A 72,089-nucleotide genomic window follows, 5' to 3' on the forward strand; every position below is an offset into this window, starting at 1 on the left:
AAAAAAACTTATTCAAATCATATTACTCCCCCTGAGTTGTATAAAACTTTGGTGTTAGGTTAAGGAAACAACCTTGAACTTGATCTTAAACTTTTCTATAATTCCTAATTCCTATTTTCTCCCCCTTTGGCATTATTAAAAAGAAAGGGAAAAGAATTTAGTAGAAAGGTATAATATGCATAGTAAACATGGCAAACGTTAGTTATAAAACGATAAGCATGATGGAACGATAAAATATGCATAATCAGTGAACAATTGTCTGAAAACATAAAAGTAAATGCGAATTGTTCAGGATAGAGAGTTGGCCATTAGCCAAAGCGTGTCAGCAGCTGATCGATTTTCTGGGCAAGAGTCATGAACTGCTGGTTGATGTGGTCACGGTGGTCTTCAAAGTCTTCTCTGGTGACAAATTGAGTCGCCAAGACTTGAGCACTTGAGCTTCCACCTTCAGTCTTGAAATCAGCTTGAAGTCCCTCAGATTCATCTTCTTCTTTTCCATCAGCAGAACTGTTCAGTTGTGACTTTGTATCATCTGTTTCTTCAAGCATCTTCTCCTTTCCTTTTTCAGTGTTGGCTTTCTCAGAATGAGAAACAACTTCAGGAATGTGAGTGGGTAGAAGTACAAACACCCAAGTTCCAAATTTCAGTGAGAGCGCGGAGGTCCGATTCATGAGAGAATATGGCAGAGTACCAACATATCCCTCAGAGACACTCAATTTCCAGAACTCTGGATCAGGAACTTTGCAGGCGTGAAGTTGGAACAAGTAGTTGTCACCCTCTTGTCGTTTCCATGTAGCGGTGAGCTGATTGCTTGAAGACTTGTCAATCTTTCTTGCCAGAAGGTTCAGGTAGCTTTTGAACGATCCCTTGGTAGTCCTCAAGGTGCGTCTGCGTTGGATAGCAGAGGACACTAGCGTCTGAAGGCGCCTCTTTCTTGCTTGAGAAAAATAGAGAACAGTACCGGATCTGCTTGCCTTCTTAGTGCTTGCTTTCGTGAACGGTTTGAGAGTAGAAGTCATATGCTCATCGGCAATCAATGACTTAGGCAAAGATTGAACAAGTTGGAATGCAGAGGCATTCTCTTGTGCAACGACAGTTTGGTCAGTGATGAAAGCAGTGTTCATGGTAGAGTTTGGTTGAGATGTGAGTGGTTCATTTGTTGTTTCAGTCAAGGGTTCATTGAGGTTTGTGTTTGGTGGGAGTTTTGGCAATGGTTCAGTGTGGTGTTGTGAATGTGTTGGAGAGGAGTGTGGTGTTTGAGTATTGTCAACAAACAGTGAATCCAGAAATTCTTTGTTGGACATTTCAGAAGGAATTTCTTGATAAGGTAAGAGAGCGTTTGCTAACCTTGTGTGAAGGACAATGTCCTCATCAAAGAAGGGCTCCTCAGGTTCAGCAGAGAGAATCTTCCTTTTCTGATATGCAGGTTGTGGTTCAACAGTAACTGGAGATTCTTCAAATTGCTTCCTCAATCTCTTTAGCTTTTTGGGTTCAGCATTCTTGACAGGCGGAGAACCTTTTCCTGATCTGGTTCTTGAAGCGATGGGGTTGGATTGAGACTGCAATGGTTCACCACTCTTCACAATCTTGATTCGAACAGACTGTTCTTCCTCGTCCTCAGGGAACGGTGCGATGCGGAGAGCTGCAGGAACAGTTCTCTTGGACGGTTCCTTCTTTGACACATCGGACAGTTCTGTCAGATTTTTCTTCCTTGTCTGGACAGTTTGTTCATCAGATACCTTTTCTTTTCCTCTGGTGTTTTTCCTTGTTCTGGGCAAGTATTCTTCAGGAACATCAGAGGCATCAAAGGGAATGTTCATTTTGCTCACATCTCCCAGTCTGATCGGTGAAGGAAAGATCACATCTTCATTCAAGCGATCCTCTGATTCCAGAAACTCTTTGATAACACCTTTCTTTTCGAAAATAACGGTCAGCAGCGAGCCAAAAGGAAGGTATCCTTGGCTTTTCTCCAGATAGTTGATCAAGTAGTTCCACATCAAGTGTACAGGGTTAATTTTCACTCTTTTCAAGATCTTGTACAATGCGTACCTTGCATGCGCATTTACATAATTTCTTGCTCCATCCTTTGGTAAGACAACCTTGCTAATCACAGCATTGTTGAACTTTACATCATCAATGAGATTTCCCACTTCCACAGTCAGTGGTTCCTCTTGGTTCTTCCAAATGCACTTCCAGTCATTAACTTTTGCAAACCAATTTGGGGAATATTTTTCACCATCTTCCAACTTCACATTCAGTGCTTCAGCCATGTCGTTGAGAGTCACTGAGATGATCTTGTCATTTACTTTGGACTTAATGACTTGTCTGTGATTTATCACAACGGCACAGTCATAAAATTCCTTTACCAAAGGCACATACACTTCGCGCTGAGCCATGGTGTACACCGTCTCCCAGTCCTGATGAAGTAAGTCTGCAAGCCCAGCCATCTTCATGAAGGCAAACACCTTCAGATCAAAGTACCTTGGGGACACAAGAGAGTTGTCACCCAGTTTCTCAGTTTTCACGGCTCCAACCTCCTTGAGTTGAACAGAGCGTTGGCGGTTGATCCTCTCTGATCTCCTCTGGATGATCTCCATTTCTTCAGCAGAGTAAGGTGTTTTACCACCTTTCTTGGATGGGGCCTTAGATTTGGAAGGGGCTTTGGAAGAGGTAGCAAGAACTCCGGCCATTTGGGAATGAGAGGAAGTTTCAGAGAAGGCTTAGGGTTTCTTTACTTGGAAGAGAGAGAGAGTAAGTGTCAAATGAAGTGAGGTGAAAGAGAGAGAAGGAAATCTTTTGGATATATTTGATTTGGAATAAGGAATGGCAGCTTTGGGTGGTGTGCAGATGGCGGTTTTCTTTTCATGAGAGAGAAACTATTAAACAATTGAGCAGTTGAGACCACGCGCGTTAAAAGTAAGAGAGATAACTGCTTCGCATTTAATGTGATGAGACCTTTCAAAGTTCACTGTTGTAGCACGTGCAAGAGTAATGATGCATTGAACTAAACAATGTCTTTGCCAGCTGTTAACCAAACGATATAGATTTCCTGAGAGCAACTTCATTGAACAGAGAGTTGTTGAACGATTTGATCTACTGGTTGAACAGTGAGGAGACAGAACAGTGCGGATGTTCTTCGAAGAACGAAACCTGCAAAATAGAAACCTTTGTTTCCATACCTTTTATTGAGCAGAGTGCATATTTATCCTTGTTCTTAGATCTGAGAATCTGCCTTCTAAAAGAGGTTTCGTGAGTATGTCAGCAAGTTGATCTTCTGTGTGTATATGAGATATATCAATGTTTCCCTTTGCCACAAGGTCTCTAATGAAATGATGTTTGATCTCAATGTGCTTTGTTCTTGAATGCTGAACTGGATTCTTGGCAATATTGATGGCACTTGTGTTATCACATAAAAGAGGTATCTTGTTTTCATGAATGTTGTAATCCTCAAGTTGATGCTTTATCCATAGGAGTTGTGTACAACAAGAACTTGCTGCCACATATTCATCTTCAGCAGTGGATAAGGAAATAGTGCTTTGACGTTTACTTGTCCAGGATACTAAACAGTTTCCCAGAAAGTGACATCCTCCACTAGTGCTTTTCCGTTCAACTCGATCACCAGCATAATCCGCATCACAAAATCCTTTTAACCTGAAATCTTCATCTTTCTCATATAATAGACCAAGATTAGCAGTACCAATTAAATATCTAAAGATTCGCTTAACAGCACTAAGATGAGATTGCTGTGGGTTTACCTGAAACCTTGCACATAGACACACACTAAACATTATGTCTGGTCTGCTGGACGTTAAATAAAGAAGTGAACCAATCATCCCTCTATACGATGTTGGGTCAACTTGTGAGCTTTCATCACTTTTGTCCAGAACAGTGTTGGGATACATAGGAGTACTCATCTCATTTGACTTGTGCATGTTGTATTTCTTGAGCATATCCTTTATGTACTTGGACTGATGTATGAAGATCTTGTCTTTCTCTTGCTTGATTTGAAGTCCCAGAAAGAATTTCAGTTCTCCCATCATACTCATTTCAAATTCACTTTGCATGAGAGTAGAAAATTCTTTACACAGTTTATCGCTAGTTGCACCGAAGATGATATCATCAACATACAATTGTACAAGGATGTAGTCGTCCTTCAATTGCTTCCTGAAGAGGGTGTTGTCAATCTTTCCTCTTGAAAAACCATTCATCATGAGAAAGTTGCTTAGACGATCATACCAAGCCCTTGGGGCTTGTTTTAAATCGTACAGAGCTTTCTTCAACCTGTACACGTAGTCTGGAGTGGATGGTTCTTCAAAGCCTGGAGGTTGCTTCACATAGACTTCCTCTTCAATTACTCCGTTCAGAAAGGCGCTTTTGACATCCATTTGATATAGCTTGATGGAATGTTGACATGTAAAAGCTAGGAGTATCCTTATTGCTTCAATTCTTGCAACTGGTGCGAACGTTTCAGTGTAGTCAATTCCTTCTTGTTGGTTGTAACCTTGTGCTACTAGTCTCGCTTTGTTTCTAGTGACTTTCCCATTTTCATCCATCTTGTTTCTGAAGACCCATTTAGTACCAATGATAGATTTTCCAGTTGGTCTTGGAACTAGGGTCCATACTTGACTTCTTTCAAATTGATTTAGTTCTTCTTGCATAGCCAGAATCCATCCTTCATCTTGTAGAGCCTCTTCAACGTTCTTTGGTTCAATCTCTGAGATGAATGCGCTGTTTGATTCTTCTCTGAATGCTGATCTGGTCTTTACTCTTTCTGATACACTTCCAATGATTTGCTCTGGTGGATGATCACTTTTGTACTTCCACTCCTTTGGAAGTGAGATTCCGCTTGAAGTCATGACTTGGTCAGACTGTTCAGGAATAGTACCAGGAGGTGACGGAGATTGATCTTCATGAACTGATTCGGATGGTTGAGCTCTTGTTGTGTCGTCATCTGCTTCATCATGATCTGATAGGTCTAGATTGAGAAAATCTCTTTCTAAACGATCAACGGCCTTGATTGAACTATCATCGAACTTGACATTGATAGATTCTTCAACAACTTTTGTTCTTGAGTTGTAAACTCTATAGGCTTTGGAGTGAGAAGAATATCCAAGGAGAATTCCTTGATCAGACTTATTGTCAAATTTTCCGATGTTGTCCTTGGTGTTGAGAATGTAACACTTGCATCCAAATGGATGAAAGTACGATACAGTTGGCTTTCTATCTTTCCATAGTTCATATGGAGTCTTTTTCAACATGGGTCGCATAGATATTCTATTCTGAATGTAGCATGCAGTTTCAATAGCTTCAGCCCAGAAATACTTTGGTAGGGAAGTTTCACTGAGCATTGTCCTTGCCATTTCTTGAAGTGATCTGTTCTTCCGTTCAGCTACACCGTTTTGCTGTGGTGTCCTTGGAGCTGAGAACTGGTGGCTGATACCTTCTTGTGCACAGAATTTTTCAAAATCTTCATTCACAAACTCTCCTCCTCTGTCACTGCGAATGGCTGTGATGCAGTAGCCCTTTTCATTTTGAACTCTTTTGCTGAAGATCTTGAATGCTTGGAATGTTTCATCCTTGCTTCTTAGGAAGTAGACCCAACAGAATCTTGTGTAGTCATCGATAATGACAAAACAAAATCTTTTTCCAGAAACACTAGCTACCCTAGTGGGACCAAACAAATCCATATGTAAGAGGTCCAGAGGTTTGCTAGTACTGACAAAGTTTTTAGCACGACAGGAGGTACGATGTTGTTTGCTTTGAGTACATGCAGAACATGTAGCATCAGATTTAATAGATAGTTTTGGCAAACCACGTACTAAGTCATTACTTATGATTTTAGTAATGGTCCTTAAGGATGCATGCCCTAGCTTCCTATGCCAAAGCCATGTATTATCCTCTGATGATACTAGACAAGTTACATTTTGATTTGCTAGGTTTTCCAAGTTCGTCTTATATAGATTCCCTTGTCTCTGAGCTTCAAAGATGATTTTGTCATCGGAATCAGTAACACTACACTTCACTTTATTAAAGGAAACAGTGAACCCACTATCACATAATTGACTTATGCTAAGTAGATTATGTTTTAACCCTTCAACTAATAAGACATTATTAATTACTGGAAGAGGTTCCTTACCAACAGTACCTTCTCCAACAATGAATCCTTTTTGATTTCCACCAAAGGTTACAAATCCACCATCAGATCTAACTTGAATCTTGGGGAACATAGACTTTTCTCCCGTCATATGACGCGAGCATCCACTGTCCAGGTACAATTGTTGGCGTTTCCTTCGTTCTGTTAAGTAAATCTGCAACAGGAATTATTGATTTCTTAGGTACCCAGATTTTCTTGGGTCCTATAGGGTTAGTTGCACGCTTGGGAGGAATCTTCTTCTCATAGAAGATTTTCTTTCCTTCCCTTTCTATTGAACAGTTCACAACAAATTTAGATTCACTATCAATAGAAGAAGTAAACGATATATCAGACATAGTTTCATTAGACGGTTCACTGCTGTCAAAACCCAGACCACTTTTATCATATAAGTCTCTACTGTTTCCACATAGTTTAACTAAGTTGTCATGCCCTATTGTGAAAGTAGATAAATCATCAATCAAAACTTTGATTCTTTTCTTTAAAGCAGATACTTCCATTGTGGAGTCTTGTTTCTTTAAAAACTCATTTTCATGAATAATGGAATCTTTTTCTTTTAAAACTTTCTCATGTTCTTTTTGCAACTTGGAAAACTGTTTCTTCAGGTTTTTGTATTTTTCAGATAAAGTGTAAGAATGTTCAAGCAGTTCATTAAACTCTTCTTCAAGGTTTTCAGATCTTACCTCATCATCTTCATCATCATCTGATCCATCTACTGAAGCCATGAGAGCGAATAGAGATTCTTCATCTTCTTCTTCCTCGTCATCTTCAGAGTTGTTTTCAGAATCATCCCAGCCAGTTACTAGAGCTTTCTTCTTCTTGTAGAATGGTTTCCTGACAGGCTTTTTAGCTAGTCTAGGACAGTCTGGTTTGATGTGACCTGGCTTTTTGCATTCGAAACATGTAATGTTGCTTTTGTCTGCAGTTGAGGTGCTTTCACCTTTGTGTGGAAAGGATTTCTTTTTCTGACTTGATTCTCTTTTGTTGTCCTTCTTCAGGCCTTCTCCTCTTTGTTGTTTGATCCACATCTTTTTGAACTTTCTGTTGAACAGTGCTTGCTCATCATCGGACAGTTCTTCTGAGGAATCTTCTTCATCAGACATTTCTTTCGTCTGACTGTTTTTGGAGATGTTAGCTTTGAAGGCGATGCTTTTCTGCTTCTTTAGGCTTTCATCTTGAGAAAGTTCAATCTCATGAACCTTCAGAGATCCCAGGAGATCTTCAAGTTTTAGTGTGCTAAGATCTCTTGCTTCTTGGATAGCAGTAACTTTGGGTCTCCATCTTTTAGGAAGGCACCTCAGTATTTTTGTGATTTGATCAATGTGTGCGTATGTGCGATCGAGATTTCGAAGACCATTGATAATGGTTTGAAATCTTGCGAACATTTCATCAATGGTTTCATTTTCCTTCATTTTGAAGGTTTCATATTCAGCCACTAGTAAACTTACTTTGGCTTGACGTACATTTGCTGTACCTTCATAGGCAAGCCCAAGAGCTTCCCATACTTCTTTGGCAGTTGCGAGTCCATCAACTTTGTCCAACTGAGCTTTGCTTAAGGCACATAAGAGAAATAGTTTTGCCTTTGAATTGAGTTGATAGTCTTTGCGTTGAGCTTCTGTCAGCTGATCTTTCTTGATGGGTTCACCAGCGTCATCTTTATAGACGATGTTGCCATTTTCAATGATATCCCACAACTTGTAGCTTGAGGATTCTATGAAAAGTTGCATGTGCGTCTTCCAGTAGGGATATTCGGTTCCATCAAAGAAAGGAGGCTTGTTGGTGGATGAGCCCGTAGCGATAGCTTGATCTTCTGCCATGGATCTTTACTCTACACCTGTTAAGATGTTAGTTCTAGAGCCTAAGCTCTGATGCCAATTGATATGTAAATAAGTAACACAAGAAAGGGGGGGTTTGAATTGTGTTCTTAAAAATTACTTGTTAAAACTTTAGTTTATGAAAAGAAGATAAGTTCTTAAGAGAATTGTTCTGGTGACTTTTCAAAAACTATTTAGTGCAGCGGAAGTAAGTAAATAGAGCAGAACGATCAGCACACAGGAATTTATACTGGTTCACCCTAAACGATTGGGCTACGTCCAGTACTTGGCCACCACCAAGATTTTCACTAGCAAGTATCAAGGACTTCTCCAATACAAGTATTAGACAGGACTTCTCCAAGTATTATCACGGACTTCTCCAAGTATTGTACAGGACTCCTCCTAGTATTATCACGGACTTCTCCAAGTATTGTACAGGACTCCTCCTACAATCAACAAGATTGTTTGGCTCTACAAGAAATCTCTTCTCAAAAGAGTTGGTGTAGACAATTTATGGCACTGGAACTCTCAAGTGTTTTGGGTTCTGAAAGGACGTTGGAACACACAAGAGTTCAGAATCTAAGAGAGAAATAAGAGAAGAGGTTTGACTCTTTTAAGGTTTGGTATTCTCTCTTGATTTAGCAGAGGTATGAGATCGGATTTGACTCTTAGGAAATCTGCTGTGAGCTTTTAATGCTTTGAAGAATGTTTTGATTAACTGCTCTGAGTTCTTTCTTTTCTTGCAATAAATTTTTCTCTTCTTTTCTTTCTTCAATCTTCAAATATGTCCTTTATATATGATCTTGCTAGTTGTGTAGCCGTTGAGACACAAAATCTGGCCGTTGTTTGTAGCCGTTGTGAGTGTCATCTAACCATTGATTCAAATCTCCGGTTGGTAGCTTCATTAAATGCATGCTGCTGTTCAAAGCTATCCTTTAGCCAAAAAGGTGTACTTTGTCAGCTAGTAGGTGGTGATAGCTTTGGGCTACTTTGCAGAAGAGAGACATTTTGGAAAAGTGATGTTGACGTGTTGTCCTTTTTCCTCTTCATTGGTCATCGAGACTTCTCTCTTCAAAGGTAAATCAGTTTGCACGTGACCAGATTAGTTTCCTTCTGACTAAAGCATGGGGCAAATAGTTGAGATACAATTTTGACTTTCCCGCTCAAAGGCATCTTCTGAAATTCTGAGGTATGACGTGGCATGAAACGATACAGAATAAGTGTCTTCCTCGTTTACTGGACGATGCGGTCATATCTTGCGTAAACTTCTTTTTCCTTATAAGGCTTAGACATATTCGTTGAAGCATGTGACCTTATAATATATATTTCCTGAAAAATGTCATTAACATCTGGAATTAGATTTTAGTAGAGAAAAGTATTTATAAAAATTGTTAGGATCAAAATAAGATTGAAACACGTTGTAACACGTTTGAACTTAACAATTTGTCCCTGGGAATGTGATGTGTGTTTGGTTGTTTTGTTCTAGAATCTTTGGATTGATTTTGTGATAATCAAGTTAGGGTTATTCAAGAAGCTTATGTGCGCTGCTCAAGGAATATATGTGTGATCAAGTCGGTTTCAGTGGATTTGATTTGAAGATTAATTGTGGAAGTTTTTATATGTTATTCAAATCTTAAGTGATAAGATTTGTTGCAGATTTGTTGAAGATTAACTTCATATTTTTGTGTGAACTCTTTGTTCGTTCAATCCCATCAAAGATAAGGCCTGAAGAACTGTTACTTAAGAAGACCAAAACCTAACTGCTTTGTGTGCTTTGTGCTGTGTGATTAAGGTTTTGTTATTCTTGGTTCACACTTGTTTTGTAACTCTCTCAGCAGCTTTATGTTCTTGTTTTAGCTGAGAGCGTTTGTTTTAGTTGTTTGATCTTGAGATCTGTCTTTACTCTTAGTTATAAGAGAGCAATCATTGTGGCAGTGATTGTGTGAGAAAGTGAAAGGGGATATTATACTTAGAGGGAGGACTAAGTAATAACCACGGGTAGAGACAGATAGAAAAGGTTGTGAACATGGGCTGTTTAGTTAAGATCTTTTGTGTACTTGATTCTCTATAATAGTGGATTATCTTTCTCGGGTGAAAACCCTCCAGACGTAGATGATATTGCACCGAACTGGTTACCAATCTCTTGTGTTTATATTTCCTTACTGCTCTTTAACTTGCATATCTAAACATTGTTATTTGCAAATTGTTGTACAAGATGTCTTAGACATCGTGTAGACCATTTTTCCTACGAGTTCCAGAATTTCAATTGATATCAGAGTAGGCACCCTGTTCTGCTTGGGTGAGATATAGGGAACTATTATTCTGGTTTTATTGACAACGGCAAGGAGGGAGGATCGGTTCATAGGCCACCAATCTTGGATGGCACCAACTATGATTATTGGAAGGCACGTACGATTGTGTTTCTGCGATCAATTGATAGCATGACCTGGAAATTAATTGTCAAAGGCTGGAAGCACCCTGTGAAAAGTGGCAAAGAAGGCACCTCAACTACTGAGCTAAAGCCTGAGGAAGAGTGGACCAAAGAAGAGGATGAGGAAGCACTGGGTAACTCAAAATAACTGAATGCAATTTTTAATGGAGTTGGCAGAAACATGTTCAGGTTGATCAATACATGCACGGTTGCTAAAGATGCCTGGGAATTTCTCAGGGTTGCTCATGAAGGAACCACCAGAGTACGATTGTCAAGGCTCCAACTCCTTATTACTCAATTTGAGAACCTGAAGATGAAGGAGGATGAAACAATATTAGATTTTCACATGAGGGTGCGTGATATGGAAAATGCATCTTTTGCCTTGGAAGAGCAGATGTTTGAAGAATAGCTTGTCAGGAAGATTCTCTGGTCACTACCTAAAAGGTTTGATAGGAAGGTTACAGTTATTGAGGAGGCTCAGGATATTGGAAGTATCAAAGTGGATGAACTCATTAGCTCTCTACAAACATTTAAAATGTCTTTCAATGAGAGATCAAACAAGAAGAGCAGGAGCGTAACTTTTATGTCCAATACAGAAGATGATGATCAAAGTGAGAAGGATTCTGATGAAAATATATCTGAGGCAATAGCATTACTTGGAAGAAATTTCAACAAAGTCATGAGAAGATTTGACAGAAGACCTAGACCAAATGTTCCAGACAAACAGTCTAACATTGTCAAGAACTCTGGATATGCTCGTAGGAATAAGGAAGAGGATAAACCTAACAAAAGCAAAGGAGTTCAATGTCATGAATGTGAGGGGTATGGTCACATTAAGGCTCAATGTCCAACATATCTGAAGAAACAAGGGAAAGGAATGGTGGCAACCTGGTCTGATGATGATTCAGAAGAAGAAGAAAAACCTCAAGTCATGGGTCTTACAGTGAAATGTAATTCTAACAATGAGTCTAGTGATGATGAAATATCAGAAGAAGAACTTGCTGAAATATACAAGCTGTTATTTAGGAATTGGCAAGATGCTTGTGAAAATGGCAAGAAGCTGAAAATGACTGTCAAAGATCTTGAGACCGAAAAACAGAACCTGCTGGTCATCAATGGCAACCTTCAGGAGAAAGTCACTGTTCTTAAATAAAAAATAGAAGGTATGATAAAATTTGTCTGTATGTTGAACAATGGAACTGATGTTTTTGATTTGATATTGGAGACAGAAAAGATGGCTAAGGATATGAAAGGGTTGGGATATGCTGATGAATCTACACCAAAAGAAAGCGAGAAGGTCATTCACAAGTTCATTCCTGCAGAAAGAAAAACTGAATTCAAGATGTCAAACCGGATGTTGCAACATGGTGTCCAACATGGTTGGGATATGCTGATGAATCTACACCAGAAGAAATAATGGTCTTCCCATAAGACCCCCAAGACTTATAGAAGCTCTCAAGTTCAAGTTCTTGATAAGAAGAAAAAGAAAAAAAAGATGGATGAGAAGGCTGAAGCCTCCACAGGGAAGAAAAGAAAGTATGTTTCTGAATCTGACTCTGAGCCATATGTTCAGCAAGATGTCCCAAACATCTCTACAACTACCAGAGAGAGAGTCAATGGAAAGAGAGTCCCTTTGAATGTCCTTGATGCTCCAAAGGACAATGTGTCCTTCCACTCTGCTGAATTTGCTAAGAGGTGATTTGTTTTTTAGAGAAGGATTGCTATGGAATGTGAACTGAGTGAAGACGCCTGGAGTTATAAGGAGATCATTGATCTTCTTGAACAGGCTGGTTTGATGAAGAATGTCAAGGACCTTGGCAGGTGTTTTATTCAATTGATTAGAGAGTTCATTGTGAACATCCCCTCTGTTTGTGATGTTGAGGACAATGCTGAGTATAGGAAGGTGTTTGTAAGGGGGAAGTGTGTCAACTTCTCTCCTGAAGTGATTAATGAGTTTTTGGGCAGGAGCCCTCATGTTGTGATTGAGGGGGAGCCTGATCTGAATAAGGTTGCTAACACCCTCACTGGAAAGCTGGTCAAGCAGTGGTCCAAGAAAGGATTGTTGCCATATGGAAAGTTGACAACAAAGTATGTTGCTGCACAAGATTGGTGCTGCAAATTGGATGTCAACTAATCATGCTTCTGGAGTGACTCCTCAGTTGGCCAGGATGATTTTCTTGGTCGAAACAGGAGGAAAATTTGATTTTGGAAAGCATGTGTTTGAGCAGACTATCAAGCATGCTGGATCTTTTGCTGTGAAACTGCCTATTCTGTTTCCTTGTCTTCTATCAGAGTTGATTGTGCACCAACATCCTGATATTTTGAGGGCTGATGAGCCTCAAGGTAAGAAGCCCATGCCTCTCAAGTTTGATTACTATTTGTTTGTTGGGACACATGTTACAGACATTATGTTGTCTGCTGCAAAGGGAACTGTTAGTGCTAATGGCACTAAGGCACATAGGTCAAGCTAGGAGGATATTGTGGTTGAGCTGCAGGCGATTTCCAAGACCTTGCAAGACACCATTCAGGCGTGCAAAGTAACGAAGCACAATGTTGATCAACTCCTCAAGGCTCACAATGAGGTGGACATATAAGATTTGATTTGTACTATTTGTAACAACAAGATGCATCTTCTTTTCAAAAGCCCAACTCATAAAAAATCCAAGGTTAAGTGTGCTTGCCTTGTAGCAATATTGAGATGAGTGACCTTTTGGGATGTTTTCCTAGGAAGCATATGAGTGAGAAGAAAACCGTGCTGGAAAGACTCGTGTGGTTACTATGAGGTCAGTCATCAGGTCAGGATGTTACAAACTCGGTCCTTAACAACTAGTATACTTCCCAAGAAAATATCATGCGCCACTTGGTTCTCATTTATCATAAATTGTTTCATGCATAAAGACTATAAATATCTTTTATGGCTTTAGAGCTATTAAACAATCTTCAAATTCCAACTTCTTTTGCTTTTACTCCTCTTCGTGTTTATCTTAAAGAGGTAGAAACAACAACTCCCATAACAAAATAATCCCAACGAATCTTCATGGATTTAAATGTGATTGCTGTTTTTTTTTTTTCCAATGAAACAATATTATTCCCATGGAAGAATAAACCTCACATTGGTATACATGAAGGTTTACAGTGGTAGTTATGTTAAGGGATCTTTTGTTTCTAGCTCTGGATACATAAGTGTTTAGGATAATAGAAGCAAAACTTGTTGCAACAATGTGTAATAGCACTAAATCCAAAAAAAGTTGTTCATAAACCATGCAAGAAGCATTTAATGATAAATGAAAGTCAGGTAGGGCATGAGAGTTTCTTGGGAAGTATACAGGTTGTCAACGTTTGTATTATCTGCAAATATATTTGAGACTATTTTGAGGATTTTTTTCCCCTATTTTCAACATTTAGACCATAATTTGGTGAGCTATTCAATTAATTAGTTTCACATAATGTGGTACATTTATTTGATTTTTTGAACAAGTTTTTTTCTTATTAGAGTTGGCCATGCCCTTCGCTAAGATATTACAACTAGAGTTGACCTATATATGATCGACATTATCAGAAGGATGGTAGTGTCGGTTATATCATCAAGTGTGTAGCGTCGATTAGAGTCGACTAAACTATCACTCACTTTTAGCGTCAGCCACATGATCAACTCTAAATGTTAGATTCAAGACTTTAAATGTTAGCACTGATGTTATATCTTTATTATCGACGGTTTTCACATACTCGGTGTCAGCTTCTAAGCGATGCTAATGAGCTTTTTTCTTGTATTGATTATATTTGAATTTGGATATTCAACAATTATTTAAAAAAAATCCATTAGACCATAATTTGGTTAACGAATTGTCCTTACTCTTTTTTTTATAGACTAATGTTAGTTGTTAGTAATATTAGTAAATTAGTCTTCCTCAGGGTTCAAACCCTGGACCCTTCACCCTTCATCCCACCCAACCCTTATGTCCCTAACTCTTACCACCTGAGTTATCCTTCGGGGACAATTGTCTTTACTCATACATTACAATTCGATTAAAAGTCCATCAAACTCATCCATTTTCACCCCTAGGTGCACACTGCCCTCACTCATACATTACTGGATAGATTTAAGGTTAGTTTATGTACTTAGAGATCGAGGTATCCATGAATCACATAGAGAGGTGTTCATATGGTTAGATCGATAGCAAGGGTGTGTTCAGTGCTGCCGATGCCTGCGTGCCTATTGTGATTTGCCAACAAGCTGGCTGGTCATATATTTACAACACTCACTCATGTCGGTGTGTAATCTAATCTAGAATTTACACTGGACATATAATTAGACAAGGTTTTAAATTTGGGAGGTTCTATATCATGAACTGGTAAATAGGAGATGTTTCTTTTCATAAGCCAAACTGAATTACTAGGAGCAGGAGGCACTAGGGGTGTTCCAACCACGCTTTAAAGATAGGGGCGGTCGCCCCGCACTTAGCAGGTATAATTAGCCCCCTTAGCAGAAAAGTCGAAGTTATTTTTTTTTATTATATGCAGTTTAAATTTTAGAGATATTGTATATGCTGCTACAACCAACACAAAGCCACTTTAGTTTCACACTTAAATTTTGAGCAATTACCACATTTCTTCTATCTAACTAATTGTTATTGTTGGAACTTGGAAGTTGGAGCCAATTGAAACGTATATGAGAGTAATAATGAAAAAAAAATATTAAATTTTAATATGTCCTTGTACTCTTGAGCCACAAAATTTGTTTAAAGAGAAATATATATTATAAATATAGAAAATGTTGAGAAATAACCCCTCACAACATGGGTTACAGTAACCTAGCCAATATAAAACCTGACACGTCTTAGCCCATATTTCAAAAACCTCTAAATGCCCCACACATACAAGAGCGTGCTACCTAGCAAAACCCTCAAACATCTAACCCTCAAGAAAAAGCTCCATTAAAATCGAAAAACGGCGGTTCAACCAATAAGGAAACATAACAAATCGCTCAATACCTGCAAATAGAGACCCAATCTAAAAGAGCAGACCAAAAGCTCCAACAGATAAAACACAACAGAGCTAAAGGGTTAAGACCCAAAACCTATCGCAGAAACAAATAGAAAGAGACAACAATGCTTGCGCAGGCTCCAAACAACCTTCAAACCCACAACAATCCAAAAAGAAGATCACCTAGCCAAACTCGTGCAAAAACAACACTATAGCCAGAAGGCGACCGTAGCTACAACGACCTACACATAGTCAAATAACAGAGACCAAAACCCACACAGGAACCATCATCCAGTTGCACCCCATTTGCCTCCACCCGGCATAACCCAACCTCGCCTCTAGAACCCCACAACCACTCCCGCTATCTACAACTCTTCAAGACCCAAAGAAGGACCCCAAACCCGCCTCTGGAACCCCACAACCACCGCCGCCAACAACAACTCTACAAACCCCAACGCAAGACCCAAAAACCGCTTCGGGAACCCCCACAACTACCACATCCAACAACATCTTTGCAAACCCCAAAGCAAGACCGAAAAACTACATCTGGAAAACTACAACCACCACCGCCAACACCATCTCTGCCAACCCCAAAGGTAGACCCAAAAACCCAAAACCCCCAGTCACCAAAGCACTCCGAAATACGAACCTCAACCCTCAAAATGTTCCCCACTAACTCCAATTGCTATCTTCCATGGTCATGGGAGCCACCACGGAGGCAAACCATATCGATCACAAGTCTAAAAAAGGGAGGCATGATAGATCATATTCTGAGACATGACAAGCAAGCGGCGGCCGGAATGGAGGAAATGGGATTGGCCCAAAGGAGCGAAGGAGTCGGAGGTCACGGATGAAGACACGCTGATGCCCGATGACCGCTGCTACAAAGAAAGAGGACCTGTTCTCGCCAAGAACATAGAATGTAGGCATAGTGCCAAGAGTGTGTGGAATGTGATCGGAGATCTTAGAGAGATGAGCTCTTAACCGCTTAGAGAGAGAAAATATAACTGAATTTCAATATTGTTATTGCCAAATGAGCTAAGAGTCTCTTACAATTGGTAACCGTCCCCTATTTATAGATTTGGGGTTGGGCCTTCGTGCCTTTAATCTGTCTAAATGGGCCGGTTGGGCCTTCGGGAGAGCGGCCCAAGGTCCAGGCATGTTCCGCGCGTAAGGCTGAGTCCCCTGGGCGAGAGACCTTGGGGTCTCGCCCAGTCCGCAAGTCCACAAGACACCGAGCTCGAAGTATGAGAGCTGAGTGTGTCTTTAAACAGAAGAAACGAAGGCGATGTAAGGCCCTAGTTTTTAAGTTCATGCTAAGTGAATAAACTTCTTATTCACGATTAGGGTTGATGTAATGTGAAGGGAAACCTGAACGAAAGTTTATTAAATGAAATATATTTATGAAGGAGAAAGTTCAGGAAAAGTTCAAGGATTGCATTATGATCGATAAAAGTTATAGCACGAACGTTTTACGCTTAAACCTAGGTCAGAAACCCTAGTATATAGCTAATTTTCACTTTTAGGCACGCTGGCAGTTAATTCCAAAAATCTTCAGAGAAATGTTAGAACTTCTCTTTTTCCATATATCACCATCATTTCGAGGCGAAACTCTAGGATCTACGAACGTCCGATTCCAATCATCGGAAGTTTGCCGAAAACGAAACCCTGGTTTTTCAAAACCCTAGAATTTCTCGACAATGAAGACCTTTTCTATTCAGAGCTTCAAATGAATATTCTACACGCGTACACCCATTTCTCTTGATGATTTCAATCTTTCTTCCGAAGGAAGTTTTCTATTCCGACATTCGATGCAAAAAGCAACTTATCGGGTAAAATAGTTTTATACCGACTATGCATTAGTTGCCAAAAATACAAGGAGACCTCTTTATAGTTTTGGAATTCTTTTGCCAAAGCATATCTATTAATTCACGGAGAATGACGCCGGAAAAATCAGATTCGCGAAACTTTCATTTTCCCGCGTTTTGCCAACCTCTATATATAGCCAAGAAATGAGAAAAAACAAATATCTTACCCATTTCATCCAAGGAGGCCGCGAGTTTGAGAGGAGAGGAGGAGAAGAAGATTTTGTTTAATCCTTGCTTGATCTTTGATTAATCAGTTGCTGCTTCAAGGTTTCGAGGTATAGTCGCTAATCCTTACCTCTGATCGCTTTTTCCATAGCTTTTCTGTAGAGTTTTCTGAGTGGATAGTTTATGGGTTTTTGCAAAACTATCCTGAATCTTTCATTTCTGATTCTAAACCTCTTCTATATGTGCCCAAGATCACTTCTGCCGGATTAGATTTTCCGTTATGTCGCCGGAATTCCGCCGGAATCAATTTGAACCTAAAATACCCATTTTTGGAGTTTTTGGTGTAAAGCTTCAACCTTTAGGCTGAAAACTATCGCCTTAGCTTAGTGCTAGTAGGATTAGTTGTCATAAACGTCGTTGGTGACGTCCCTGCAAAATTTTATTTTTGAGATTTCAGTTTTGAAAATCCTAAGTTAAAAATCATGACCAAAATACCCCTGCGACAGTTTTTGATCCGATAATTTTTCCGAGTTCAGAATACCCTTAGTTACGGCTTATGAAAGTATAGGAACCAAGTTTGATCGAAGAAAAATCGAACCCCACAATTAACCAAAGTGGCCGAGCCCTATTAGGGGGAAGGAGGAAAATTTCCTTTTCCGAAAACTTGTCCTTTCGCGCTAGATTATCGTACCTCGGAGTATGTATTGCTTCGTGTAACCTTAGTAAGTATTGATAGTTTAGTTTCCGATAGATTCTGATAGTATTTCTGTGGTTTTGCTCTAAAGGTGATTTTGAGGAATTCCCTGAGGAACAAGGCTTTGTTGGTGAGGAAGCGTTAGACGATCATTCTGGAGAACCTTCAGGTGAGGGCTTCTCATTGAATCTCTAGTTAATACTTAGGGTCGATGCTTTCGACATTGTTTACTGTTTATGCACTGGATTGTGTGTGATTGGAAAATGTTTTCTGAGGCTTCGGCTGACAATGTAGATGATGCATCTACTGAATGTTTTTGATGAGTAAATGACATGCTAAGTGCTAATTGGGTAATTTAGGATGTGTGGTGCATGCCTTATATGCTAAGTGCTATGTGGTTATTGCTTAATATATTGATATATGACATGTTGATTGGTTGTGCTGAGTTATTTATACTTATGCAATGAAATCTGAGTTTCTGAACGGTGAGAATAGCGGGCAGGTCATGCCGATTTTTATTTGAGAGTTTTGAGAAAGCTTGATAGGACGAATGAGATTCGGACCTTGTTAGGATGTTTATGGATCGAGACATTCTCTGGAGTCATTTGGGGATTAGGAGATCCCGAGAACTGATAGGATTTGCGATAAGACTAAAAGGATACTATTTTGTAAAGAAAACTCATAAGACAATAAACAACCTCTAAATCTTTAAGTAATGATAACAAACTCGAAAGGAAGCTTCGGATGCAAAATCTTAGTTTTGGAAAACGAGAAGTGTCGTCGGATCCGAGTGTTGAGAAAATTGAGAGGCGTTGAGCATGTGTTGTTGTTATGCTGTTGGAGCAGCGTTTGTTGTTGTGCTGTTGGAGCAGCTATGTTGTTGGGCTATCCTGGGGATAAGTCCGGGAAACCGTTAGTTTCCGAGAGTGTGATACTCTGTGCTCGTTGAGCAGTTGTGACCATCGGATTGAGATGAGTCGGATGATTTGGAGATCATCGTGGATTACGTGTGTTGGGAAGAAGTGTCTTTTGTCGCAGAATCGACTTTACCTTAGGGTAAGCTTTTAGAGACATTAATTTAGCTAGAACACGTGGCGACGTGTCGAGTGAGGTCGGAGACGTTGTATGGCTAATCACTGCATTGCATGCACTCATTAAGTGGTTTAAACACGGCGAGATACCGGACCACGGCGGATTCCAAAATTGGTTATAAGACCAGGATTTCCGCGTAAGAGCGCTGCTAGGTGACTCTTAGTAGCAGACCGAAATGGCAGGCCTTCGGGTTTTATGCTGATCTGACTACATGATGATGTTGGAGTAAGAGGCATCACGGGCCGAAATGGTCCCACCGTGGCTGGTGTTAGGGCTAATCCGATGATGTCCATCCGTTCCGGAATGCATATTGGTTGACTGGGTTAACCTGCATATCATATCATGCAACATGCATACTAATTTAGTTGTGGAATGTGATTGTTATTTGTTAATCCTATTTGGAACATGTTAATTGTTATTATTGCTGTTATGTACATTATGGAATATGCAACCGTAGGATGTTATCCCTAGCTATAAGCCTAAGTGGCTATTTATTATTTGTACCTATTGGGTTTATTATCTACATAGTTCTTTAGAGTTGACCCTCGCGTCTTCTGTGTGTGTTTTGGCGGACAACGCCTTTTGTCAGATGAATATTGCGGATTGGTTCACCATGGTCCACCCTTCGGGGGGGATTAGGTATGAGATGATCGATCAGGACGACCCCGGGTCGTGGGTGGTTGACCCCGCGAGCCATCGAGCGACGTATTCGGGGCGCATCATGGAGGATCACGTGGATAGCGGAGGACTTCTGAGGTCAGGAGTGTTGAGGCGATGCTCTATCAGCTTCAACTTGCCACCGGGCGTTCACTGTGGACCAGGACTTGGAGGACCACCACCACCACCATTGTCTTCAGACGAGGAGGATCCCTCAGAGGAGATTCCAGTGGGAGTGCCTTCGGCAGGGTCTAGTGCACCCACCGTTGCGATCATCGATGATCAGGGTTCGGGCCCTAAGCCCGTGAGTCCAGCATCGGAGCGCACTGCGGTTGCGAGGGGAGGACGGATAGGGTTAGTAGACTTGGTCGTTCTGGATTCTGATTCAGACGACGATCATGCTAGCACATAGTTTTGAGTGTTGGTATGAGCTCCTCGAGTTAGGATTAGTGTAGGAGTAGAGTTTTAGCTCTGACAGTCTTGCTTCATTTGTTACTTAGGGGACAGGGTAGATCCGCCTATAGCTTTTTGTGTGGTTTCCTTACGGGAATCACAGAGAGTTGGTTGGACTTAGGAGGTCTTATTTTCAGGCCATTGGGTCAGCTGATTCTCAGTTTTGAGGGATGGTGTTGCGGGCACTTCACCCTTTTCATTTGGTTTGTATATATTGCCTACGGGCGCTACTCTTCTATTACCGTCACTGGAGGTTTACTCGTGACGAGGTTGCTACTACAGCGGGGGCTGTTTATATATTGTATATTAGTTCTATTACTTTTCGCTTTTGGGTTTTATTTAATTCAGTCTTGTCTTAGTTATTATCGAAAAAAAAAATATTTCACGTTTTTCCGCATTAAGTTTACTTTTGGTTACTAAAGTGACGCCACCGAAATCGGGGTATTACATTGTGGTATCAGAGCACGGTCGAGTCTTTCGGGAGTTGTTGGGGAATAGGTCTTCTGTGCTAGGTTGTGTGACTCTGCAAAGAGTGAAAATTGATTGTCTGCAAGCGATTTTTCGCTTAAAAATTGATTGAAGTTATTGCTTACTCATACTGTATAGTGATGCTAGATGCTATCTTATGATGAGTACTGACTGTTTGCTTCCTTTATCAGAATATGGTGAATACCAATCAACTAGCTGAGATGATGGCCACTATGGCCCAAGCCGTTACCGCACAAGCAAATGATAATGCCATGAGGCGTGCTACTGAAGAAGCACGTGAACAGCATCAGCGCCAGAGGGAAGTCACTCTGGACCAGAACAAAGGCCTCAATGATTTCAGGAGGCAAAACCCACCAAAGTTCTCTGGTGGTACTGACCCAGACGCAGCGGATCTCTGGATCCAGGAAATCGAGAAGATTTTCGGCGTTCTGCAGACTGTAGAGGGTGCCAAGGTGGGCATGGCGACTTATCTTCTGCTGGGAGATGCTGAATACTGGTGGAAGGGCACCAGGGGGATCATGGAAGCTAACCATGAAGAGATCAACTGGAACTCTTTCCGGGACGCATTCTTGGAGAAATACTTTCCAACAAGTGCTCGGGACGAGCGGGAGTCACAGTTTCTGACCCTCCGTCAGGGAGGTATGTCTGTACCGGAATTTGCTTCGAAGCTGGAATCCTTGGCGAAGCATTTCCAATTCTTTCATGACCACGTGAACGAGCGCTACATGTGCAAGCGTTTCGTTAATGGACTGAGGCCGGATATTGAGGACTCAGTGAGGCCACTGGGAATCATGCGATTCCAATCATTGGTGGAGAAAGCCACTGAAGTGGAGCTGATGAAGAACCGGAGGTTGAACCGGGCTGGAACTGGAGGGCCGATGAGGTCGGGCTCCCAGAATAATCAGAACAGGGGAAGGTTTCAGAACAGGAGGCCGTATCAGCGTCCTGCTGGTAGAGGGTTTGCCTCGGGATCTTACAGGCCGATGATGGGTGCTGCTGGTGGTTCTGGAGGTCAGACTCAGGACAGGAAACTGACTTGCTACAAGTGTGGGAGGCCGGGGCACTATGCTCGTGATTGTCTCGACACGAGACCCCAATGCTTCAATTGTCAAAAACCGGGGCATACTGCTGCACAGTGCAGGCTACCAAAGGCGGAACCAACCGTCAACACTGCTAGAGGAAAGCGTCCTGCTGCGAAGGCGAGAGTCTACACCATGGATGGTGAAGATGCTGAGGGAGTCGATGGACTGATTAGAGGCGACTGCGAGATTGACGGTAATCTTCTATCCGTACTTTTTGATTCCGGTGCAACGCATTCTTTTATCTCTAGAGAGTGTGCGATCAGATTAAGACTTCCTATTACTGCTTTGAGCTTCGATCTGATAGTTGCTACTCCTGCCAAGACTCTACTTGCTAATTCAGCATGCATGTATTGTCCGATAACATACAACAATAGGATCTTCCATGCTAACCTAGTATGCCTAACTCTTAAGAACCTAGATGTTATCCTAGGAATGGATTGGTTGTCCCGCTATCATTGTCTTTTGGACTGCAACCGAAAGAGAGTGGTATTTCCTGATTCGGATCCTTCCGAGTATCTATCTGCCAATCACATCAGCGTCTCTTTGAACGAGGGATCTCAGGAGTATTCTGTTTTGCTAAGCTTGGAGAGCAAAGGGAACCCGGAAGTTGGCAGTATTCCAGTGGTGAGAGACTTCACAGATGTTTTTCCTGGCGATGTACCTGGTTTGCCGCCTGTACGCGACATTGAGTTTGCTATAGACATCGTACCGGGAACAGGGCCGATTTCGATTGCACCATATCGTATGGCACCTGCGGAGCTAGTGGAACTGAAGTCCCAACTCGAAGATCTTCTGTCGAAGGGATTCATACGACCAAGCGTTTCACCTTGGGGAGCGCCAGTCTTATTGGTGAAGAAAAAGGACGGGAAGTCGAGATTATGTGTCGACTACCGACAACTGAACAAAGTAACCGTCAAGAATAGGTATCCGTTACCTAGGATTGATGATTTGATGGATCAACTGCGAGGAGCTACAATATTCTCGAAGATCGACCTGAAGTCGGGTTATCATCAAATCAGGGTCAAGACCGAGGACATCCAGAAGACGGCATTCAGAACCCGTTATGGACACTATGAGTACTTAGTGATGCCATTTGGGGTGACAAATGCACCAGCAATATTCATGGCTTACATGAATATGACTTTCCATACATTTTTGGATCGATTCGTCGTGGTGTTTATCGACGATATTCTGATCTATTCAAAGAATGCTGAAGACCATGAGGAGCACTTGCGACAAGTTTTACAAGTGCTGAGGGAGAAGGAGTTGTATGCCAATCCTTCTAAGTGCGAATTTTGGCTCAAAGAGGTAAAATTCTTAGGCCATGTGATCTCTAAGGAGGGAATAGCTGTGGACCCAGCAAAGGTAGAGACCGTATTGTCATGGGAACGGCCAAAGACTGTGACTGAGATCAGAAGTTTTGTCGGTTTGGCGGGATACTATCGTCGCTTTATCGAGAATTTCGCGAAGATTGTTGGACCTTTGACTCAACTGACGAGGAAGGATCAACCTTTTGCATGGACTGAAGCGTGCGAAACTAGTTTTCAGACGATGAAGGAACGGTTGACGACGTCACCTGTACTCGTCTTACCGCAACCGGAGGAACCTTATGAAGTATACTGTGATGCTTCGCATCAAGGTTTGGGATGTGTGCTGATGCAACATCGGAAGGTGGTTGCTTATGCTTCAAGACAACTGAAGGTGCATGAGAAGAATTATCCAACTCATGACTTGGAACTAGCTGCAATCGTATTTGCGCTGAAGATTTGGAGACATCACTTATATGGATGCAATTTCACCATATTCAGTGATCATAAGAGCTTGAAGTACTTGTTTGAGCAGAAGGAGCTGAACATGAGACAGCGTCGGTGGATGGAATTTCTCAAAGATTACGAGTTTACTCTGCAATATCATCCTGGAAAGGCGAATGTTGTTGCTGATGCCTTGAGCAGGAAGATGCACATCTCGTCGATGATGGTGAAGGAGCTGCAGCTGTTAGAGCAATTTCGAGATTTGAGCTTGGATGTGAAATTATCCGAGGGAGAACTGAAGTTCGGGATGATCAGAATTACCAATGGGTTGATGGAGGAAATCCGAGACCAACAGTTACAAGATGAGTTTCTGCTCGGGAAAAGAAATTTGGTAAGTCAAGGTAAGGACCCAGAATTCAAGGTAGGAAGTGACAATATCCTACGGTGCAAGGATAGGGTTTGTGTGCCTAACAACCCTGACTTGAGAAGATTGATTATGGATGAAGGTCACAAGAGCAAGTTAAGTATCCACCCTGGAATGAAGAAGATGTATCAGGACTTGAAGGTGAATTTTTGGTGGCCAGGAATGAAAAGACAAGTGGCTGAGTATGTAGCTGCATGTTTGACATGTCAGAAGGCAAAGGTGGAGCATCAGAAGTCTTCAGGTATGCTACAAAGCTTGGATGTGCCAGAATGGAAATGGGATAGCATATCGATGGATTTCGTCGTGGCTTTGCCAAGAACTCAGAAGGGCTACGATTCTATTTGGGTAATCGTGGATCGACTGACTAAGTCGGCTCATTTCGTACCTGTGAGGACTACGTACAACGTGGAGAAACTATCCGAGATATATATAGCGGAGATTGTACGACTTCACGGAGTACCGACAAGTATTGTATCCGATCGAGACCCGAAGTTTACATCACATTTTTGGGGAGCTCTTCAAGAAGCTTTGGGAACGAGGCTGAGACTAAGTTCTGCTTATCATCCGCAGACTGATGGACAGACTGAGAGGACAATCCAGTCGTTGGAGGATTTGCTACGCGCTTGCGTATTAGACAACAAGGGCAGTTGGGATACCTTGTTACCGTTGATTGAGTTCACATACAACAACAGTTTTCATATGAGCATTGGTATGGCACCGTATGAGGCTTTGTATGGCCGCAAGTGTAGAACACCTTTGTGTTGGTACCAAAACGGAGAAAATCTGTTGGTAGGACCGGAACTTCTGCAACAGACCACTGAGAAGATCAAGCAGATCAGAGAGAAGATGAGGACTTCTCAGAGTAGACAGAAGAGTTATGCAGATCAGAGGCGCAGAACTCTGGAGTTCGAAGAAGGAGATCATGTATTTCTGAGAATTACTCAGACTACGGGAGTTGGTCGAGCAATCAAGTCAAAGAAGCTTACGCCCAAGTTTATTGGACCGTATCAGATCACTCGTCGAATTGGACCAGTCGCTTACCAGATTACACTACCTCCATTTCTATCAAATATTCATGATGTATTCCACGTGTCACAACTGAGGAAATATATTGCGGATCCGACACATGTTATCGAGCTGGATGACATTGAGTTGAAGGATGATCTGTCTTTCGAGACACCGCCAATTAGCATTGGTGACACCAGGATAAAACAGTTGAGAGGGAAAGAGATCGAGTTAGTGAAGGTCATTTGGAATAAAGACACTGGTGATGCGACATGGGAGCTGAAGGAGAAGATTCAAGAACAGTATCCAGAACTTTTTACTAACCCTTAAGTTTCGAGGTCGAAACTTTCTTTTTGGAGGGTAGTAATGTAAGGCCCGAGTTTTTAAGTTCATGCTAAGTGAATAAACTTCTTATTCACGATTAGGGTTGATGTAATGTGAAGGGAAACCTGAACGAAAGTTTATTAAATGAAATATATTTATGAAGGAGAAAGTTCAGGAAAAGTTCAAGGATTGCATTATGATCGATAAAAGTTATAGCACGAACGTTTTACGCTTAAACCTAGGTCAGAAACCCTAGTATATAGCTAATTTTCACTTTTAGGCACGCTGGCAGTTAATTCCAAAAATCTTCAGAGAAATGTTAGAACTTCTCTTTTTCCATATATCACCATCATTTCGAGGCGAAACTCTAGGATCTACGAACGTCCGATTCCAATCATCGGAAGTTTGCCGAAAACGAAACCCTGGTTTTTCAAAACCCTAGAATTTCTCGACAATGAAGACTTTTTCTATTCAGAGCTTCAAATGAATATTCTACACGCGTACACCCATTTCTCTTGATGATTTCAATCTTTCTTCCGAAGGAAGTTTTCTATTCCGACATTCGATGCAAAAGGCAACTTATCGGGTAAAATAGTTTTATACCGACTATGCATTAGTTGCCAAAAATACAAGGAGACCTCTTTATAGTTTTGGAATTCTTTTGCCAAAACATATCTATTAATTCACGGAGAATGACGCCGGAAAAATCAGATTCGCGAAACTTTCATTTTCCCGCGTTTTGCCAACCTCTATATATAGCCAAGAAATGAGAAAAAACAAATATCTTACCCATTTCATCCAAGGAGGCCGCGAGTTTGAGAGGAGAGGAGGAGAAGAAGATTTTGTTCAATCCTTGCTTGATCGTTGATTAATCAGTTGCTGCTTCAAGGTTTCGAGGTATAGTCATTAATCCTTACCTCTGATCGCTTTTTCCATAGCTTTTCTGTAGAGTTTTCTGAGTGGATAGTTTATGGGTTTTTGCAAAACTATCCTGAATCTTTCATTTCTGATTCTAAACCTCTTCTATATGTGCCCAAGATCACTTCTGCCGGATTAGATTTTCCGTTATGTCGCCGGAATTCCGCCGGAATCAATTTGAACCTAAAATACCCATTTTTGGAGTTTTTGGTGTAAAGCTTCAACCTTTAGGCTGAAAACTATCGCCTTAGCTTAGTGCTAGTAGGATTAGTTGTCATAAACGTCGTTGGTGACGTCCCTGCAAAATTTTATTTTTGAGATTTCAGTTTTGAAAATCCTAAGTTAAAAATCATGACCAAAATACCCCTGCGACAGTTTTTGATCCGATAATTTTTTCGAGTTCAGAATACCCTTAGTTACGGCTTATGAAAGCATAGGAACCAAGTTTGATCGAAGAAAAATCGAACCCCACAATTAACCAAAGTGGCCGAGCCCTATTAGGGGGAAGGAGGAAAATTTCCTTTTCCGAAAACTTGTCATTTCGCGCTAGATTATCGTACCTCGGAGTATGTATTGCTTCGTGTAACCTTAGTAAGTATTGATAGTTTAGTTTCCGATAGATTCTGATAGTATTTCTGTGGTTTTGCTCTAAAGGTGATTTTGAGGAATTCCCTGAGGAACAAGGCTTTGTTGGTGAGGAAGCGTTAGACGATCATTCTGGAGAACCTTCAGATGAGGGCTTCTCACTGAATCTCTAGTTAATACTTAGGGTCGATGCTTTCGACATTGTTTACTGTTTATGCACTGGATTGTGTGTGATTGGAAAATGTTTTCTGAGGCTTCGGCTGACAATGTAGATGATGCATCTACTGAATGTTTTTGATGAGTAAATGACATGCTAAGTGCTAATTGGGTAATTTAGGATGTGTGGTGCATGCCTTATATGCTAAGTGCTATGTGGTTATTGCTTAATATATTGATATATGACATGTTGATTGGTTGTGCTGAGTTATTTATACTTATGCAATGAAATCTGAGTTTCTGAACGGTGAGAATAGCGGGCAGGTCATGCCGATTTTTATTTGAGAGTTTTGAGAAAGCTTGATAGGACGAATGAGATTCGGACCTTGTTAGGATGTTTATGGATCGAGACATTCTCTGGAGTCATTTGGGGATTAGGAGATCCCGAGAACTGATAGGATTTGCGATAAGACTAAAAGGATACTATTTTGTAAAGAAAACTCATAAGACAATAAACAACCTCTAAATCTTTAAGTAATGATAACAAACTCGAAAGGAAGCTTCGGATGCAAAATCTTAGTTTTGGAAAACGAGAAGTGTCGTCGGATCCGAGTGTTGAGAAAATTGAGAGGCGTTGAGCAAGTGTTGTTGTTATGCTGTAGGAGCAGCGTTTGTTGTTGTGCTGTTGGAGCAGCTATGTTGTTGGGCTATCCTGGGGATAAGTCCGGGAAACCGTTAGTTTCCGAGAGTGTGATACTTTGTGCTCGTTGAGCAGTTTTGACCATCGGATTGAGATGAGTCGGATGATTTGGAGATCATCGTGGATTACGTGTGTTGGGAAGAAGTGTCTTTTGTCGCAGAATCGACTTTACCTTAGGGTAAGCTTTTAGAGACATTAATTTAGCTAGAACACGTGGCGACGTGTCGAGTGAGGTCGGAGACGTTGTATGGCTAATCACTGCATTGCATGCACTCATTAAGTGGTTTAAACACGGCGAGATACCGGACCACGGCGGATTCCAAAATTGGTTATAAGACCAGGATTTCCGCGTAAGAGCGCTGCTAGGTGACTCTTAGTAGCAGACCGAAATGGCAGGCCTTCGGGTTTTATGCTGATCTAACTACATGATGATGTTGGAGTAAGAGGCATCACGGGCCGAAATGGTCCCACCGTGGCTGGTGTTAGGGCTGATCCGATGATGTCCATCCGTTCCGGAATGCATATTGGTTGACTGGGTTAACCTGCATATCATATCATGCAACATGCATACTAATTTAGTTGTCGAATGTGATTGTTATTTGTTAATCCTATTTGGAACATGTTAATTGTTATTATTGCTGTTATGTACATTATGGAATATGCAACCCTAGGATGTTATCCCTAGCTATAAGCCTAAGTGGCTATTTATTATTTGTACCTATTGGGTTTATTATCTACATAGTTCTTTAGAGTTGACCCTCGCGTCTTCTGTGTGTGTTTTGGCGGACAACGCCTTTTGTCAGATGAATATTGCGGATTGGTTCACCATGGTCCACCCTTCGGGGGGGATTAGGTATGAGATGATCGATCAGGACGACCCCGGGTCGTGGGTGGTTGACCCCGCGAGCCATCGAGCGAAGTATTCGGGGCGCATCATGGAGGATCACGTGGATAGCGGAGGACTTCTGAGGTCAGAAGTGTTGAGGCGATGCTCTATCAGCTTCAACTTGCCACCGGGCGTTCACTGTGGACCAGGACTTGGAGGACCATCACCACCACCATTGTCTTCAGACGAGGAGGATCCCTCAGAGGAGATTCCAGTGGGAGTGCCTTCGGCAGGGTCTAGTGCACCCACCGTTGCGATCATCGATGATCAGGGTTCGGGCCCTAAGCCCGTGAGTCCAGCATCGGAGCGCACTGCGGTTGCGAGGGGAGGACGGATAGGGTTAGTAGACTTGGTCGTTCTGGATTCTGATTCAGACGACGATCATGCTAGCACATAGTTTTGAGTGTTGGTATGAGCTCCTCGAGTTAGGATTAGTGTAGGAGTAGAGTTTTAGCTCTGACAGTCTTGCTTCATTTGTTACTTAGGGGACAGGGTAGATCCGCCTATAGCTTTTTGTGTGGTTTCCTTACGGGAATCACAGAGAGTTGGTTGGACTTAGGAGGTCTTATTTTCAGGCCATTGGGTCAGCTGATTCTCAGTTTTGAGGGATGGTGTTGCGGGCACTTCACCTTTTTCATTTGGTTTGTATATATTGCCTACGGGCGCTACTCTTCTATTACCGTCACTGGAGGTTTACTCGTGACGAGGTTGCTACTACAGCGGGGGCTGTTTATATATTGTATATTAGTTCTATTACTTTTCGCTTTTGGGTTTTATTTAATTCAGTCTTGTCTTAGTTATTATCGAAAAAAAAAATATTTCACGTTTTTCCGCATTAAGTTTACTTTTGGTTCGATTCGATGAAACTTGCTCCAACAAGGAAGAAGAGATTGCTCAGCTGCGCAAGGATATATCGGACAGGCGCAAGACTCTTGCCGACGCTCGCTCCGATCTAGAGTCCAAGTGCAAACTCCTGGCAGAGAAGGATGCTCAAGCCAAGATTCTGGAGGAGCGAATGAAGAACGACGCAGCCCAGACAGCAGCTGTTGAACGCATCAGGGGCTTCCTGATCGCCAAGGCTCAAGTCAAGCATCTTCATCTTGATGTCAACCTTGACTCTTTGGGTGTTTTTAAGAAGATTACACCCGCTGGGCTAGAAGGTGCTGAAGACCCTCCGGGGGTTGCTGGCGTTGACCTAGGAGATGTTGTTCAACCAAAAACGAAAACATAGATAGAAACAATGCTTCTTTATTTATTTGGATTACTGTATTTTAACTTTAAGTTGACTCATTTCAGTTTTTACTTATCTTTGTGTTTTATGCATGGTTTAATGTTTTCCGATTTTTATTCCCTTGTTTCCCCCGCTTGTTTATTAATTTATGAATTACGTCTGACGACATTGATGGTGTGCTGGGTTCAACTAGGGCTCTTGGTTCAGTTTCTGAACTGAGGCTTTCTTTCACACGCATATTTCCCGTAAGATCAAGTGTGGCCTCTCCAGCCTTATTAGGCGAGGACCTATAATTGCTCAGGGCCCAATGGCCATATGGGTTTACCCGAGTCTTTTGAGCCTAGTGTGAACAATGCTCGCCCATATTTCGGGGAGATTATCAGGATAAGAAGCTTATCCGCACACATCGCCGACGAGTGACGGCGAGCTGCGTCGGACTTTCCGGAGCAATCCCCAGACATCAAGGTCGTGTTGGGATTGCCACCTTCAGGGAATTTTTCCCACCAAGCCCCCGCCGCAATTCAGTGTGATTGAAATTGCTGGATACAATTTTTGTATTTTCAATCAGACGTAATAGTCAACAAACTCCCGAAATGGAGAACAAGAACGTGTCTTTGTTTTTACCATTCAGGCACTTTTGGCCGACAATTTCTTCGAACAAAGTACAAAAGGATTTTCCCTCGCCGAGTCTGCTGCCGATTTTGCATCGGATTCAGCGTTTTTGTTGATCTCGTTAGCTGTAGTAGTATTTTAGACTGGCAACGTTCCACGATCTTGGCATCAGCCTCCCATCCAAGCTTTCCAGGTGATAAGCTCCCTTTCCTAGGACCTTCAAGATTCTGTAGGGTCCCTCCCAGATTGGGCTTAACTTGTTTCCCGTGACCCTTGTACGCTTCTTAAGCACCAAATCCCCTGCTTGCATTTCTCTTGGTCGCACCTTCGTGTCATACTTAGCTGTTGCTCGTTTTTTCATCGCCGCTTCCCTCAGGCGAGCTTCGTCGCGTTTCTCTGATAGCAGGTCCAACTCCATCGCCATATATGAAGCATTCTCGCCTTCAAACTTCGGCGATGTTCGCCATGAGCTGTTGTCGATCTCTACGGGGAGCATAGCATTCGCCCTGTATGTCATCCTGAACGGTGTTTCTCCTGTAGATGAATGTTGCGTCGTGTTATATGACCAAATCACAATCGGAAGTTCATCCAACCAGGCCCCCTTGGCATCCGAGAGTTGGCGTTTCAATCCTCGCAAGATGACTTTGTTCGCCGACTCCGCCTGCCCATTGGTTTGAGGGTGCTCTACCGATGAAAATCTCCTCTGGATCCCCATTTCCTCACAAAATTCCATAGTCTGATTGCTTGCAAATTGCGTCCCATTGTCCGAGACGATCGCCCTTGGCACTCCGAATCGAAACACAATCCTTTTCCAATAAAAACTTATTATCTTGGCTACTGTTATGCTTGCTAAAGGTTCAGCCTCTATCCATTTAGTAAAGTAGTCCACCGCCACGAGAATGAACTTCATTTGCGATCTGGCAGTGGGAAAAGGGCCGACGAGATCAACTCCCCACATGGCGAAGGGCCAAGAGGAACTAATCGTGGCCAATTGCTCTGGCGGGGCTCTGGGTAAATCCGCGAATTGTTGACATTTCTCGCACTTCCTTACAAATTCTGCACAGTCCTTTCTTATCATGGGCCAATAAAAACCTGCCCTAAGGAATTTACCCGCTAGAGACCTTCCCCCAATGTGACTTGCGCAAACCCCTTCGTGAACCTCTGTCATAACATCCTCATACTTTTCTGGTGGTAGGCACCTTAAGAGGGGCAAAGTGAATCCTCTCCGAAAAAGGATGCCATCGAGCAACGTGTAGTGCCCTACTTCTCTCCTTTGAGCCTTTGAGTACTTCACTACATCGCCTGGCTCACCCGCCAAGATATCAATGATGGGGTTCATCCAAGTTTCCTGGCGATCGACTGAGGCTACCAGTTCTCCCTCTATGCTAGGGTTGGCGAGCGTTTCTTGAATCACGCTTCGGTTATTCCCGGGTTTTCTGGTGCTAGCCAACTTAGCTAGGGCATCAGCCCTTTGATTTTGTGTCCTCGGCACGTATTCGACCACAATTTCCTTTATTCGACTCATTAGCGATCGTACACGCTGTAGATACTTTATCAAAGTCGGTTCTTTGACCTGGAACTCCCCATTGACCTGATTTGCCACTAATAACGAGTCTGTTCGTACCAACAAACAGTTAATTTGCACCTCGATCGCCAGCTTTAGTCCTGCGATTAGAGCCTCATACTCCGCCTAGTTGTTACTAGCCTTGAACTGGAATCTGAGATATTGTTCCAACACCAGTTCTCCTGGCCCCCGCAATGTGACTCCGGCTCCACTTCCGTTGTCATTCGACGAACCACCGACGAACAACGTCCATTGCGTGTTTACTCTTTCTCCTTCCTCGGGCGTCAACTTCACCACAAAATCTGCCAAGGTCTATGCCCCAACTCTCCCCCTTTTATCATACTGCAATCCATACTCTGACAGCTCCACTGACCATGCGACAAGCCTTCCCGACAAATCTGGTTTCTGCAACACCTGCCTCAAAGGAAGATCAGTTCTCACCTTTACCTGAAAAATTTGGAAGTAGGGTCGCAAGCGTCTGGCGGTGACGAGGACGGCGAGCGCCGCCTTTTCTATCTTCTGATACCTCATTTCGGCCCCTTGAAACGTGTGGCTCACAAAGTAAACTATTTTCTATTCCCCGTCTACCTCCTGAAGGATTACCGAGCTGATCGCGTGGTCTCCCACAGAGAAGTACAAGTGTAGGGGAAGACCCTGAACGGGCTTCGAGAGAACTGGTGGAGCTGGCAACATTTCCCTGAGGCGAGTAAAAGCTTCTTCACATTCTGAACTCCACTCGAACGTTGCGTTCTTCTTAAGGCATTTGAAGAACGGAGCTGACTTATTACCCGAATGAGGAAGAAATCGAGACAAAGCCGCGATTCGCCCGGTTAGCCGCTGCACCTCTTTCACATTGCTTGGGCTCTTCATCTCTTGTATCGCCTTGCACTTGTCCGGGTTAATCTCAATCCCCCTTGACGTGATCATGAAGCCTAAGAATTTACCCCTTGTATTCCGAAAGAACATTTCTCCGGATTGAGCTTCATGTCGTGTTTCCGGATTTTGCCAAAGGCTTCCGCTAGGTCCTCGTGGTGAGTCGACCCCAAAACTGACTTAACGATCATGTCGTCGACGTATACTTCCATATTCCTTCCTACTTGCCCCTCAAACACCCTATCCATCAGTCGCTGATACGTCGCCCCCGCGTTTTTCAATCTGAAAGGCATGGTTTGATAACAGTAATTTACCCTTGCAGTCATGAAAGCCGTTTTATCTTCGTCCGATGGATGCATTTTGATTTGATAGTACCCTGAGTAGGTATCCATTAAACTCAGAAGTTCATTCCCCGAGGCTCCATCCACCAGTTTATCTATGCTAGGTAAAGGGTAGGAATCTTTCGGACATGCCTTATTTAGGTCCGTGTAATCCACACACATTCGCCATTTTCCGTTTGCTTTCTTGACCATTACCACGTTTGCCAACCAGGTAGGGTACTTGATTTCGCGAATAAAATCTGCTGCAAGTAGCTTATTCACCTCTTGTTGGGTCGCCTTCTCCTTCTCATCGCCCATTCGTCGACGAGTTTGGGTCACTGGCTTCGCCCCTGGATTCAGTGTTAATTTATGACAAATGAAATTTGGGTCTATGCCAGGCATATCCCTGTGACTCCAAGCGAAAAGGTCTAGGTTCTCTCCCAACAACTTTGACAACCTCTGCTCTTGGCTTTCACTAAACCCGGTCCCTATTTTGAGTATCTTCTCGCCGAACTCAACTCTTTGGTTTCCTCTATCGGGGTGGGTCTATTGACTCGCCCCTCGCCCCTAGGATCCAAGCTTTTGTCCGGAGCCTCTACTTCATTACAACGATGTCCTGTTGAGGCGTTCTTCTTACCATACCGATCCACAGCGTTACAGTAACACTCTCTTGCAACCCTTTGGTCCACCACAATCTGTCCTATTCGCCCGCTCGCTAACGGGTACTTTATTGCTAGATGAGCTGTTGATATTACTGCGCACAGACGGTTTAAAGTGTTCCTTCCAATGATCGCATTGTATGACCCTTCCGCCTCTAAAACCAAGTATTGTACTGTTAGTTTTTTGGCATTCTCGCCCTCGCCGAATATGGTATCAAGATCTATGACTCCTTTCACCCACACTCGTTCGCCTGCGAATCCTACCAAGGTCCCTTCATACGGGGTAAGGTCACCTTCCCTTATTCCAAGCTGCGCAAACACCCCGCCGTAGATGATATCTGCTGAACTCCCCTGGTCCAAGAGCGTTCGTTGTACATCGAAGTGGTTAACCCGAAGGGAGATCACGATCGGGTCATCTAAGTGTGGTTTTAACCCGAAAAAATCAGCGGGTGAAAATGTGATGTCCGGATGCTGAAAACCGAAAGGTGCTTCCGCAACCGCATTCACCGTTCTGAGATATCGTTTGCGCGCTGCACTAGTGATTCCTCCTCCGCTAAAGCCTACAACGATTGTGCCTATTTCTCCGATCGTAGGAAATTTATTACGCCGCGCCTTAGCAGTCTTTCCTGTTGTGATCAATTTCTCAACTGCGTGCTGTAAAGCTCTGCACTTCCCGGTATCATGACCAGAAACTTGGTGATAAGCACACCACTCTCCCGTCACCCTACTCTTCGCCGAAGAAGACTCTAACTTCCTCCTGGAACCTCGGTAGCTTTCCCTGTATAATCCGCTAGGTCCTAACGCCGCGTCCATTACGGTAACTGCCTCATCCTGTCGTTCCAAACGGCCAACGACTTCACAGATCAACTTTTGCCAACTTCCGCTAGCCTCCAACTCTGGAAATTTCGTGCTTACGCCTGCTGGCACTTGCTCGTCTTGTTCCTGTGTGCTTACGCCTTGCGTTGGCTGATCGCGCACACGCCTTAATTGTCCTCCTCGCAATCGATGATATCCTTTCATCGTACCGATTCCAATAATGGTTCCTATCAAGTCAAGAAAATTCTACAAGAGATTTTACACCTTCCTTCAAATCGTGATCCACGTTGTCCGGGAATTGAAATCTACGATCCCCACAGACGACGCCAAATGTTCTCGCCAAGAACATAGAATGTAGGCATAGTGCCAAGAGTGTGTGGAATGTGATCGGAGATCTTAGAGAGATGAGCTCTTAACCGCTTAGAGAGAGAAAATATAACTGAATTTCAATATTGTTATTGCCAAATGAGCTAAGAGTCTCTTACAATTGGTAACCGTCCCCTATTTATAGATTTGGGGTTGGGCCTTCGTGCCTTTAATCTGTCTAAATGGGCCGGTTGAGCCTTGGGGAGAGCGGCCCAAGGTCCAGGCATGTTCCGCGCGTAAGGCTGAGTCCCCTGGGCGAGGGACCTTGGGGTCTCGCCCAGTCCAGGACCTAAAAAGCTAAGAGCATGTACCTGCCCAAGACAGCGCAAAGAAGAAGACGGGAAGATCTAAGAAAAAGAAAGTCTAGGAGGCGGCGTGGTGGCCACCCAAACATACCCTAGATATGGAGAGAGCTTGGATAAAGAAAGTTTTAGAGAGAGAGAAGGGAAGCGTGAGCCGCGAAAAATTTAACTAGCTTATTTTTATATATATTGTATAATAATAATTGGAGGATTTCGATGTAGCCATATTTATTTTTATAGCAGGATATATGATATTTTATATTTTTCTTCAACTAAACTTTAAATAAATATTTAAAAAAAAACCACAATCGCTTTAAGTCAAATTATAACTCGAGAATGTAATTTTAATATCCGGGTTGTCTAAATAATGATCAATGAGAAAGTTTGGGTTATATAACCCATCACTTAATCACATTATATTGAAGATAAGGGCATTAGAATTTCTATATTTTATTTATTAGTTTATTTATAAAAAAATCCTATTGGTCAATGAGGTTGTGGGTTAGCAACCCACCTAGGTCATTTAGACAACCTTTTATAATGATTATCACCGTCGTTATTTCTTTTATCTAGTGACTTATATTTACGACCATCTTACTTAATATTTCTAGTTCGGCGGTGCATTTTTTTGCCTCACTTTGAGTTTGAAAATGATCTTAGATGTGTTTGGGAGACAGGGGAATCTATAAACTTAAAAAACAAGACACCAAGGAGAAACCGACATTACATCTTTAATCAAAGCCTTAAATCATTGAATTTATTGGTCACATTTTTTATATAATTTCTATCTCACTCATATTTAATCTATGTGAGACCTTGACTTACACTTAAATTCTTAAAAGCACGAGGATTATATATAAATAAAATAATTGAAGCATTGAACAATACGTGACCCATAAGGTTTGCGGAAGAAAAAGATACAAAGAGAATAGAAAATAGAGATAAATAGCAAAAGCAATTTAACACTGCAAAATCGCCCACACAATACAACGTACATGCACTGTAATGTAAAAACAACATGCACATTAGAATTGCAGAGTTTGATGGCTATTGTTACAGGTGCTCCATTGTTACATGTGGTTGAGGACAAATGTCTGTACCAAGGTTTGAAGGACGCAAGAATGTTCATAAATAGTATATCGAAACGTGTCATGCATTATTTTACATTCCATACATACTATGTTTAAGAAAAAAAACGACAAATATGAATAGTGGTGTCACGTACTACTCGTTGGGGGGGCCGGGGGGGGGGCATGGACACTACGGAATTTCGTATGGAACAGGTCCCTGCTCGACAGTGAGGGGTTCAGTTGAACCCCCTGAAAAATAGAAAATTTCCATTTACCCCTTTGTATAGTTTTTATTTTGAACCCCTGAGAGTTTTAATTTGCACCAAAAACCCCATTTACTCCTCTCTCTTTCTCTCACACACGTACAGACTCACTCATCCTCACCCTCTTTCTCTCACACTCTCACTTCGCTACCCAGGTCTGCGGCTCTTCTCTCTATCTCTGTTGCAGCGTTTCGATTTCTCTTGCGATTTTCACGCTTTCTCTTGTTGTTGTTGGATTGAGTTGAGCCTTCACCAGCGGTAAGATTCATCTTATCTCTCACTCTTTCTGTTTTTATTTTTTTTTTGCTTTACTTCCAATTTCATGCTTTGGATTGTTGTTGAGAAAATTTTCCTTTCCCTGCTGTGTTTGATATATACGGCTCAAATTTTGGGGCTAATTCATCAATGTTAATTTTTTGAAATAAAAGATTGAAATTTAAGGTTTAGTTGTTGAACTTGGAACTTGAGTTGCAATGCTTGGTTGAATTTTGGACTTTGGTGCGTCAATCTACTAGGGCAGTGGACAAAACAACATTTGAATATATTACTTGATACAGAATTTAGGGTTGAGAATTGGGACTTTGATTGTGTGTGTCAATCTAATTGGGGGGAATAGAAAAAAAAACAATGCAATTAGGAATTAGGAATATTCTTGATATAGAATTTGGGATTGAAACTTGAAACTTTGATCATTGTGGGTTGTGATTGTGATTGATCAAATACCAATGCTTATGCTTGATCAATAGTAATGAAAATTAGTCAAGTTACATTTTTCTCTATGGATTTAGTTATTTTCAGATCTTGGAACTGGTTACGGTGCAGGGGAAGGATTTCAAGTATTCGCATATGAATGGACAAACAATCCTAGTTTGGGCGGATCCAGACATTATATATTGGTGTGGTTAAATATAAAAGAAATTTTAGGCTAAAATACAAAGTATAAATTATATTAGGTAGTAAGCAAGAAGTAGCTATAATCTCACATAAAAAGCACAAAAGTTTATTCAACCATGAAAAGTTAAGACTAATTTGTGCAGTAAAAAGGACAAATTTTGCTTTATTGGGAGAAAACATTACAATGCTGCTGATTTAACATTCCAAAATTTGCGGGCACGAATCAACAATCAAAACAGAAAAACTCATCAGCAAAAACAAACGGAGGTAGCTCCAGACCCAACATGGTTCCATCAAAGAACTCAGATATGCTGAGTTCACAAGCAAAAATTCTCACCGAAAAAGTAGATCCAACTCAACGCGTGCAACAAGTTCATAAACCAAAAAAATTCTTTGAAAATTGAAAATTAAAAAAAATAGAAATAGGAAAAGATCATCCAACATGAATTCTGTGTAGCGTAGTAAGGTGAATTACGAAGTTTATTTACCTGAGAGACAATGAATCAATTGAATTTCCTCTTGAATTGTGGTTGATTGGTGCAATGATCAGGGTTATCCATGCGATTAGAAATTTAGGAAGGTGAAGATTGGTAGGTTTTCAATTTTTGGGGAAAAATGTTTTAAAAGTTGGTGAATGCCGAAAGTAGCAATGGAAGAAAGAAAGAAAGAAAAACCGTGTTCTAATTTGATGTTAAACGTGAATTTTGGTTTTTTACTTATTAAGCTATGGCGGCACTTCAACCGTTGCCATACATTAACACAAAACTTTTAGCAGCGGATGTCAAACCGCTGCTATATACGATATTTAAAAAAAAAAACTCAAAATCCGGTGTGGCTAAAGCCACACATAGCCTACACATGCGTCCGCCCATACTTTGTGCCTGGCAGGAATATTTTAAAGTTTAAACGGTTGCTTTGCGGTAACTGTTTGGGCAAGATATTGAGATATTGGTCCAAACTTAAGTGGAACATTTTTGGTGCCTTGGCAGAGAATGTTAGCTAGTGAAGTTGGCCTTGTCTCAAAGAGTAACGATTTTGAACCTGCATCAGATCATGTGAACCAATTGTTCCATTATTTAGACCATGGCTTTGATTTCTTAATGAAGGGTCTGCTACATTTCATCTAAGGAGAAGTCACTATTGGGACTGTTATAGCTAATAGCTACTTGCTATCTGTGGTGGCTCTAATTTTGCTTTAGAGGGATGATTTAGATTTCATCTTTTATCCTTCTTCCTTTTGTATTCCTTTATTTTTTATAATGTTGATCAATTTGTAACGGTTTGGGGCATCCCATTAATTTATTTTAGCCTTTCAAAAATAAAATAAAAAAATATGTGCTACATTTGAGTGAAATGTGTGTTGATGTGATTTTTTATCTCCCTTGGTATAAGAATTTTGATTATGGTCTGGTTTTAATTTTAGGAAGGTTATGGACTCTGAGCTTATTGTTCAACGATTTCAGAATATGAAATCGCGTAGACAATCATGATTTGTATAATTTCTTATTTATGAACATATTAAAGTTGTTTTTTATTATATTTTTATCGATATGTTCATTTGAAAAATTTGAATCCCCTGACCCTAGGGTCCTGGATCCGCCCTTGGAGCTGAGGTGTCTGTTACGTAGCATTTCTCCTAAAGTAGATTCTTGTGACTCTTGGTCATGGCTTCAAGAGGGGTCTGGGATTTACAGTGTCAAGTCTGCCTACTTTCACATCGATGGCGAGAATCTGGTGGATGGTGAAAAATCTTTTCGGATGCTTTGGTCTTTAAAGATCCCTTCTAGCTTAAGGGCCTTGGCATGGCGGGTGTTGTTGAATAGGGTTCAAACCAAATCTGTACTTGCTAGGAGGCATGCTCTCCATGCTAATGCTTCGACTGATTGCGGCTTGTTCTCGAGGGAGGTTGAGCGCTTATGGTCATAAGCGCTTATGACATAAGCGCTTATTCATAAGCTATTTTTAAAAATTTATTGAAATAAATTAAAAATAAGCTGTGTATAAGCATAAGCTGTTTTTCATAAGCTATCCTGAGTAGCTTATGAAAATAAGCTGAAAATAGCTTATGGCAGACCATAAGCTGTTTGCATAAGCTCCCCCAAACACTGGCATAAGAGCTTATGCTGTCAGATAAGCTCAAATAAGCTCTTCCAAACTGGGCCTATATACACTTGCACTAGATAAAATAGGAAGAGAATAAAGGTAAATAAGTAATAAGATAAGGGGTATTGTTATTCGGACCCCCACATCTATTCATACCAATAGTAACTCGTGAAATCCGAAAACACTTATATTCGTGTTTCTATCGCACTTTGAAACGACGTGACAAACGCAATTGTAAACTGCGTTAGCAACGCTGCGTGGCTAACGCACTTTGGGACGGCGTCAGCGTCGCACTTTGAAAGTGAGTTAATGACGGAACTTAAAAGAACGACACATTGCAGAACATACCAAAACAGAAAATAGAAGTGTGACACAATGAGAACAACACAACATATGATAAAAATAGCTAAAAATCACAATCACAAGATTATAACAATATTATAGTGTTACAAGGTTACATTACACTATTACAACATTAGCATAATCAAACAACCTAGTCATCCATAAGATCTACGATTTCCTCTCTCCTTGATGCGTTTTACTCCGTAAGAATATCAATGTATTTACGCATGCGATCTAGGTATGGCCGCTCCCAACCACAAGCGTTTTGAGAACAATGATAGCTTTTGAATTAGTCTTTGGCATAGGAAAGTCACATAACATGTACGCTTACAAGATGATGATTTATATTGTTGTTAAATAGTCTCTTATAATGACCTGTAATGTGTATTCAAAGTAAAAGATAAGTATACCTTCACCCAGTGGTTGTTGTTGACAAGTAGTAAACATATAATTTTGTGGTCTGACGGGTGTGGCACTGGACCGGTGAGAGGAAAGAAGTAGAGCACCCCTTAATCAACATTGTCACGAACACAATCTGATACATTGTAGCAACAATGTGGCTCATATCTGGCATGCTTAACCACTTCTTCTTTGTTGCAATCTCATTTGGAGCAAGATACAAGGCTTCTAGTACCTGTTAGTAATGTTTGTTAGTGCCATAAAATTTAAGATAAGTGGTATTCCGTGATGTAAGCTCATTTATCATTGCTTGTTGCACGTCACGCCACTTAGTTTCTCTCATACCCAACAAGGAAGAAATACTTCTATATCCACAATTTCCATCATCATCAACATTCACAATGTTCATTACATAATCACTAAGGAATGTGGGCACTTCATGAATGTAGTTGGTCGAGAAAACTTTGGCTGCAGATAGTTTGGGGGTTAGACTCTTCTGTTTCGGCCGACCTGTTGTAGTTCCCTTAGGCACTTGAGTGTATGGAAGGGTCGAGTTGCTAGCTTGTAGTGATTCAACTAGTTCATCAACATGCTCCCAACTCAAAGGATTGCGTCTGGTTGAACCCTTAGCTTCTTTGGGCAGGCCCCTTGTAGGAAAGCTTTCAAGAGGAGGACACATAGAAGTCTGATCCGGGTAAGCAACCTGTCTTCTTGGAACAAAACCATCTTTAAACATCTTTGCTATGACCTCCATCTCTGTCACAATGCTCAGTCCCAAAACAGGTTAGGATTCATCAGGTGCAGCTGTTGATGCAAGCCTCCTCCAATGTAGGTCCACGTACTGCCAGTAATGGAATAGAAGTGTACCTGCCAATCTCACATGAACAAGGAAGGTCGTGCGTCCTCCTGATGGTACAACCGCACTTTCTCCTTTACGATCAACGTAAGTGCGTACCTTGAGACTAGAACCTTCAAGTTGTCATACAACTGGAAAACTTCTCATTGAATCTATGCTCCCTGATTAATATACTGGCCTGAAAAACAGAATTAATCCTTGTATGTTGGAGTACTGTGAACCTATGTATAGTACTCTAAGCCGCGCACAAGTCGCTTTTTCTATCTTTGATGCACACTTTGAGTTTGACGTGTGCACCTTCAACCCTGTGCAAATGACTAACATTAATATTAAGGAAACATTTGTTTGAATCAAGTGTGAGTGGATAAGAATGTACATGTTTGTTGTTGTGTTCCCCATATGCATGTAACGGTCAATGACGTACTTCACAAACATGTTCTGGACTAGTGCGTGTACTTGTCTTCCTCCAACAACCTCATCAAGTGCTGAATTTTCGTTAAAGCGCCCCTCTTGGACTTAATGTATGTCATCCGCTCATTGTACACTTGCTTTATGGTAGTCCAATTTTGAGAGTTGACATTCTTCAATGCTAGCAACATGTTACCTAGATTAACTTTTTTATCAACCATTTCACCCACCATGGCCTTTTATTGACTTGAAAAGCGACCGACAAATGCATGGCCAAGCAACGTCTTGGCTGGCCCATGGTTGTGGTATACACGTACTACAGTCAATCTCCACAAACCATCTTGTGATGTGTGTCTCGCCTTGAGCCTGAATGCCCAATCACACTTTTTGGTTCTTGTGCCATGCCGCTTCAATTAACTCTTGTACGGTATGTACCTGTCACCCCGCTCGTAACCCAAAATCATCAACTGCCTACTTTTACTCCAGTGCCCTTGCTCCCGCAATCAGATATTTTTATAATAATCAGAAAGCCTAATTTCTTTCTTACATTACGAACCCATTGCAGAACCTCATCCCGATTTGCAAAAACCTACACACCTTCACACAGATAGGTATCGCAAATAAATCCAGTACATTTCTCACTTACTGATGAGTGAAAGGTAAGCAAACCCAAAGTTACATGATTTGTGGTAAAGTTCTGAGTCTAGTGCACTACAATTGGCACACGAGGCGCAACTTCTACATTGGCTAAATGCCTTTCTTCCTGCCTTTGTTCAGGCATGTCCACTTCATATGATTTAGGAAGAGTCATTCTATAATGAGACACAACAAACAAACAAACAAACAAACAAACAAATAGTAAGCAAAATTCAAACTGTTTATTGCATCTGTTACAAACCAGACCTGCAATTTAACGCACCTTGAAGGTGCAAAGACAATAACGCACTTCATGAATGTGTCAGTAACGCATTTACTGAGTGCGGTTATCACGCCGTTAAAGACTACTGCGAGAAAATCCAGATTGCGAAATTCCAGTATAGCACCTTATGAAAAGACCAATGAAGAGAGGCGACCGGTGATGTGAGGCGACCGGTGACGACAGCGACGGGGCAGTCTTCGACGATGGCGTTGGCGGTGGGGGTTGCCGGCGACAAGAGTGATGGAGGTCGAGGGAGGGAGTTTCTATTATGGGAATGGAAGTTGGAGAAGAAGGAAAAGAGAGAGAATGTTTGAGAATGGGGGTGAGGGGTCTGAAAAAGAAAGAGGAAAGAGAATGTGAGGATGGGGAGAGGGGGTTATTTTCAAAAAAAAATTATTAAGGGTATTTCTAACATTTCGCACATTATAGGGGGGTATGAATAGATGTGGGAGGGTCTTATCCCTAAGATAAGTAACGGGAAGAAAAAATAATGGAAATGAGATGGAAGAGAAATTGAAGTGCAAATGTGTTAAAACTTCGGAAGAGTAGGACATGAAATGAAAAAGTGGGACGAAGGTTGAAGGAGAAGAAGAGTATTCATTCATTCACATTCACTTTCGTTTTTATCTATTTTTACTTATGTCATCTTATTTCTCTTTTCTATTTTTATCACATCATTTATTATATCTCACATTTCTCTCTATTCTCTTCCTTCATTTCATTAGGTGTGCAGGTATTTTTCAAGCGCCAACGAAACATTATTTAAAGAGGAATATCTCCTAAAATCCAAGCCTTATCTTTGACCTCCAAAAACTCAATTATCATGTATAAATTCTCTCTTAACCTCTTTATATTAGGCAAGATCATTGTTTTATCTTTTAAGCTTAAGGATATAAACAAAAACAAATCACAAAAATTTCATTTTCAAGCTCAAAGTGGTAGCAATGGAATTAAATTGCAAATGGTAGACTATTTGGCTAAGTGGTTGTAAGAGCCGGAATATAAATTTATTTTCAAAATCGTAACTTGGCTTCCCAGTCTACATCATCCTTTATTTAGTTGTAAGACCCGGAATTAATTAAGGGAAATAAACTTAGTCAATTTCCCGATATTGTGTTGTAATGTTTATTGGCATGATCCTTATGTGTAACTATGTATAATTAATTTAATCCAATAGAAATAACATTTTGATTGTTAAAAATAAAAATTATTCTCCCACGAGTTCATTCTTAACGTCACTGAAGAATTCAGTTGTGTTTTGAAAAATGGTCGAAAACGATATGTCGTCGTCTAGAATGTTATTTATTCATCGATATATTGTTTGTGTAACACCCCGATTTCGGTGGCGTCACTTTAGTAACCAAAGAAATAACTTAAGCGGAAAAACGTGAATTATTTTTTTTTTTTGATAATGTAAGTAAAGACAGAAAGAGATGAAACTCTAAAACGAAGATAACAGAACTAATATACAATATGATTACAGCCCCCACTGTAAGTTGTAAACCACGTCACGAGTAAACCTCCAGTGACGGAAAGTAAAAGAGAGTAACGCCCGTAGGCAAAAGTACAAACCAAGGTAAAAATACTGTGTCCGCAACACTAAACCTCAAAATCTGAGAACAAGTTGGCCCAGCGGCCTAAGAAAAGACCCCCTAAATCCAACCAGCTCTCTGTGATCTCCATAGGAAACCACACAAAAGCTACCGGTAGGAAACTACCCTGTCCCCAAAACTGAAGCATGACGGTCAGAGCATCGACACTACTCCTACACTAATCCCATCTCGAGTAAGTCGCTCGGTGGCCAGCGGGGTCGACCACCCCTGAACCGTAGTCCTTCTGATCAAGCTTCTTCAACCTAGTCTCCCCTGAAGGGTGAACCATCGTGAACCGGTCCGCCATACTCAACTGACAATGGCGTAGTCCGCCCAAACACACACAGAAGACGCGAGGGTCAACTCCAAAGAATTATATAAATAATAAAACCAGATATATAGGGTAATAATTATTTAGCCTCTCAGGCTTATACGTTTAGGGATAACATCCTAGGGTTGCATATATCACAATGAATATAAAGATAATAATAACAATTAGCATGCCTCAAGTAGGATAAACAGGTACCAATCACACACAGCAACTAAGTCAGCATGTATGTTGCATGAAATGCAATGCTGGGTAACAAAATGCATTCCGGAAGAAGGATGGACACCATCGAGTCAGCCCTAACACCGGCCAAAGTGGGACCATTCCGCTCGGGCGCCTCTTACACCACACAAAAGTAGTCAGATCAGCAGTGAACCCGTAGGTCTGCCATTCCGTCTGCTACTAAGGACCACCGTAGTGTCCTAAATATGGAAATCCGGGTCTTATGACCATTTTGGAATCCACCGAGGTCCGGTAATCCGCCGTGTATTAACCTCAAAATGAGTGCATGAATGCAAGTGATTAGTCAAACAACGTCTCCGACCTCACTCGACACGTCGTCACGTGTTCTAGCTAACTTATTGTCTCTAAAAAGCCTACCCTAAGGCAAACGTCGATTCTGCGACAAAATGAATTAATCAAAAGAAGAAGAAGATACTTTGGAACTCATGGTTCCCGGCTAAACTTTAGATAGCCAATCAATAAACTGCTCATCGAGCGAAAAGGTACCGAAGTACTTGGAAACTTATAGTCTCCGGCTAAACTTTAGATAGCCAAACATTAAACTGCTCATCGAGCGAAAGAGTATAAGCATACTCGGAAACTTGTAAGTTTCCTCAAGACTTGGACTCGACGACACTTCTCATACCTTCAAGACTAATATTCAGGCTCTAAGCTCTTATCTAAAGTTGTTATCATTGTTCAAGGGGTTTAGAGATTGATTAATGTCTTATGAATTTTCTTTGAGAAAATAGATTTCGTTTAGTCTTATGATACTTCCTATGAGTTTCAGGGATCCCATAATCCCAATTAATTTATGAGAAGGTCTCGATCCATTAAAATATAACAAGGTCCGAACTTCGTTCGTCCTTTCAAACTCTCTCAAAATCTCATAAAAATTCGGCATGACTTGCCCGTAATCCTCACTTTCCAGAAACATAGGCACGAGTGGAATAGCATCAATGAAACAGCTCAACCAATAGGCATAAACAGCATATTCCAACACATCCTAAGTTAACCATGTAGCACATAGCATGTGAATCATTTAGCACACAATATCATGGCATCAAGTACTCAACAAGTTCGGCCGAAGCCTCAGAAATCATTTCAGACATTTAGCAATTAGGTGCATAACACATAAATCAAGTCGAATTTCATCGACACCTAAAGCATTATCTAGTAATTCAGAGAGTAGCCCTCACTTGTAACTCCTCCAGCGTTTTCCTCACAACCTCCTTCACGTTCCTCGCCTTGATCTCCAGGAAACTCCTCAAAAGAACCTTAAGCCAAAATCACAGAAATCAACACATTGAGTCAGAAACTCAGCAAGCAATAAGTCCTAGGGTTACACGGTACATTACAAACTCTGTGGTACGACAATCTAACGCGTTAAGACAAGTTTTCGAAAAAGTCGGATTTCCTCCCCCCTTGGTATAGCTCTCGGCCACTTTCCTTAATTGGGAGGGTCAATTTTTCTTCGATCAAACTTGGTTCCTAGGTTAACATAAGCCGTAACTAAGACGGTTCTAAGCTCGGAAAAATTTTCGGATCGAAAACTGATATAGGGGTAGTTTGGTCATTATTTTTAGCTCAAAATTTCAAAATTGGATTTTTGAAAAACAGATTGGATGGAGACGTCCACAACGACGTTTATGACGACAAATCCTACTAGCACTAAGCCAAGTCGATAGATTAGAGCTTAAAGGTTGCGACTTTACCGAAAAATGGGTATTTAAGGTAGAAATTGATCCCGGCGGCATTTCATCGACATTTGACAAAATCTAATCCGCAGAACACGCTCAGGAGCATGCAGGGAAGAAGTTTAGACACTGAAATCAAGCTATTTGGACAAAAGCTCCAAACTTTGAGCTCAGAAAAACATAGAAAAAGTCGACAGATCTGACGATCAGAAGTGAGATATAGTTTACCTACCTCAAGGTCTTCGATTAGCAACGATCGGTGAAGAAAACGGGCAAAGATTCGCGAAAATCCGGATCCTCTCTTTCTCTCTAGCTGCTCACGGTTTTGGGGGAGGGAATGGGTGATTTTTTGCAAAAAATCTAATTTTCAAGCTATTTATAGGTTTTGGAAAAAGCGGAAAAAAGATTTTTTTGCGATTCCGATTTTTCCTGCGCGTTCCTCTGCGCATTCTAAGATAGGTTCTGGCGACAGAATTCCAGAACTCAAAACAGGATTCTTGGAATTAAACCAAAAGATCCAAAATCGGCATAAGTCGGTGTAAGTCGGATTATCCCGAAAAACTACTTTTTGCAGTGATCGTCGGATGAGAAAACTTCCTTCTGAAGAAAGATTAGGAATGACGAGAGAAATAGGAGAACGCGGGTGGAATCTTCTTTTGCAGCTCCGAATAGAAAAAGTCTTCATCGTCTGTCGATCTTAGGTTTTCTCGAACTATCAGGGATTCCGTTTCGGCAAACTTCCGAGAATTGGAATTTGACGTTCGTACTTTCCAGGATTTCGCATCGAAATGATTGTTTAAGGACGGAAAAGAGAAGTTCTAACATTTCTCTGAGGATTTTTGGAATTAGTTTCCATCGTGTCCTAAAGCGTAAATTAACTATTCACTAATACCTTTGACCTAGGATTAAGCGTATGTTAGTCGTGCTATAACTCTTATCGGTTTTTCGATAAATTCTTGGACTTTTCCTGAACCTTTTTCCTTCCCAAATTTATCTTAATCAAATAACTCTTTTATTTTATTCACTTATCCAAAGCGTTAAAACTTGGGCCTTACAGTTTGAGTGGAAATTAAATATTTTCCTTAATATTAAGATAATGTAATGTATGCGTGATTTTATGAATTTTGACTGTAATATTGATATGAGGTCGAAATTTTCGGAAGATAGTGTTTTCGACTCGTAAACGAACCGTTTTGAAATTTGGGCAAATTTCTTTGTAGGCTTGTTGAGAAAGTTTCATCTAGCACAAGGATTATGAGTCAAGAAATTAAAGACAACACTTTGAGTTATACCATGAAAGAGCTTGATGATGCAAGCTTTGGGGAGCAAAATGAGATGCAAATAAGTAACACAAGAAAGGTGGGTTTGAATTGTGTACTTGAAATTTACGTTTTAAACTTTGGTTTATGAAAAGAATATAAGTTCTTTTAAGAAAATGTTAAGTGTGACTTTTCGTAAACTGTTTAGTGCAACGGAAATAAGTTAGTAAAGCAGAACGATCAGCACACAGAGATTTATACTGGTTCACCCTAAAAGATTGGGCTATGTCCAGTACTTTGCCACTACCAAGATTTTCACTAGCAAGTATCAAGGACTTCTCCAATACAAGTATTCAACAGGACTTCTCCCACAAGTATTATCACGGACTTCTCCAAGTATTCTACAGGACTCTTCCTATAAGTATTAAACAGGACTTCTCCAATAATCTTACAAAGATTAAATAACTCTACAGAATTTCTCTTCGTTCAAGAGTAGTGGTAGAGAATTTATGGTACTTGAACTCTAAGTGTTTGGGTTCAGATCTGACTTTGGATCACTTAAGAGTTCTGAAACTAAGTGAGAAGAGAATAAAAAGATTTGACTCTTTTAAGGTACAAGGTTCTCTCTTTCACTTGCAGAAATAAAAGCTTGTGTTTGACTCTTAGGAATTTCTGCTTAAGCTTTGAATGCTTTTGAGAAGATTGGAATGAATGCTTGAGTTCTTGTTTGCTCGAAATTGATTCTCTTAGTCTACAATCTTCAAGAGTTCCATAAATACTTGTTTGCTAGTGTTATAGCCGTTGTGAGACAAAATTCAACTGTTGCTCTAGCCGTTGTGAAGTGAAATCAAAATGTTGATTCAAATGGCTTTGGTTGGTGGCTTCATTTAATGTGGACTCAGAAGCAAGTCTATCATTTAGCCATAAAGATGATGTTTGTCAGCTAGTAGGTGGTGATAGACTTGGGCTACTTTTCAGATATGAGACAATTGAGAAATATGATGTTGACGGCTTGTACTTTTTTCTTGTTGGTCAGCGTGCCTTTAGCTGAAGTAAACTAGTCTCCACGTGATCTGATTTGAATATAAGTCAATTGTTTGCCTTTTGATTTGAATGTTGGGCAACTGGTTACAATTGAACTTTAACTTTGGCGCTCAAAATTTGTCTTCAATAAATCTAACTGATGATGTGTCATTGGACGGTCAGAGACTTGAATCTTGAGTGAAGGTCAGTTTGCTTCCCAAACTGTTTTGTAACTTCTGAAGCTTTACTTTTTGAGATGATAGAACGTTGAAGCATATAACATTACTTGAGTTTCTCATGAAATTCAAATGCAATAGTGAGTTCAATTTTCAGTGGTACTTTTATAAAATTGTTATAATCAAAATAAGATTTTAAAAACGTTATGATGCGTTTGAACTTAACACAAAACCCTTCTCCCCACTTCGTATAGGGATGGCCACCCAAGCCCTAGAGAAAGAGAGAGGTAGGTAGTGAGAGAGTGAGGGAGAGAGAGAGAGAGAGAGAATGAGTTTTCTTGGCTTTTTATCTTACTTAAAACCCTTGAAGGTCTTCGAAAATTTTGTTAGGATTTTATTTAGCTTCATGATAATGTAGTTAGTTTTTTTTAAGGTTTAAGTTTTCATGTTAGAGAAGTTTGAAGTTTGTTTTTAAACTAATTTTTCCGGAGAATGGAGTGAGCCACTTTTCTCAGCATGTGACTGGTTGTGGTAAGATAGATAAAATTTACAGATTGATTTGGGTGGCTATTGTGGGTTAGATTTGGGCTCTTAGAAATAAAGTCATTTTCAAGAATGGGAATGTTGATATCTTAGGAATTCTGGAATCAGTTCAATATCAATCATGGTTTTGGTGCAAAGTAAAAGTGGGAGAGTTCTATTATTCTATTTTTTATTGGACTTCCAACCCTTTAATCTGCATATAGTATATTCTTACGGGAATTGAATTGTTACTGTTGATAGATGGCATTATCAATGGCAGTTTGGGGACTATGTGCATGGTTAGCAGCAAAAGAACCTTTGTTTGGGACCGGTTTTCCTGCTTCTATCTGCTACTTTTTTTTCTTTCTAAATCTTGTTTTTTTATGTAATCTTCTCCTCCCCCTCCCCCTTTCTTCTCTAATGTAGTATGGGATTGGAGCACCCCTTGTGCCTCCCTTTAATACAATCTTATGGCTTATAAAAAAAACTAATACAATCTTATGGCTTATAAAAAAAAACTAAGTTTGTTTTTAAAATGGCAGACGACCTTCTCCTGTTCACCAAGACTTCAGCTGGACAACAGACTCTGATGAGGAGTATCTTGGTTGACTTTTGCAAGGCGTAGGGGTTTCGAGTAAATGAGCGAAGTCTCGCGTGATAGGTTAGAGGAACATTGGGCAAACTATGAAGAATAGAATCTTCGTATCACATCCATCAAATTCACCCATGAAATTCAAAAATATCTCGGATTCCATGTCTTCTAGAAAAGGGTTACCAAGGTCGACTTTCAGTTTATTCTTGACAAGATCAATTCCAGAATCTTCTCTTGGAAGCATATGCTCTTGAATAAAGCGGGGATGGCTACCTTGGCACAATCTGTCCTTGCTTCCATGCCTTCGTATTGCATGCAACATGTGTGGGTTCCCCAAGGAGTGTGTGATCAAGTTGACAACGAGGTAAAGAGGTTTCTTTCACAAGGAGCAGACAATAGAGACATCCATTTGGTTAAGTGAGAGAAGATGGCGCTTCCAAAGAGGTTGGAGGGTCTAGGTTTTAGGCGTTCCATGGATCATAACACGACTCTACTGGGGAAATGTTTGGCAAAAGATGTATAAGGCTCACAAACATTGGGTTCGCATCATGTATGGAAAGTATGTTGGACATCGTAACCATATCATTCACGTGGACGAGTAGGTTGGGTCGTATGTCTAGAGTTCTATTCTTAAGGTTAGGTATGAACTTAAAGATGGGTTTGTCTTCAAAGTTAGGAATGGCCACTCCTCCTTGTGGTACGATGTGTGGATGAGGCGTAAAAACTTTATCACATGGTGGACTTTGTGGATATCCATGACGTTGCGTTGAGGGTGTCTGAAGTGGTCAAGGGTGATGCGTGGAGATTGGATAGGCTTAGCACTATACTTCCCTATGTGGTTAAATATTGTGTTGTTTCATGTTTGTGCACGTTACCATTAATGCTAATATCCCAAATTGCTATGTCTGGAGAGAAGATATATCTAGTATCTATACTACTAACATTGTCTCCAATGGGTAATAAGTACTCAAACAAGCTCGGAGATGTGTGGGTAGCTTGCACCTAGAACCTGGTCATGAATTTGAAAGGCTAAAGTACCTAAGAAGTTTTATTTTCTTGCTTGGGTTACTATCATGATGCTCTTCCATCCAATTATCTTCGGAACCATAAGGGCATGGCTGCTTCAGCTTTTGGCAGTCGTTGTGATTCCTTCCCTAAAACAACCTTTCACTGTGTGAGGGGCTGTGTTTTTCTAAACGCACGTGGGCTCGGCTGGGCGTGAGCAAGATCTATTTGTCTGATTGCAGCTTATGATGCAGCAGGCGCTCGTGGCCACCCGTGGTGCCTTTTGAGGCATCTGGTGTGATCTCAATAAGTGGTGCTTGAGCAGATAAAAACCCATATCGAAACTGTCAGGCCCAGATATTGGCAATGAAAGAGGTGTACTGATATGAGTTTAGGGGGCGCACTAATTCTATAAGCGTCGAGGGCTTAGGAAATATGCATTACTGATATGAGCTTACCAACTTTGTAATATTGTGGGCTTTGCAATACCTGTACACATAATGAGCCGGGCGACCCATGATTCCAAGCGGGTCAGAACCAAGCTATAAATATCAGACACCACCCAAGCGGTGGGGGATCTAACTTTTCACACATTTTCTCATTTTGTCAGTTTTCTATCGCTCTCAAACTGTTTAGCCCTTGCTTGATAGTTCCAGACCGGAACATTGGCGCCCACCGTGGGGCTACTGTAAAACAAATCCCCACTACCACGAACAAGAGGCTATGTCAACTCTACTTCTGAGAGAGGAGGGCGAACGAAATTGAAGGGGAAACGATGCAATAAATCTCTGTCAAAATGTCAGTTTCAAAAGGAAATAATGCTTTGACATCAAAGAGGAGGGCGAACGAAATTGGTGACATCAAACCAAAAATTCAACATCAGGAAACAAATCGAGGGAAAAGGGAAGGAGACGAAGAGGAGAACAAAAATTCGTGGCGGCGCGATCTTCAACGGTGGGGCGAAAGCCCAGACGTGGTTGATGCTTGATGACAGGATATGCAATACAAACCGCCGAAGCCCCAAATTTTGGGTTGAAACCGTCCACTCAATATCAACCGCCAACTCTAAATTTAAACGATTATTTTGTCTCAACTGCCACTTTGGAGTTGCAACCGCTCATGGCTGCCACTTTGTCTCGACCCTGAACGATGACTCTTCAAGCCATTCGATTTCTTTGATCCCTATCTCTGACTATTTTTCCTTTAAAAGTTTCTTTGACATTTTCATTGAGTCGATGCTCTCTTCGGGCTAGCAAATTTTCACCCTCTATTGTCATTTGTTTTGTGCAAATTTCAGATTTCAACATTGCACACAAAGTGTTTGATCAAATGCCACAATGAGATGTTGTTTCATTGCGAGTTGGGCGATGCAAATTGGACCGCCCTGCCCAAGTCCCAAAGGGGCGAAAATATTTGACATCTGTGTCGGTGACTTTCGAAAGTGGTACCCTCTAAACTCACTCATGTTATATGTTTATTCATAATCTTGGCCTTTTGGGGCTGTTTGTGCTATTAGTTGCTAAACTCATATAATTTGTGGTTGAGTTTAAACTGATTGTTGTTGAATATCTTACCGGGATTGATAATGTTTCAAAGAATAAAATTAACATTGTTTAAATATGATTCCACAACTATGCGATGTGATGATTTATTTGAAACTGGATCTCTTTCATCAATGATTTTAATTACAAGTGATTCTGGCATTTCGTATTCGGGCTTAGTGTTCTTTGAAAGTGAAGCATTTGTTATTTTCCAAGGCCAGTTGACAAACTTTAAGAAAGCCCATATGTTCATCTTGAAAAGAATGAAGTATTTTTAAGAAAGCCCATATGATCATCCTGAAAAGAATGTGGTAAATTTAGTAAACGTGATTGTGCTGCTAAAATAAAAGGAGATTGAGATTAGTTTTTCTTACTTGGGCGTGGAAATTAAAACATTGGGCGAAGAGGTTTAGTCCACTCACTATGTATTATTTATATGTGAAGATGAATTAGTGGTAAGCTGCAGTTTTAAATACAAAAGTTGATTATTTTGTTCTTCAAACCGTATCATGAAGAAGAACAACTAGTTTTGATATTGTCAATGTGTTATATTATATTTTATCTTGTGCTAACAAGGTAATGAGTTGACTAAAAATAGTCAAAGGATACAACATTATGCACTCTTTTCTCTACCCGGGCGGGAGAGTTTTTAATGAGGCATAATTCTTAAAACATTGCTTGAACAAGCATGTTTTTCATTTCTCCAGCTTAGGTCTATCAATTAGGCGACGCTAGGCAATTGAGATAAGAGTAAGACTCTTAAAACTAGAGCATCTGACCACGAATTCATAAGTACAGCCTTGATTGGTTTAAGCTTACCCAATTCAAGCACAAAGCCTCCAAGCAAGCAAAAGTCTTGTTAGATCATCGATCAAAAACGAGCATAATGCCAAGAAATTAATTGAAATTAACTTTCTTGGTTCAAGTGTTAAAACCTTATGAGTTCAAAGAATAGTTGATAGAGAAATGATGAGATTGTTAGGCTAACAATATCGTTTTTACAAATGGTACAACCTACTACACGCACGTGAATTTTGAGGATGTGAAGGGACAATTTGAGTCAACTTGCACGGGCTATACAAAGATTAAGAAGCAACAACAGAAGTTGAAATGACAAAGGAATGACTACTTAGCTTTTATGTCTTTTAATTTTTATTTGATTTTGGAGCCTGTGCGCCCATTATTTTCTTTGCACATTTTGGGCGTATCAATTACTTGTTAGTCTTTGTGTAATGTTAGGTGGGTTGATTACTTGTGGGCTCGAAGAGAAGACACACTTCGTCTTAAAGCTTTTAAGACTTGGTGTCTTGTGGGCTTGTGTACTGATATGAGCTTAGGGGGCGCACTAATTCTATAAGCGTCGAGGGTTTAGGAAATATGCATTACTGATATGGGCTTACCAATTTTTTAATATTGTAGGCTTTGCAATACTTATATACATAATGGGCCGGGCGACCCATGATCCCAAGCGGGTCAGAACCAAGCTATAAATATCAGACACCACCCAAGCGGTGGGGGATCTAACTTTTCACACATTTTTTCATTTTGTCAGTTTTCTATCGCTCTCAAATTGTTTAGCCCTTGCTTGATAGTTCCAGACCAGAACAAGAGGGAATTCTGGGGCTTATTTCTAGTTCCTCTAGTCTGTAGGCTCCTAGATTGGTCTCTTGGATTCCCCCACCCCAGAGCCCTTTGTTGCTCTTAATGTAGATGGAAGTGTTCGTGGGCATGCTTTGCGCGCAGGTTTTGGAGGTTGCTTCTGGTGGGTTTGGGTGGCAATTAAATCCTGAGATACCTTGGTTATGTCTGACATCCTTCACATGAAGCTTCTCGCTCTTTAGCATGGCCTCTATCTAACTTGGAACATAGGATGTAGAAAGGTTTTATGTTACTCTTATTCTTCCACTACTTTAGCTTTGCTTCAGAAACCTCCGCCTCCTCATCACCAATATGCCTCTTTGATTGGCCACATTAGGGACTTGTTGGCTGGATCTTGAGAGGTGAGTTTCGCTCATACATTTAGGGAAGGGAACGCATGCACATATTTCCTTGCTAAGCTGGCTCTCAACAATGTTTGGCATTCCATTTGGTTTTCAGGATCCTCCCAAGGATGGACCCTATTCTGCGTGCTGATGCGATTGGTTCCTTGTTTGTGAGGGAGTAGTTGTTATTTGCTCTTTCTTTTTTGGGCGTAGCCCCGCCCTTGCACAAAAAAAAATGCAATTAAATATTTATTATTATATTTATTGTTCATATTATTATTACATTCATTAAAATTATTATTATTTGTTATTATCATAAGAGGTAAGATTAAGGGTATTTTAGTCAAAATAACAAAAAATACACTCTCCTTCATCGTTTCTTTCTAGATATGGAAGGACTGTTGATTGATACCAAACAAAGGGAGGGATCTTGATAATTGTGTTTTCCCTCATGCAGTCATGTACCATTCTTTCCGTCATCTTTCCTTCCTTCCAAACGAAGGATTAATGTCATTCATTTTACTAAAGTTGGTGCAAATTTTATTCTTTTAAGAAAGGGACAGGGAATGGGATATGAAAAGGCAAGGAAGACACTGCAAATTTAAATTTCACTAAGAAAGTATGCCTCATACATGAGGAAAACAAGAGTTACAGAACCAAAAACACAGAAACCATCGTGTTAAGCATTTCAAATAAATGCCAGCACGAGGAAAATGAAAGAGTTCTGATGTACAAATCAAAGTAAAAGCATATGGTATTTCTTTCTTATGATCCACCTTTTGTCCATGAAGTCAACAACACTATTTCACCTTCTTAAGGAGAGCAGAGGTTCTGAACTCAGCATCATCCCTGATATAACTCCACCAAAGGAATGTAAGAGGAATGCAACAAGCATTCCAAACAGCATGAGCATCCACATATCCCATGTAAGGTGGGAAATCATATGTCTCCATGACCATAGCTAGGGCTTGTCCCACCACCACAGTCCATAATTTCCACCGTGCCGGATGACTCGAAACACCAGCCCAAATTGCCCAAATAAGAAGCTGAACGACAGTCATTGACATGCAAACTTTCATGTTCAAACCTGGAAAAATAGTCAATGCATCAGCTCATTCTGAAGAACAGTGCAGCATGATTTCGGTAGACCATACTTTAATAAGTGCATGTTTAGATAAAGTCAGAATCAGTTCATGGGAGAAGCTTATGTGAGTAGTTTCTGGGGAGAATCAATTCTATAACTCTGAGGAGAATCAATTCTATAAATTAATCTCAAAAGGAATTTATCTTCCATCATTTTCAGCATAAACCATAACTCCAGTAGGAAACGAAAAAAAATAACATGTGTGATTCAATAGAAAGCACAAATGACAACCATTTAAATTTAAAAGATTACCATAATTAAGGTCGTAGAAATTCAGATACATTATATGAGTTGTCACAAAAGCAACCAAGGGAGCAGAAACCATGACTCTTGTAGCCTCATCCCTAACATTAAAAGCTCGCAGTATTGCTAGAATGAGGGTGAATCCAAGTAAGCCCACAGCAGAAGAATAATTCAACTTCTCTGTCAATTCCACAGCTCTACAGATAATAGGGTTTGAAATACATCAAAACTGAAAGCACAAATGGTTAAATCTTATTTAATATTTAATAAGCCTTTGTGATGCCGTGTGAGCGAGTATAAATGAGCTTTATGACAAACTCAAAATACAATTAACACAAAGTTCCGGGAAATCAATAAGGCACCAGGTTTGAGGATTAGTACTTCAATACTGAATCATAATTTTATATATACAGCCCATAACATACAAGGAAATCATAAAGTGAACAACTTACCTACTGTGAAAAACAGAACTCCACAACCATGAATTCATAGATAGAATCCCATAGATATGCCACAGGCCAGTGTACTCATAGTAAGTCTTCTTATCAGGCATCAAAGGCAACTTGTAGTACACAAGAATGAAAAAGGATACCCAGCCATGAAACTGCATGGCTAGATTAAGGGCAGACAAAGCAACAGCCACAGGTTCCTGAAACAATATACAACATATCGATGCTACAATCAAAAACCAAAACCAACTTAGCATGATGAACATTAAACCTTTCATAGGAGATTCATGAAAAAAACCTGAATGCCATATACACGCCGGAATGGCCATTTTCCATGATACTTGACAGGCTTGTCACCAAGTTTTGTTCTTTCTTCTTCTCTTACTAGCATGCAGTGATACCGACAATCAGTGCGACAGTCCCATTGTTTCCACCTCAAGTAGAGGGGTTCATGCATATACCATGGACCATCAACTGGTTTTCCATCAGATGAGAATTTACAATGTTGAAAGCATCTATCCCCTACACATCCAGTTTTCTCGCACTGTTCCACACAAGCTCTGAAATTTAATAGTCAACACCAAATTGATCATACGGCAAGAATTGAGTCATAAATAATAATTTTACAGCTACTTTGTCCGCTAACAGTTCAATGCTGGATTAATCGGAAAAACATGTATATTTTTCGCATCTGCTATTCGGTTCCTCATTTACTTACATCTGACAACTGGCAATAGTTAAAGTTTCACCTTTTTAATAAAATTAAAAATGCCCATCAACAAACTACAATTTCTTCTGTGGAGTGAGACTCGTAAGGTACAAAAGTTCCAAGTTCCAACTCCTTCATGAAAGCATAAATACAGGAATAGATTAAACTGAAAACATGCAGTATGAACGATAGGCAAACCCTGTAGAATTAGTCAAAAGAATAACAGAACATTATTTAAAAGTTTCGAGGAAAAGTCATAATTGATGCTGCATTTGATGGCAACTGATAGTCAGATATGAAATGCCACACTATCTCCATACCAAGGAAAGGGAGAAGTTAAAAGAGCACACTCACTATTGTGTAGAGCAGGGAACTGACACTTTCTTCTGGATATGTTAGATAAAGCAAATGATACGGAAAATTTATTTAAGTTTCAATATTATATTGCATAACCAAACTCCACACTTTATGAACTCCTAAGTCTGGGACTTGTGCAAGATACAAATGATGACAAAACCCATGCCAGGCTTCTAACAAAAAATAATGCTTATATAGATCTAAGCAATACAAATGATAGTAAAGCTTCCACGAAACCTCACTGAACTCATATTATTATTATTAATTATTATTATTATTATTTTTGTAGCAGGGATTTGGATTTTACCAGTAACAGAAAAGGTCAGCCTTCATAACTATAAATATCTGCCTATCTATTCCCGTGATATCAAATTTGTTCCTTTTTTTTGTTGAGACAAATGAAGCTGTGACGTAAAAATATACTCTCCATAGAAAAGAACTAGATATGCCTACAATTATTATATAGGAATGGTTGTGGTGATACCACCACAGCTCATGAATTCATTCAAGAGTCCAACTAGGAATGCCATTGCAGTTAAGAAAAACATCTAAAAGGTAAGACATCTAATTTTTTGAGAGGTTCACTTTACTGATTGTATTGTGATAGAGTAAAATGTTCATGAACTAAATTTAATTGGGCGTTCTTTTCAAATTGCTGGGTTTCAATATAGCAGATAGTTGGCCAATTCATGTAATCACAAGCTGGATAACTATTTTCAATGTACTTAGTTCAAATCATCAAAATATTGGAACAAGAGCTTTAAGCTTATATAGTAAGAAAAATATGAAACCAATTTGAATATGAAAGTTGATTTGGACGACTGTATTAAACCTAGGGCGGTATTGGATTTTATCAATCAAGACCTAAGTAGTGTTGCAACATACGTTATGAAGAAATTTTTACTGAAGCAAGTTCTTCATGGTTGTCTTGGTAAAAATAAGAATGCCCTAATATTAAATCGTTCACACTATTTGTTAAATAAACTAAATAGTTCCACAAAATAAAGACACATGATGCTTGGTAAAGTTAGAAACAAAAACATGCCAATAAATTTTCACGCCACATAGCTAGACAATAGTAACTAAATAACTAAATATTTATGAAAAATATTCCTAACTGTTTTCTTGAATATCTCAATTGCAGAGATCCATACTGTGTACTAAAGTATACAAATTCTAGCACTATATTTCAACTTTACAAACTAAAGTCAACGCAAAAAAACTTCTGATTATGATATCTACAGGTACTCAGTAAACATATCTGGAAGCAAGAAGGCATTCAATTCCAAACAAAAATCAGGTATCTCTCTATGTTAACAAGCAGTGGAACTTCCAGAAATCATCCAAAGCAATTACGAAAGTCAACAACTCCATGAAAAAATGTAAAAGCTCATCACTACAGAAGATAAAACTCTTAAAAAAAAAAAATCAAATCTCACACTCACTCAAACTCCAAGCTTGACAATAGACATCAAACAAAATAAATGAATACATAAATAATTAACAACTAACAACCCTGACGAAGGGATTTACAGGTGAAGGGTCAGGGTTCAAAAAACATAAATGAAATCCACATCATTATTCAATCATTACACCTATATGCAGGCACTGATAATCCTAGAAGTCCACCAAAAACCAATCACATCATAATATATGCAAATAAAATCGTCTTAAGAATTCCTGAGTCCACACCACAACCTCATCCTAAAATATTTATGAAGCAAAAATAAAAAGAGAGATCATTCCAATTTCCAAGTTCAAATTTTTAAGGTACCCATATTAGTAATAAAACACCAACCCCAGTTTTCTTTCAAGTCCCAAAATCTTATCAATCGCTTAGAGTAAATATTCTGAGCAAAATCTAAAAGAGAGAGAGAGAGAGTGAGAGGATTTACTTGTAAAGCGGATCGGCGTCGCCGTCGCTGGCGGTGAGAGGGCGGAGGAGGGAGCAGAGTGCAGCGAGAAGCAGGAGAGAGCGAAAGGGAGCCATCGAATTCACGCGAAAGCGAAGTCAAAGGGGAAGGAGGATGAGAAGAGAGAGGAGGTTCCAGCGAGAATCGACGGTGAGTTTCGCATTGACGGCGAGGTCGGGTTACATTAGCGGCGGAGCACGGTGGCAGTGGTGGTGGTGATTGATCTCGAAAGGGACAAGGGAGTGAGTCAACTCGGAGCGAGTTGGGATGGGAGTGGGAAAAACAGGGCCAGAATCTCGGGAGGAAATGATATCTCAGACACACAACATTATTATTTTATCATCATCAAGTTATCACTTATCATTAATAAATAACCACGTTTGTGATGTGAGTTTCAAAAAGAAAACAGAAAAGTTAAATATGTATTGTTTTTTATCCTCCTTTAATTTTATTTTTGGTCCTTAAGATAGTGAATTCTTAATTGTAATCCCTTCATTCATTTTGGTGACCATAAAACCGTTATAACTCATAACACGTGCTTTTTGACATTAGTGACGATTTTTAAACCGGTACAAAATGTGTTCGTGACGGTTTAAACCGTCAAAAAATAGATAGAGATCAAAAGATCATTGGTTTCTCTATACACAAACGGAAGAAGAAGGTGATTGAGCATTTCATTTCTAAGGATATGCAGTTGTCAGCTTTATTAATTGTCACACCCGCTTGTGTGGAGAGTGAGGGTGTGCCCACTCTTGGTAGCGATGAGTGTGTGGCAGAGAGAGCGGCTAATGTCTGAAAAAGTCTTTGTGATGTGAAATTTATTTATTAAATTTTCGATATTTAGAAAATTAGAAAATATTGCTTTAAGTTTTGACTAGTTTAGAAATTAAATAAATTAGGATGGTGCTACTCCCAAAAAGCTTTATTAAAATCAGTTAAAATCCATTTTTTATATTCTTTAACTCTTAAATCCTTCAAAAATAAAACTCTTAAAAAGTCTTTGTCCATGGCTAGAAAATATTTTTTGGTGAATGGCTAGAAATTATTTTGATGCAAGCAAAAAAAACATAAAGTTGATTGAGTTTAGTCATGAAGACCGAGGAATTGAGATAATTTCTATGAGGTTATATAATGAAATTTCACTATCAACATACTCTTTTTACATTTTTAACATATATTATTTATTATTTAAAATAATAAATGTCACGTTCTTTCCAAAGAGGACAAAATTAGTTTTTTTTTTGAAATTGAGGACAAAATTAGTTGGAGAATAATGGATGTAGCATAGCGTTTTAAACGTTAAATTTAATCTAAGCTAAGTTGGTACTTAGCGAAAATTCAAAAGTGATATAAGATGTCGGTTGAATGTGATTTCAATAATTATATATGGATTTTTGTTAAACTCAGTGCTATAACATCTAGACTTCTTATTAGGATATGAAAGAAAAACAAATACACAAAAAAAAAGTTTTAAATTTTAACAAGGTTTGAGTTGGAAGTTGGTTTGACTTCTTAAACATTGTTTATTATTGAGCGGTGTGTATAGAGGTGAATCCGGTCAAGTACTTCTAATATAAAAGGCCTGCCTAGGATGTGCTTAAGACGGGCTTTGCCCTCTAGATGGCCTTCTTATGGACATGGCGAGTGAGGAACCCCCAATGACGAGTCACCTAGCTTGGGCGAGCCCTTAGCCATGACTTTTTTGTCGGACAGGTGACCTCTTCATGTGTGGGCGGTCCGACATCACTTACGTATATTAGTCATCCATGTTGGTGAGTTGCATGTTTATTACGCCATGTTAAGGACTTATGTTCTTTATATGTTTAGGCAACCCTGCCCCCTTTTTGGGCAGGTTCTGTTTATACGGGACATTTTAGTACTTAGGCCCAAACTCATGTATATAGCTTTAGGCTCCTCTATATAAGGAGGAAGGGTCACTTGTAATAGGGATTTTTACCTTCATAATAAAATAGCTTAGCTTAGGTCTTCTCCTATATAAGGACAAAATTGTTGGAAAATGATTCCTTGCTTAAAGTGATTTCTGAGCCTATCCAAAAATTGATTTTCAAATATAACATTTCTTGTAGCTTCTAAGTTTGTTCGAATTTGATTTTCAATTTTGTGGTGGAGATTATATATGGAAATCCATTGTTTTTTTCTTCATTGTCCTTCAATAATATGAGAGTAATGTTTTCTCTCGGGAAAGTTTTTTGGCGCAATGCTGCAAGGAGGTGGCATGGAGGGCTGCCTTAGTTTTTCTCCCCGTTTGTGACGCACTTTGTCGTCGAGGGGTGGATGTGGACCTGTCTTATCCTTATTATGGGGCATATGTAGAAATAGTCGATCATATCTTGTTGTCATGCCCAGTGAGTCGTTGCTACTAGTTTGGTTTCACATTTTCCTTGAAGATTCTTTCTCAACTTTGAAAGAGTTTTTGGTTTTCTTCCTAGAAGGAGTGGAAGGAATCACTTTATGACAAACAAGAGTCTGTGTGCTATGGAAGCAAGGAACAAGCTAGCGTTCAAGGGGTGCATGTTCTCTGGCGAGTTGGTGTTGTTGCGGGTCTCTTCTCTTTACGGTTGTTGTCGTAGGGCAGCTTGGCTTTGAGGTTTGCATCAGTATTACCTAGCTACCCTCTGGTCTCGTCCACCGCGGGAGCGAATCAAGGTTAACTTGGACGCCTCCGTGAAAGCCTCTAGTTGGGCAGGGATGGACATGGTGGCCCGTAAGTATGTCGGTAATGTTCCTGTTGTTGTCGAGTGCCATGTTGATATTTCTTCTCCGATGTTTGCGGAGGCCTTAGCACCCAGCTTGGCTTCCGGCGTGTCTGTTTTGAGACATATTATGTTCGGCTTTTTCAAAGATGGAGGAAGCATTTGGATGGTGGATCTTATTTGGTGTCTATTATTAGAGAATGTCGTTTGTTTTCTTCTTATTTCGACACCGTTGAACTTTCTTTTCTTTGTTGTAGTGGTAATTTTGTTGCTGACTTCCTAGCACGTAACGTTTCTGCCTATGCAGGTATTGTTTTGCTGGAGGTTGTTCCTTCGAAAGTGCTTTTATTTGTAAATATTGCTTCTTTGCCATTTGTTTTGTGATTTAATACAGACAAATTTCAAAATAAATAAATTTGTTTGGTGTTTTTTTTGGAATAATAGTTTGTTCACACATTAATTATTACCTCTTTTTTGGTACATCGGAAAGAATTATACTTATACGTTAGTAATATATGAAGAGAGGAGAAGTAAATGAGTAATATCATGAGTGATGTGATAGCAAATGCAGAAAAAGGTAAAAAAAATAGTGAAAAATACATGTTGTTACTTTTAGTTATGGTGCATTTTGTCAAAAACAACCTGATGTCGAAGCAGATGTTGTGACATCTGCATGTGTGTAGCACAGGACATCAGTCCATGACTTGGAGTGCTTATGTGTGCCCTGAAAATCTGGAGGAGATTTTATTGTGGTTACTTACGGTTTAAGTAGCTGTATTCTGGTTATTTATTGTGGGTTGGTTTAATTGTTGGGACAATCTCTTATTGAGGATATGTCTCTATTGTGTTAATGATGATTGACTTGTAAACGCAATCATTTATTCTGGAGATTACGTTTTGATTTGCTGTTGTTGGACTACTGCTTCATCCTCTGGAAATCCTAGTGTGGCTGCTGAAGAATATGTATATATATATATATAAGAAGACCTAAAACGTGAAGACTACTGAAGCTTTTGAGAGAAATACATCGTGTGTCTTAGGGTTGTTATTTGGGTAAGTCCTTGTGTTTGTTGTGAACAAACCGTGCTCATTGATTCTATAAGGTAAGGTTGTGGTCTATGTTCTTAAGTGTTAAAACTCTGATTGTTGTTGTTCTTACAATCACTGTGGTAGTGGTTAAGAGAAAGTGCGAGAGGCTCTCATATTTAGGTCGATATACTAAGTAACAATACACTGGGTAGACTAGGAAGAGAACTATGAGTCGTGGTGTTCATGAGTGTTTGTAGTTCCTATCTATCTTGAGATAGTGGATTTCCTTTCTTTAGGTGCAAACCCTCCAGACGTAGGTGAAGTTTCACTGAACTGGGTTAACAACTTTGGTGTTGTGCTTTGTTTATTTTATGCTTTTGTTGTTCACTGTTATTCGATTGTCAAAGCAATTGCTTAAGCATCGCATATGACATCTACCATATGGGAACTAGAATTTCAATACATATAAGAGAAAATGAAGTGTGAATAATTATTATTTTTTTTTATAGAGTAAATTACACTCCACTACCTTGAGGTTTCCCTATATGACACTAAACTCCAAACTTACGTAAATATTACATTCCACCCCATTTTTTGTTATGGAATATTGTTAAAAAAATTGTTATCTACTTGAGGAAAATGGGGTGGAGTGTAATATTTGATGAAATTTTTGAGTTTAGTGTTATATAAGGAAACCTCAAGATAGTTGAGTGTAATTTACTTTTTTTTTTTATAATATCAAGAATATCTTCTTTACTCTCTTTTCTTGAACGTGATGTAAGGGTTGACATTTGTGTTTTATGAGGTTGAGACTTGAGATATTTGATTGATATCTATATATATATATATATATATATATATATATATATATGATAACATGCTTTGGATACTGCTTCCATGTGTTTCTGATTTGGTTTTGATTGAGCTTAGCTTGTAGAAAATAATTATATAATAATTCCTATGACACGTCAAGCGTTGGTTTATGTATTTAATTCAAGTCTTCTTAACTCGTTCTTACTTTTTTATGATTAAATAATATGAGTTAGAAAAAAAAAAGTAAAAAGCATTTTTGGCCCCTGATGTTTTAAGTTTGTGCAAATTCTACCCCTACTCTATTTTTGTCGACGTTTCTACCCCTCATGTTTTCAAACAGTACACCGTCTACCCCTTCGTTCGTCAGGCTTTCTCAGGAGAGGTTCCTGAGTGAATTGGAGAGAGATGAAGAGGAGTATATGAAGTTGATGATTATCAAGGAAATGATATAAATTAAATTTGCTTAATGTATATATCAATTATGTATAGAACTGAACTAGTTAAAAGCATGTTTTGCTACTTACAAGTCTTGAGTTTGAATCTCTCATGCCCATTTTTTTCCAATTTTCCTTGTAATTTCCACGTGGCAGGTCCAAAAAATATAAAAAAATGTCAAATCAGTTCATTCCGTTAGTTTTTAACGTGTCTGACTGACGGAGGGGTAGATGGTGCACTGTTTGAAAACATGAGGGGTAGAAACATCGACAAAAATAGAGTAGGGGCATAAATTGCACAAACTTGAAACATCAGGGGCCAAAAGTGCTTTTTAGCAAAAAAAAATCATAATTTCCCTTTTGATTCCACTAGTTTGAACTTTGTATGATTTTGGTCCCTTTAATTTTTTTTCTTTCGCTAATTAAGTCTTTATACTTTTTGAAACAAACATATTCGGACCATTTTGTCAACTTTATATAAAAATGTCCTTAAATATTCATTGCCTATTTGGGGTTGAAGATGGAATAGGCATAAATATATTATTAAAATTTGGAGAATTTTAATGAGATAAGAAATTAGATTTTAAAGAAGAGTTTTAAAAAAATACTAAAATTTGTTTTTTTTTAACGTCTAAACCATGGGGACTATATGATGCATGAAACAAATAATAAAAAAAAGTAAAAATAAAAATGCATCATAACAAAGAACAAAATTATGTAAAATAAAATATGCATGAAATAAGCCCTAAACTACATGTCTAAGCATGTATTAGTATTCAAATACTTCTACCAAGCTTAAAACTTACATTGTCCCCAATGTTAATTAAACTCAAAATGAGAAAAAATACGAAATAAAAATAAATCTTGCAATGAGAAAGGAAGAAGAAAAAGTGGAATAGATATCAACCTGATTAATCATCTCGAAACTGGAATGAGTGAAGTGATCTCATATGGTTATAAAACCTCATCTCACTTTGATGTTGCATCCTCTTGATCCACCAAAATAATAGAGACTCTTAGCTGGTCGTGTTCTTTATGAATCGTACAAAATGTGTGGACCCGAGGATGTCGAACATCCTCAAGTAAAGGATGTGGAAAATCAAGGGTAGTGAGAATCTAGTTAATAGGGTAGTACTCATATGCGCTTGATCAAGAAGCCAAAAGGGGCGAAACTCGTTCTTTAGGCTGAAGTAGTAAGAAACATCGAGTCTTATCAGCATCCCTGTCCATACGCACAAAGAGAGATCCAATCTCGAGCTTCCCTTACACTCTGTTAATAGAGAAGTCTCATTGGGGGGGGGGGGGGGAAATAGGTGTGATGAGCCATCCTACAACTACTCCCTCATAGCTCAAATTAGGGACCATCTTGATGAAATAATCATGTGTGCTTTGATATCAAGATGGGACTCGTCACCTATAGCTTAGAGGTATTGGACCTCTAAGAGATGCATTTTTTCCTTTCCCATATTCATTGCAGTTGACACCATAAGATCATATATTAGGACAGAGATACATAAATGCATTTATAGATACATAATATCCACAACTCTCACCAGATTTCATGCAGCCATAACATTTGACTCCATCCACACACTCTATCTAACCTCACATCTTGAAGCCAAACCTCTTTTATGATCAAGTTTTTCATGATAGACTAATTGAAAGCCTCTTTTAAGGCTATAAATGTGATGATATTTTTGCACCCACCTGAAAGAATTTCACCACATTTGCAATTGATTCAATGTGTCCTTCATGAGGATGAGGATCACCATCTTTCAGGAAATTAAAAGTTATAGAAGATGTGGATTTTAGAGGAGACCCGATGGACGGAGCAAGGTCGCAATAATATAATAGAGTAAAATTATCATTGCTGGATGTGTAGGTGAATAAATTCAAATCCAAGCTTACATTGGCATAGTGCTTGGGACATTTGCTATTATATTCTAATAAATTCAATGCTGCAAGCCTGAACATTTGAGAGTTGTGGCTTATGTCAAGACACAAGGAATTTTTGGGACTCGATTTCAATAGTCACCATGTCTTGTGGAAATCAAGTTTGAATTTTGGAATCCACACTAAACTACTAAACTACTTGTTGGTAAGTGTTACAAAATGGATATGTTACATTATTGAAAAGCTCGCACTTAAAAGGGGCACGAGTTGTGTCCCCTTCAACTTCACTAGCTAAGCCGAACGGTACACAACTTGTGCACCTTTTAGGTGTGAGAATTTCAATAATGTAACATATCAATTTTGGAACACTAGCCAACCAGGTTATAGCGGACACCCAAAATCCAAAACTTGATTGCCACCAAGACATGATAACTATTGAGATCAAGTCCCAAAAATTGTTTGTCCTTAACATAAGTCTGAAATCTCAAATGTTCAAGCTTAAAACATTAATTTGATTTATTAGAAAAGAATAGCAAATGTCCCAAGCACTATACCAATGTTAGCTTGGATTTGAATTTCTCACCTACACATCAAGCGATGATAATTTTACTCTATTATATGACTGCAACCTTGCTCCCTGTTTACACGGATTTTTGGTAAACAAATATCCTCTTAGTTCGACTAAAGGAAGTTTAGATTTCAGGGTCCTTTTGAGAAAACGTTTTGCCAAAGTGTAGTGTGTGGACGGATGTGTTTTCGACAACAATAAACAACTTCAAACGAAACCGGATTTTATTGAATATGAGTCGATTACAAAATAGTTAAGCAAACCAAGATAACATGAAAGCAAATTTCGACAAAACAAGCTACACATAAGAACTGGGAATTAACAAACTGCAATGCAAGGAAATTAAAGCGTTGGTTCTGCAACATACTCCTCCATCATCACGTTCTGCTCTCGAAGTCTCATTGATGCGGACGTTTAGAGCTTTTAGTGAATTTTCAGAGTTTTTTAGTTGGGAACCTCTTCTTCTGCTGCTGCTTCCTTTATTTATATTGTTCTTTCTGCCCATGTTCTTGGCGGTTTTCCTTGGATGCACGATGGCTTCGTGGGTTTTGAATTTTGGCGCCATACCCCACGTTTAGCCGATGGTCTTCACGCACGTGACTCTATTGCCACGTGGATGGTTCTGAGTCGTGGGCAACCGTTGCTATTCGTGGCATCGTGGGTGTACGCACGTGCTCGTACTCGCTTGTTATTCGGTAACTGCCTCTTCCATTAAGGTGATCGAGATTTCTTCATCTTCTGAGTGTGTCGAGTTATGGCTTTTACTAACTTGTCCTTGAGGGACATCGTGTGCTGAGTTGCCGGCTTCGCCCTACCCCTTCTGTCGAGAAACCACTTTTTGTACCATGGTGTCGATAATTGTAATGCTTGTAATTTTGGCTTAACAGTTGCCCCCCAAAAATGTTGGTTGTCGACTGCTTTAGCTCAAAGACACCAAGCATTTTTTCTTATCGCAGCCGTTCAATTCCAACGATTCAAATGCTTTGTGCTCTCGACCATTCGATCTTCAAGTCCAATCGGCAGCCATAACGTCTGGTGACTTCTCCACTAGCTGACAGTTATAGCCTTTTTAGGGCCATGATTTCACCTATGCCAAAAAGCTGAGAGGTGACATGAATTAATTAATAAAATAATCGCTTGGAACCCAAAGTTTTTATAAATTGCTGCTCAATGCGGCTTGGGTTCCGTTTCCCCTTCCGTTTATAAATACCCTCTTGGTATTCCTTGTTCAAGCTTTACTCTTTCATCCAACCTGCAACTTCTTCTTCCAGACTTCATCACTTCATCTTCTTCCGTCTTCTCTGAAATACTTGCTGCGTCTTTCAATGGCTTCCAATCCTGAGCAAACCATTCCGTTGGCCACCGAGCTTAAGCTGGATGAGTCCAAACGCGTGCCAATCCCAGAACCTCCCAACGAAGCAGAGAAGAGAGCTATCTGGAAATCCCAGGTACTCATTCCTTTCTCTGTTAATGGTACTTTACGCGCCATTTTGGGCCCTTTGAAAGTAGTGAAGCATGATAGGCCCAATAGTCTCCCTGAAGAACATGAATCATTTCACCCTAGCGTTAGGGGAGAGGTGCTCATTTTGGCATTTCAACCCTCTTACCGTATGCCATTTCTTTCTGACCCGAAACGAGCCTTTCGTTCGGCCCCTCCTAACCCTTCTGCTAACGACAAGGCCTACCTGAAATGGTTAGATAGGGTTGAGGGAGATAAGAAACAACACTGGAAGGATGTAGGGATTTTCGACTTGATTCAGTTGTCGAGATCTCCAATCTCGTATAACCCTGCTATGCTGTTGAGTGCACTTTATTTCTGGGAGAGGTCCACTAATTGCCTTCATGTTCCCTTTGGTATGATCACCCCCACCCTTTTGGATGTTGCTGCTATCACCGGATTGTGGCCCATTGGTGATGATTATCATTCTGCACCTGCTCCTGTTAAACCCATCTCGATTCCTACTGACAACATTTCGTTTAGTCGATTCATTAAGGACCATTATGTCGAGAGTGGTGAGGTGTCTGATGCTGAACATGTCGCTTTCTTGCTGTATTGGCTGTCTGCTTATGTCTTTTGCACCAAATCTTTGCGCATACCCGCCAAGCTTTTGCCTTTAGCCAATCTGCTTCACGAGGGTCGACAACTTGCTATGGCTAGGCTCGTCCTTGGCAACCTGTATCAAATGCTGAATGAAGCTGTCGAGGATATCCGGAACACCAAGACCGTCTCTCTGAATGCGGCTGGGCCACTTTGGCTGTTTCAACTTTGGTTGAATGCAGTCTTCGAATCTCTTCTGCCGGTACAAGATAATCCTCTAACTGCTTCTAACACCAGGATTGATGCCCATAGGCTCGAGACCCTGACCCCTGCTTATGATGCGTCGAGTTTTGAAGCGGACTTCAGGAAGTACTTTACCATGTTTCTCGAGCTGAAACACTACCGTTCCAGTTTCTCTCCTTACAGCAAGGCTATTCGTGGCCCTTTCTGGCTGAGGAATTCTTATCCTAATGCCTCTGATTCTGCGTTGCCCAAGGAGCACCACATCACACTTTGGAGGACCCTCTTATCTCCTAGGGTTTTAACTGTGGGCTTTGCTAGCAGTGACTACACTCTATGTGGCTACAACCCTCAATTGGTTTCTCGACAGTTTGGGCTTAGCCAAGTTCTACCCAACACTCTATTTGACAAGAGTCTAGTCCTGTACCCCGGAACTATTAAGAGGGTTTCTGTTTTCGACAAGACTGTTCAATTTTATAACAAGAAACTCCTCAACCTGAGCCCCTTCACTTACGCTCCTTCATATTATGCCACTAATGCTTTCAAAGCCTGGTGGTCTGAGTATTGGGCTCAAATTTCGAAGCCCCTCGTCGACTGTCTGCAATGCATGACAGATGCTTTTCTTTTGCAGAAGCAGGATCCGAAGAAGACCAAAGGTATGCACCTGGCAGAAATTCGATCTTTTCAAGAGTTCTTTGGTGTGGTATATTACCCAACTCTTCGCCTTCGAGATACAGTTGCGCAAGCAGCTCAAGTATTAAGGCAAAAATGGGAACTTAAAGCCAAGAAATCCAAGTTAGTGGTTCCTCCTGGTGAGGAAGGTCTATCTTTTGTTATTCGAAAAACTGGCTTTAGGTTCCCGTCTTTGCCTACGAGTAAGTTTGCATTGGCTTTTCCACCGGTCTTGCCTAAATGGGTTGACCATATAAACATAAATGTATTGGCCAATCAAGCTCTACCTCCTCGAAAGCGAGTGACTTGGACTAAGTACCACCTATGGAACTTTCCGTATCATGTGCCCGTCGAAATCTTCAACCACATATCGCTGAACATGCGTATTGGTCAAGGTAATACTTCGACTTGGCCTTGGTTTTCCTGTTTTACTTCTTAATTTTTCTTTTGTTTGCAGCTGAAGTCATTATTCGACCAGCTCCTCAAGTTATTTCCCCAGTGGCTCATTCCTCCAAGGACCAGCCGGTCGTGATTGAGGATGATGATGATGATGATGAGGATGATGATGTCAGTCTTGCTGACAAGCTCAAGGTACTTTCCTCATGCTTTTACCTTTTCCTTTTCGATTTCCTTGGATTATGGGCTGACGTATTTTTCGACAGAGCCGGAAACGGAAACCTAAGCCTGTTGCTTCGGCCAGTCAGAAGAGGGCCAAGGGGGTTGGTGTTTCCACCCCTAGTGGGGCTTCTAAGTTGGCATCTGATGCTCAAACAGAAGTCGCTGACAAAGAGGGTGGTGGCGGCGCCGCCATTCAGGTATGTTCTCCATTCTCGAGGGTACCTTGTGATATTTTTAACCCGTGGTTTCCTAATCTGAGTCATCTCTTGTTTGTTTTGTTTCCTTTAGACTGATGTTCATGAGCACTCTACCTCCAATCCTCCATCCCGTGAGAATTCTCCAGTTCCCATTCCTGCAAAATCCAAAACTGAAGGTGTCGAGAAACCTCCCAAGGCCGCATCCTCAGCTAAGAAGACCTCCACATCTGAGGGAAGGAGGAAGGTCAGGAGCAAATCTCGTAATAAGTCTCCTCGCCGTTCCAGAAGCTCCACCAACTCGAGCCCTTCCAAAGACTCTGCTTGCCAGGTATCTTTATACTTTTCATGTTTTGTTGACTCCTTTAATATGCGTTTTACTTTATCGAAAGGGCATAAAAGAGGTTTTTCTTGCAGGAGACTCAGGGTACAACTTCTCCCATCCGCGAAACAGAGCCCCTTCCAGGCAAGGATGACAGCCCTATGCTTCCTCCAAAATCGACTACCACTGTGCAACATTCGCCTCATAACAAGGGTGGCTCTTCATCTCATGTGTCTAGTGAAAAGCTCGACACTTTATTTGAGGAGGACCCGCTGGCAGCTTTAGATAGCTTCCTCGATGGCACCTTGGAATGGGACTCTCCACCCCGTCAAGCTGATGTTACTGCTGAGACTGCTCAATCAAGTGGGGTAGCCAATTCTCAGCAGATCGAGGAGAGTATGGGTCGGCTGAAGGCTATTGTCTTCGCCAATGGGTTTCTCGACCAGATCCAAGCTGATCCTCAAGCAAGCCATGCTGCTAAGGAATTGCTTGTCTTTCTTCTTGGCCAAAAACTCGATTCTCAACAGGCTGCTGCTTTGGCTAACCTTCAATCTTTTTTAGTGGATGCTTCGGCCACCTTTCATCAAATCAAGGACGTTGGTCAAGCTGTCAGCTTTAAGGAAGCAAAAGTCTCTGCTGGTAAAGCTCAAGTTGCAGCAATGAAAGAGGACTTCAAGAAGTTCACTGCTAGGAAGGTTTTGATCGCAGATGAAATCTCTGAAGTCGACATCAAACTTGAAGAGCTGCATCGAGAGATTACCAAACTGGAGAAAAAGCGAGCTGATTTGGTCGAGGAAGGCCCTGCTGTGAAGGATCAATTGGACGTGCTTACTAAAGACTCCAAGGCTCTGATCATCTCGACAAAAGAGGTTATCAAGGAATTGGAGATTGATCAGGCTGTGAAGAAGGGTCTCGATGCCAAGATTGCCACCTTTGCTGATTGTTTGAACTCTTTTAAGACCCTGCTGTAGGACTTTTTTCTTTATTAATATGTAATGATGGCACAATTCTAACCATGGCTTTCGATGCCAATTGCGTGTAATATTTCGACAATGGTTTTGGCACCTAAGCCATATAATTTGACGTTTAATTTGCCAAGTCTTTTCAGTTTCCACTACGCATTTATTTTGACGGCTATTCATTTATTGTTGCATCGCTCAAACTTCCTTGCACCC

The 72,089-nt window shown here is 40.4% G+C and overlaps 2 protein-coding genes across 2 annotated transcripts; both read right to left on the reverse strand.

The window, feature by feature from the left end:
- Positions 1 to 33,716: 33,716 nt before the first annotated feature.
- Positions 33,717 to 34,700, reverse strand: LOC130736643 (uncharacterized). Its single transcript, XM_057588446.1, has one exon. It carries the CDS (start codon positions 34,698 to 34,700, stop codon positions 33,717 to 33,719), a length of 984 nt encoding a protein of 327 aa, XP_057444429.1.
- Positions 34,701 to 55,144: 20,444 nt separating this feature from the next.
- On the reverse strand, positions 55,145 to 59,718 carry LOC130738350 (uncharacterized). Its single transcript, XM_057590321.1, has 5 exons — positions 59,362 to 59,718; positions 56,699 to 56,960; positions 56,404 to 56,600; positions 55,961 to 56,148; positions 55,145 to 55,651 (listed from the first exon to the last, which is right to left on the reverse strand). The coding sequence occupies exons 1-5, from the start codon at positions 59,454 to 59,456 to the stop codon at positions 55,365 to 55,367; spliced, it is 1,029 nt and encodes a 342-aa protein (XP_057446304.1). The 5' UTR covers positions 59,457 to 59,718; the 3' UTR covers positions 55,145 to 55,364.
- Positions 59,719 to 72,089: the final 12,371 nt, after the last annotated feature.

The sequence above is a fragment of the Lotus japonicus genome, chromosome 2, assembly GCF_012489685.1.
Source record: "Lotus japonicus ecotype B-129 chromosome 2, LjGifu_v1.2".
Lineage (NCBI taxonomy): Eukaryota > Viridiplantae > Streptophyta > Magnoliopsida > Fabales > Fabaceae > Lotus > Lotus japonicus.

Excerpts from the sequence above, each read along its gene's own strand:
- LOC130738350 (XM_057590321.1), bottom strand. The coding sequence starts at position 59,456 with ATGGCTCCCTTTCGCTCTCTCCTGCTTCTCGCTGCACTCTGCTCCCTC. Across the intron at positions 56,149-56,403 it reads AGTTCTGTTTTTCACAGTAG|AGCTGTGGAATTGACAGAGA; the intron begins GTAAGTTGTTCA and ends TATTATCTGTAG. Across the intron at positions 55,652-55,960 it reads TTTCTACGACCTTAATTATG|GTTTGAACATGAAAGTTTGC; the intron begins GTAATCTTTTAA and ends CTATTTTTCCAG.
- LOC130736643 (XM_057588446.1), bottom strand. The coding sequence starts at position 34,700 with ATGGACGCGGCGTTAGGACCTAGCGGATTATACAGGGAAAGCTACCGA.